The sequence below is a fragment of the Strix aluco genome, chromosome 13 (genome assembly GCF_031877795.1).
Source record: "Strix aluco isolate bStrAlu1 chromosome 13, bStrAlu1.hap1, whole genome shotgun sequence".
Lineage (NCBI taxonomy): Eukaryota > Metazoa > Chordata > Aves > Strigiformes > Strigidae > Strix > Strix aluco.
Genome location: NC_133943.1, coordinates 20,119,944 through 20,189,897, shown reverse-complemented (window position 1 = coordinate 20,189,897; position 69,954 = coordinate 20,119,944). Strand labels below are relative to the sequence as shown.

At 54.1% G+C, this 69,954-nt stretch overlaps 1 protein-coding gene across 2 annotated transcripts; it reads left to right on the top strand.

Moving 5' to 3' along the window:
- Positions 1–13,712: 13,712 nt before the first annotated feature.
- Positions 13,713–66,922, top strand: PCDH1 (protocadherin 1). Of its 2 annotated transcripts, XM_074838801.1 has the most exons (6): positions 13,713–14,011; positions 19,807–20,621; positions 22,226–24,418; positions 41,307–41,526; positions 63,990–64,032; positions 65,975–66,103. In XM_074838801.1, exons 1-5 carry the CDS (start codon positions 13,948–13,950, stop codon positions 64,013–64,015), a joined length of 3,318 nt encoding a protein of 1,105 aa, XP_074694902.1. In that variant the 5' UTR covers positions 13,713–13,947; the 3' UTR covers positions 64,016–64,032; positions 65,975–66,103. The 2 variants fall into 2 exon arrangements, with proteins under 2 accessions (XP_074694902.1, XP_074694900.1); XM_074838799.1 differs by lacking the exon at positions 63,990–64,032 and having other exon boundaries at positions 65,975–66,922.
- Positions 66,923–69,954: the final 3,032 nt, after the last annotated feature.

The following is a 69,954-nucleotide window of genomic DNA, read 5'->3' as shown; positions in this document are numbered from 1 at the left end:
GACTGTGCAGGTGGGGCCAGGCCCTCAGCAGAAATCATGGCAGGACACTGATGGTCCGCAATATCCCTCTCCTCTGGCTGAAGATGCTGGTGCTCTGCAAGCACTCTGTGCCAAACACAGTCAGCCTCCCTTCCTGGGAGCCCTCCACCTTGCACAGGTTCCTGCCTGCTGGCAGACTGTCCTGAAGCTCTGCGCTTCCCATCCCTCCACAAAGGCTTATGGAAATGGGAATATCATGGGGACTGATCACAAAATCCTGCCAGGAGCAGTCCCCTGGGCTTGTGGCATGATCTCTGCAGAGGGGCACGTGGAGCGGGGGGCAGGCAGGCTCTGGCAGCGCCTGTGAAATGAGAAGAGGCTGCAGGTGGAGGTGGGAGGAAACAGCAATTGCAGGAGCTGTTCCTGCTGGGGTATCAGCTTGCTGCTCAAGTACTGCCCATGCCAGGTGATACCACCTTCCCCGCCTGTGCACCCCTGAGCACCCACATCCCAAGTCTCGCTGTGCCACCTCAGCTGCAAGGCCACACAGGGCACGTCATTTATGCATCCCCAAAGCTCACGCTTGGCCTAGCATCAGCATGAGGCCAAGCCCTCTCCCTGATCAGGGTGGCATGGCCTTTCCCTTCCCATGGAGGTTCCCATTTAGGCTGTCCTGTCCTGTAAGTCTGGCACAAGCCAGAGCTCGGTTTAATCCCAGTCCCTGCTCGTGACTTTGCCTCCGATCCTGCCTCTCAGGGATGCTGTGACTCCCACAAAGCAATCCCGTAGACATGGAGGCAAGTGACTAAAGCCTGGGATTGAAGGAAGGGCAGTTCTTACTGCGACACATCTCATAGGAGTGGTGGAGATGAAGGAGGCTCAAGTCTGGCTCTGCAGAACTGCGGGAAAGGCAGAGAACTGAGTGTGGTAGTGTGCAATGTGATGAGACTCAGGCTTGAGCCTGCTTAGCAGTGCTTTGGGGACAACTGGGAAGAGAAACAGGGAAGGTTCATATTGCTCTTATGGCAGATGCATGAGATTGTTTGAGGCAAATGCTGTTGAGAAAATAGGTATTAACCTCCAGAGAGCTAACAGAAAGAAAGAAAATGCAGCGGGTAAAACATGGGATGGAAATTGGGAGGCAGAGATGGCTGAGAGCACACACAGCCAATGCAATGCATGCGCAGGGGAGCCTGCTGGGGATGGGGGCACGGAGGAAACGTGGTGGAGCTCTGGGCCCACATGGGCAAACAGGGGGGCATCCCAAGATGAAATCCTTGTGCAGGAGCGGGGAGCCATGTTCCCAAACTCATCCTCCTCAGGCGGAGAATAAAAAGGCGGAGATGGAGGATTCAAAGCTGCGATGCTGGAACGCACAAAAAGTAGCAAATCCCCGAGCCCAGATGACACATCTGGAGTCCTCAAAGAGCTAAAAACCAAGTGACTAAGCTCTCAGCAATAACACACAAATTCACATCCTCCAACTATTGGACCGGGGGCAGTAAATGCTGGGCCTACATTTTAAAGAAGGCCCCAGGGTGTGCTAGGGATTACAAACCAATAAGCTTTGCTTCAGCGCGAGGAAATGGTTGAAACAATTATGCAGAAACGTAATTAGAAATCTCATAGAGCAGGGGTTCCTGAGCTGCCGTATCCAGCCACTTCAAACGAGTGCACGTCGCCCGAGCAGCTCCCCTTTTCTAGGCCAGGTTATTTGTAGGTGTGGTCCCATCATGGACACACAAGTTGTGCCCGTGCAACAGGAGGCACAGCTTGGGGCCAGCATGGAGGGGCTGACAGCAAGCAGAGCTGCCACTGAAGCTGTGAGCAGACCCCAGGGGCTTGGGGACAGTGGGACCCTTATCAGACAGAGGGGCTTAAACTCTGCCAAGCTGCTGGCACCCACGCTAACAGCAGCAGGTCAGACCCAGAACATCCCTCTTCATTTCCCCAAGATGCTGCACCCAACACGGATGCTCTGCACAAACAAGGAGGCGCTAGCTGGGAGGAAAGAGCACATTCAAACATGGAAGGGACCCTGCTGTTCATTCACAGACAGGGAAGATGCCATGAGAGCACTGAGCAGCTCCATCCCCGGTGTTTTTGCATGTCTGCACATCAGGATCTGGCCTGTGACTGAGAACTGGCCCCTGCCACCAGCACCGTGGCTCAGGGGTACTGTAGTGCCAGGAAGATGCTGGCAGCCATGCAAGAGGTTGCTATTTGCTCATGTTGTGTCTTTTCTTCCTTCAGGGTACTTTTTGCACCTCCCCATACCCAACCACCAGTTCTGAGGACACCTCAAGGAAGGTAAATCCTGCAGAGCTCCCTCCCATTGGTGAAATCAGCCAAGAGCTAAAATCGTCTCATTTTCTTAGAAAACCAGGCTGAAGTATAAGGAACATAAACCAAACCCTCAAATGACCAAATAGCCATCAGTCCCCTGCAGTCAGCCAGGGTGTCTCTGAGTGGGCTGGTTTCACAGGCAGGGACTGGTGTGGCTGCCTTCCACTGATGCTGGTTTGGGTTATATTTTTTCAGTGCTAACAATAGGATTGCAAAACAAAATGTATTATGGGATCTGTTGTATCACTTCCTCCCCTCCCACTTTCCTAAATAGGTGGAGGGGCATGAAAAGTCCCCAGGGTTTTAAATACCTGACTCAGACTGAAAGAAAACACCAAAAAAAACCATCTAAGAAAGACTTTTCTATAATATCTTTTGTGACAAAGCCCCCTGCAAGGAACCTCAGGCCCTTGGGATCCATCAGCAGAGATCCCGATGCTCAGACAGTACCTCTTTGCCTGCTCCAGTCCTTTGGAGCTCACCATGCCCCCAGACCAGCCCTGCTAAGGCCCCGTTGTTATGAGATGGGGGTATAGGCAGGCAGCTGGCACAGATTAATGTTTCTGCCGTGGGCTTTTCTTGGCAGAAAGAAGAGCAAGCACCTCCCTCAAGGGCCTCCTATGCCTGCCTTGTGCCCCAGGGCGTTCGTGCACCTTTCTCTAGAGCATTAGCACAGGGCACCACAGAGACTGCAGGCTAGTCTGGAGGGATGCTGGTCTGGAAATCCCCACTGCAGCATCCCACAGCATATGCCAAGGGGCCTGAGGACAAGAAATCAGGAGGGACGCCCTCCCAGCTTTTAACTATGGAAAAAGTAGGACAGGTCTCCCAGGCTCTCCTGTGCTCCTTCCATCACTCCCAGCATCTCTCCAGTTCACTCCTGCCTAACCCTGCCCTCTCTTGCTCCACCAATGTAATCCTCAAACTCAATACTGTCCCTGATTTAACTGCACCCCCTTTGAGCTGGGCCTGTCTCTGGTGTCTCACAGGACACTAATACTGCAGGCATGGAGCCACAAAGAACAAAGAAGGGCAGGGAAGAGGAACACATTGCCCAGCCTGGGAACTGCCCCTTCAGGCCAGCTAAAACTGCCACTGCAGGCAGCTCAGGACCCTCTTGGTGTTCGGTGAGGCACTCACACGCTCTGGCATACCCCAGATGGACCAGAAGGTGATGAGCACCATGCACATCACCGGTGGATCTGGTGCTGGTGGCCCTGCAGGGCTGACATGGCAAAATGATATCCCCTGTGCCTTCTGCAGCTGCGCCATCACAACTGTCTGTGGGGCTGCACTGAAGTGGAGTGGGTTCTGTACAAGGGTCAACAGCTCCGCTCTCACTTGGGACCAGCCCTGCTTCAGCTTGATGGGCTTTGAACCTGCAGGGCAGCCCCTGCACGGAGTAGGGGAGCCGGAAGGGTAGCACAGGGTCTCCTTCCCCCTCACATTTCAACAGCCTGTGTGCTGGCTGTTTCTTGCATCGTCCCTCCCTGTGCTGCCACCTCCCATCACAGAGCACCCCAGTGACACTGGCACACTGCCCCCTTCACCTTCCTCACCACTCATGAGGAGACAAGGAGCTCCCTGCAGCACTTCACAACGCCCTCTGCGTGCAGCTCTTCAGCTGGTTCCAGGTCCAAGTGACGCTGCTGTAATCAGGCCAAGAGATTTAATTTTGTGAGCAAAATGTAATGTGATCAGGTTCATTAAAAAGGTCTTGCTGTGAGCCAGGCCAACACTATCCAGTGTTTTTCCTTTCTCTGATCATCTACCTCTTTGCTTGAAAACATGTACCTGGTGTGCACAGCCCTCTCCAACCCCAGTGGCACTTCCCACGCTTGGCTCCACTTGGTGTTGCTTTCATGTCTCATGCACAGTGCCATGGAATTTGCTGGGTGGGAGAGACCATGGTTTCTTGCCATGCAGCACCGAATTCACTTCCCTCCAGCTCTTACCAAAGGCTGCAGCTCCCTGTGACACCCTTCTGATTCATAGAGCCATCTTCATACTCAGGCTTGGGATGTCTTGATTTCCAAAAGGCTTTTCTTGCTGCCTGTTGGCCAGCTCATGGTGGTTTTGCCAGGAACCTCAGCCAGGTGGATGGGATCTCATTATCCAAACCTCCCCTCCAAACTGTCTAAGGATATTAGTTTTACTTCTTGCTATGGAGAAGACCCAGAAACCAAGACTGTTTTTGCTTCTTGGCCCCTATGTCCTGCAGCTCAAAGCCTCTTGTGATTAAAGCCTTGCTTATGCTGGGCCAGGATAAGGTTGGAGGGCCAGGGCAAGGCTCTGGTCACAGGAGGGGTAACAGGAAGAACATCTCCCCCATGGTGGTGACTGTCCCCATCATTCCCTAGAGAGAGATACTGTCCCACGAGCCTGGTTCCTATCCTCGCCAGTCCCTGCGTGGCTCTTTACACCCCATCACTCTCTGCTCTCAGTCCATCCCATCAAGCTGTCCCTCTTGCACTTTCTCATTTCACAGCTCTCAAATCCAGACATACTCCATCTGTTTCCAAAACAAGTCCCTGGCAGGAGAGTCCTGAGTGCAGCACCTGGGCTGCACACCTTCATCCCTGCAGGAGGCCATGCCAGGCATGCTGCTCGCCTCCCCAGACGCCGGCAAGGAGACACCTCCCTGTCACCCATTGCAAGCCTTGTCCTGAGTGCCTGGAGGTGGCCACCCCATTTCCCAGGGGCTGAGACCCTGGGCCACCACACATCATAGCTGGCCCTGGAAGAGGGCAGGGTCCAGTTCCAGCAGTGCAGGGTCAGCTCCTGTCCCGTGCCAGGCCACCAGTGATGCTCACTGCCAGGAAGTGGCCATGGACTTGTTTGCCTGCCTTGCTCTCTCACCCCCTTGCTTGCCAGGCTCAAATGCATGTGGGCTGCAGTGCCTCTTGGGGGCCCTTGCACCGTGCCAAGGGAGCTTTTCTTACCTTCACAGGAATAAAAACCTTTCCCAAATCAAAGTGCTTGGGTGGCTTTGAAGAGTTTCCTCTGGAGATGAAATAAGGCTGTTTGCAAGCGTGAGCGGTTGCTGCTAAGCTGGAGCTCCTGGTGGGACAGTGAGTCGACTGCTGGTGAGCACTGGACCAGGTCAGTGGTCCTGGGGCTACCCCAAGCTGGGCACTTTGGTGACCTCAGCAGGCTTGAGGCCAAAGGAGCCATCCTCCAGGCTGAAATTTCCCCCGTCAGACAAAGCCCACCAACACAGGGCTTTTCTAATTCATTTCTAACGGGCTGCACGCTGGCAATTGTGTGGCATGAAAGGCAACCAACAAAGAAATGTTTTAGAGGCTTATGTGGAGATGTGATAGATGTTCAAAGGGCACCCCACGCAATAAGGTGTTGCACAAATCCTCAAGTCCCCAGGACCCACAGGGCCCATCTGGAGGGTATAAATAAATGCAAGGGCCAGTGCAGCAAATGAATCTGAAAAAAGCCTCAACTCCTGGAGGAAACTACCCAGACTGGGTTTTTCTGCTTTGAGATGCTGGATGAATGGTAGATGTGGAGGGACTAAAGACAATCTTGCTGTGGTTTTGGGGACAGGCAGGCATGCTTATGTGATCTGGGACTCACCAGCACAGGCTGTACCTGACAGCATGCCCCGGGGATCACAGAATGCCTGGGAAGCCAGTATGCATATAGATTATTTGTTGTTTGATATTTTCCCTTTAATGCTTTTGTCCTAAAATAAATATACAAAAGTTCAGGGCCCTGCAGGTTGTGTCTGTTAGCAAGAGAAACGGATGACTGAGTCAGTTATTGCTTTGGAGCAATCGATGCTATTTGTTTACCAAGATGGGCAAAGTCTAGTCTCCCTGGACACATCTTACTCACAGCTCCTCATGAACCTTCCCCAAAGCTGTCTCGCCACCCTGCCCACACAGCCCTGACACCTCTCCACCTCCCTGGCCTTCCTGCTTGTGGGAAGAACACACTCACCTGCATGGCACCAAGCAAACCAGCTGACACGATGCTGCATGGGCCAGGGGGTCTCCTGGGCTTTGGAGACAGAGGACTCTGTCACGGGGCAGCAGGGGGGAAGGCCCACACTGGATTCCAGCCTGGAGTGGTGATGCTCAGGGACAAGGGGAAGCAGGATGTGCTGTGTGCTCTGTGGCAGCGATGTGTCCATCATCCTGGTGCCTGGGCACAAGCGGGGAGTGTACAGAGCACAGCGATGCTCACCACACACATCCCATCCCCACTATGCCACCCACTGCACCCCCACTGATTCCCGCACCAGCACAGGTACCCTGGCACATTCATCATCCTCATGTGCCCCAGCCTCGCATGAAGATCCCAATACAAGGGTTCCACACTCCAGGCCTCCAGACCTCCTAGTTCAGGCTTGTTCTCTCCCTAGGGATGTGCTGTACCTGTACGGGGCTGGATCAGGGCCATGTGGCCAGCCCTGCTGTGCAAGGCTCCTGCTGCTGGGAATTGCAGCCCTTGTGAGAGGGTCTCAGCCTTTTCAGCAGAGCCCATCTTGTTTGTCACTTGTTTAGCACTGCATTCCCCTTGCAGTCTCACCAAAGTGTCTCTGGATTTTGCCCTGGAAGAGTGTTGGCTCTAGGATATTGCAGAGCAAACAGCAGAGATAAAGGGACAGCATCATCCCATCAGAGCAAACACAACTCTCCAACCTCCATCCCAGCGACTGCAAAGGCCACACAGGTCCACCACTGCCCTCATGTCCCACCTCTGCCCCTCTCCGGCCCCAGGCCTCTGCCTGTGCTCCTGCCTGCTGGTGCAGGGAGGCCACAAGCCAGCTCCAGCAGGCAGCATGCTGACCTCCCACCAGGCATTGCCCTCATGGCTGCAGTGCTTCTCCACTCCCAGCCCACGCTGCCCTGGTCTCCCCCATCCATGAGCTCCCAGTGCCAGGGATGCCTGTTCCTGCCCTCCATGTCCACAGTGATCTTGTTTCTACCCTGCTAATGTTCATGGCATCTTGGGGTCCCTGTCCTCCACCTCCTTTCTCCTTCGCTGTCTCCATCCACTAACCTTGCCTTGGGCTCCAGCTCTCAGTCTGTCCCTGCCATCTCTGACAAGTCCATGCTGACACTGAGCTCTCCATCTTCTGGTATCTGTGAGCACGGTCTGTCTGTCCCAGGCACGGTCCCTGCCCTGCAGTCGGTACCCAGCACCCTCCCTGCCATGATGCCTGTCCCTGATGCAACCCTGAGCCCTACAGAACCACGCCTGACAACACAGCTGGCCAGGGCTCCCCAAGATGTGTCCACACCGGCAGGAGCAGTGGAGAGGGGAGCCCAGCCTCTCCCTTTCTCCATATGCAGGGCAGCTCCTCTCCTGCCCAGCCCAGTCTCTGTGGGCAAGTCAGAGCGTGAGCCGAGTTTCCTGCTGTTGTGTCTCCAGTCCCCCGTGTAAGTCATGCCGGGCAGGGCAGGTCTGATCTGGTCTCTTCTCCCCGAGTTTCCTCCTGCCTCCCTTAGACTGCAGCCAAAAGGGAGGATCTTGTGGGGAGAGGTCACGGCTGCCCTGGCAGCTGACAACTCCTGTTCTGAGGATGTGGAAACCTCCTTTCACCAGTGCCTGCTCTGTCTCCAGGGCTGGACCATCTCCCAGCAGCAGCTGGAGGCTGGCTGGAGGTGGGCTTACAAGCAGGAGACCATTGGACCCTAACAAAAACAGGAAATGGGTGTAATTCTCTTTGTGGAGGAGGTAAGAATAGCAGATCCTCCAGAGGAGGTGAGGCCAGCTTAGAAAGCAGCAGGGATATGGTAGATTCAGCTGAATCCTTGCAAAGCTGTGCTTCCAGAGAACTTTCCTCTCCCTGCTCTTCTCCAGCCTCTCCTCCCTTTGGGCCAGCTCTGCCAGACCCTCAGCAGCTCCTGCACTAGCAGGACACGAACCCACCAGGGGTTGTCTTGGCCCAGGCATGGCTGAGGGTGCCTGCTCCTGGATCTGCACTCTGCCAGTCCAGGGGTGTAGGAGTGGGGAGGCAGCAAAGGGGGCCAAAGGACCCCCCAACCTCGTGCACAGCACAGGTCACTGCTTCCTACCCAGGAGTCCCCATGCTAAACCCCATGAGCAAGAATTTGAGTCTGTAGGGGAGTAAACAGAGTGCAAGAGGCAGGGGATGGGAGGGAGGCCACCACAGCCCAAGTCCCTGGCACGGACATGGTGCTGGGAACAGCAGGAGCTGCCCCTTGGGAGATGGCTCACAGCCCAGGGAAGCTGAGCGTCCCCAAGGGCTTCTGATAGTCTGATAGTCTCTGGGAAGCTCCTCTCAAGTCTGAATCCCAAGATCAGCTCAGGCTTTGAGCACCCAAGCCCAATTTGCCAGCAGGGTTTCATCTTTGGTGCTCTGCTGTTTCTACTTGCAGAAATCTCTGGTGCTGCAGAGGATGGGTGGAGATTGGAGAAACCTTCCTGTTCTCTGCAGAAGTCCGCCTGAACCCTGAAGCAACAAATTGATTAATCATTGCTTGAATAATTGCAGGGCACTGCAGACAATCTGTTCCCAACGGCCTGTGAAGGGAAGGGATGAGGTGGACGATTGGGCCCCTGCTAGGCCAGGGGAGGTCGCTTACCCCAGCCCATTTGCACATCAGTCTCAGACTTGCTCCCAGAAGCTGGATTAAATGGTTTCTTTTTAAAAAAGAGATCTAATCTCTTTACAAAAGCTTGAGCGATGCTGTGAGCCCATCATCTCCCTGAGAAAAGCTCCTCCAACCTTCAAATGCTTTCACCACTAGAACACTGGCTTTCAATTCAAGGCTGAATCTGTCTGTCTTCAGCCCCCGCCCTTCTCTTGTCACACCTTTCTGTGGGATTTAACCATTCCCCACTGTCTTTTCCACAAGGGAGGACATACGCCAGGTCCTCAGATCACCTGACAACAGCCTTTAAACAAGCATCACATCATTAGGCCTGGCTTTCCAGCCTGCGGTCAGGTCTGTGGTGCTCCTTGAAGCTCTCCTGGTATTTCCTTGCCTTCCTCCGAGTGTGGGTGCCAGATGCAGCACTCCAGCAGTGAGCTAGTTACTAGCGCTCCCCTTTCAGACACCCACAGCAGGGCGCACCAAGTTCATTTTGGGGTACCTGTTCACGCTGATCCCCAATTCCTCTTCCATGGACAAATCTGCATCACTAGATGAGGCAGATACTCCTGGGAGGGCTTCAGATGAGGTCCCTTGGTTGCCGGTTAAAAGCCAGTGTTCATATCTCTACCCTGTATAGGCATGCCTAGAGTCATTGCTTTCCAAGATTTAGCCTGCAGGCTTATCATGCAAGCTTCATTTCCAGATATATTCCTGTGTTTATCTGTATTAAAATGCACCCTGACCATTTAACCAGGTGATTCAGCATGAAACCATCCTCATTCCTTTCTATCTCATCATTCTTGGTGTCATTTTCAAGCTTTACCAGCAAAGATTTCATATCTTCATCTACATCATTGATAAAAATGTTTAATAGCAGTGGACGAAGAACGGGTCCCCGAGGGGAGGTAGGTAGAAATAGTGCTACTTACTGATATCTACCCATTAGCAACTACCTCTGAGATCTGCCAGGGAAGCATTTTTAATCCACCTAATATGTGCCCTGTTAATTCCTTATAATGCAAGTTTTAATCAAAATGTCAGGTGGAAGTAAGTCAAATGCCTCGGAGAGATCCGAGTGTACTATATCAACACAATTGCCTTTCTCAACCAGACCAGTAATCCTGTCAGAAAAAGACAACAGGTTTGTGTGACAAGCCCCACCATCCGTGCCACCATGCTGGCTGCAGCTCCTGATTCTGGGGACCTCACATCACCATTTGTTTCTCGACCCAGGGATCCACGAGTGGACTGAAAACCCACCGGAGACCAGCAAACCCCCCTGAGCAATACCCTCATTCCCTTCTCCTAGCTTATACCCGTGTTTCCTCCTCATTTGCAGTGATATTTTGGGTATGGTGGACCCTGAGGAAGGGGATGAGCTTACAAGGCTGGACGAGGAGGCCTGTGATGCTCAGCCCCAAGGGTCAGTCCCAGGAGGAGCTTTCAGCGTGGCAATGGTGGAGTCCATGTGGCCCCGAGATGCGAGATGGGCTGAGTGCCGTGGGAGGACAAGAGCTCAGGGGCTTCCCCGGCTTGCAGGATCTTTCATCCTCCGTCACCACAAAGCTGGGCCAGATCTGCTTTTGCAGCAGCCCACAGAAGCTGCCTCTGTTGTCTTATTTTTGTTATTTTTGAGAGGATATTTTAGCGCTGAGCACATTCCCTCCTGTTGCCATGGCAGCCGTGACAGGGGTTATATACCGTGAGAAAAATACCAAAATTAATGAGTGAGTGAAAGTGCAGTCGAGAGAAAAACAAGGTTAAAAAAAGAGTTAAAACAGTAATAAAAACAATCTCCCAATAATTCGGCAGCAAGCGTCCCACAGACAAGACAGGCAGTGACCAACCGAGTTGTTCAGCCCCTCCATCAATCCCGGCACAAGGGTCGGCCACCCACACCCCGTGGCCAGCGCATCTCCTGGCCGCGCTCCCCAGCACGGCACAGTGCGAGGGATGCGCCTCTCCCGCAGCATCCTGCTTACGCTCCGGATCGGGCTGAAACCGCCCAGCCCCTTCCCCCGCAAAACTGCAGCCCTTCATTACTCGGTAGGCATGTGGAGAAGTTCTTTAAAGTGCTCATTTCCTTGCATTTGGGTTTTGAGGATCTTTTTGTTTTTAATTGTAGAAACAAGCGAATTGTCAGAACATCTGTGTTATTAGCATTTGCTGCCCAAATCCACGCTGCTGCTTCTCCTGTGGAGCCCAGAACTGATGAGAGAGAGAACAGAAGAGCCTTTGAACTCCTTGCAGCAGACGGCAGCCAGGTTGCTGCGTGTGTGTGTTGGGGAGGGGGTATTTATTCTCTTGTAAGGTTCATTTGCTCTCCGTGTTTCCCTTTCTTCTTGCTTTCCCAGAGATTTAGCTGGATGCTCTTCCCTCGCAGGCTTTGTTCTTCTGACAAGGCCCCACCGGCACCACGAAGCAGCTGTCTCTGCATGACGCCAGAGCATCCCAGCACGGGGTACCTGCTGCGCAGGGCAAGCCAGCGCCTCCAGCAGCATCTCCAGGCTCGGTGGCACTGCCAGAACTGGGGCAGGTGGGTGGGAAGGATCTGGAGGGTCTCACGAAATAACTCAGCAGCCAAAGCTGCAGTTTGGTGGTTTCCCTGCTTTCTGGGAAATGGTAGACACAAGGTAAGGACCGGTGACTCATACTATAACGCCCAAGCAAAGAGAGGACAGGGAACGGCAATGCCAGCATTAGGCTTTCCTTGGTGTCAGAGGGCTAGGAGCACTCCATGAGGAGCCCAGCCACTTTCACAGGCAGTGGGCAGAGGAGGAAGGTGGACAGACAAATCACCGCTGCGATGCCAGGCCTCCGGTGGCCTGGACATGGTGTCCTGGACACGGTGTCCCGCCAGCTGCCCTGGCCATCAGGTGCTGCCAGCACTGCAGCTTTGCCAGGCAGCTCCTCTGGGCTGCAGAGGGGTGGCTCCTGAGGCTGGGGCATTTTTCCCCTCCATGCTCTTAGAGCCTGGACCTGCCTCTCAGAGACGTGCCTGAGCAGAGGCTGCAGATGGCAGGCACCCGTCCCCCCCAGATAGGTGGCATCTCGTACAGTGCGTGCATGCACAGCTTCCCCGGCTGCTCCCTGCGCTGCCTATCCACTCCCTGTGCCTCTTGCGAAATGGAAACCTTTGGTCACCAGTGAGCTCTTAAGTTTGCCTTCACCTTGGATCCACGGGGTCACTTCCTCCCTTGCTCCCTTTGCCGCAGCTCTCCAGCCCTCCAAGGAGGGCTGCCAGTGACTGATTAAATCTCACGGCGTCTCCAGAGGGTTTAATTCCCTCTCTCTGCCCAGATCTCCGGCTCACACTGTATCAGCAGGGTAAACCCTGACAAACCCCACAGCTCCCTTCCCTGCCCTTCCACGGTGGGCTTTGACCTTCCCTGGGTTCTCACTTCACATCCTCTGCTAAATTGGCTTCATGAGAATTGACACCTAGAAAAAAAACCCCAACACACAGCCGTAGAGAAGCCGACATCTCTGCACGAGCGGCGATGGCCCTGCTACAGGGAAATCTCGGAGGAGAGCGGGGTTTTTCGCCCAGAGGGGATGACTCTCCAGCCCTTTTCTCCTGCCCAGCAGGAAGAAGCGCTGCCAGGGGCTGAGCTGCCTTTTTACGGGGGAAAAGCGGGGCGATTTGGACTGAGCCGGGGCCGGGGCTCCCCCGAGCCGGCCGCCGCAGCCTCTAGATGGTGCAGTCAGCGCAGCCGAGCCCAGCCTGTGCGGCGGGGGCTGCGCAACAGGTCGGCGTGGCTCCGCGCTCCCGTCCGCACGCCGCGGCCGAGCAGAAAGGACTTTCCGGCATCCTGGCGAGGAAGGTGCACTACAACCGGCCGGGAAGGCGGGTGCTGCTTGGTGAGGGGCCCTGCAGCCCCATGGGGTGCCCGGTCCTTGGCGGGGTGTCGGGAGCCACCCCGGCATCTCCATCTGAGAGAGCCTTTGGCAGAGGCCATCGAGGGAAGGGGCACCCCTGGAGCACGCTGTCCCCAGGCCCCCTGGGGACTTGCACTCTCCCTGTCTGAGCTCCCACGGGGGCCAGCGGGCGAGTTGAGGACCCAGCTGAGGTAGCCCAGCTTGAGAAGGCATCGCCAGCGCAGCCGGGAGCTCGCAAGTTGCTCTCTGCTCCCGAGTCCCGACACCCAGCAATAAAAACGTGATTCACCAAGGTGTGACGGGAGGGGACAGTTGCTTTTCCAGGCCCCACCACCTCACCCGGGCAGGGCTGCAGGAGCCATTACTTCCAGCCTGCCGGGAGCCCTGCTCGGCTGGGGGGATCCGAGGAGGGGTGGGCACAGCCCCCCCGGTGGGCTCGCTCCCACGGAGGGGCCCTCTCCTTAGCACAGCGGGGTGCACTGCCAGCCGGGGCCCCTTTCCCCACGCAGCGGGGCTGCGGGGGTGTGAAGCGCCGGCTGGAAAAATAAACGAGTGAATTAATAAATAAGAGCACCGAGAGGAGAACGAAAGGCTAGAGCCGTCCCACACGTGTGCGGGCGAGGAGTGGAGGCGTCCCCGGGGTGAGGGGGTCCCGGGGGGGTGTGCGGGAACCCACCCCCTTCTCCACCGACGCGGGGCTTGGCGCCGTGCCTGCAGCCCGGAGCCGGGCGGTGCGACAGGAGGGCGGCTCTGCCCGGCAGCCGCTGCCCGCTCGTCCCGGCCCGGCTGGGCTCGGGATCTGATAAGGAGCCGGAGCTCCACCTCCCCGTGGTGGCGGAGAGAGGCGGAGGCAGCGGGGGGGGGGGAAGGGGCCGTGCCTGCGCTGCGCTTCCCTTGCACATCCTCACACACACCGAGGGACGGAGGCGGGCACGGACGGAGCTGCCCACCGGGGCTGCCGCCAGCCCTGCCGCCGCCGCTCCGCCGGAGGAGCCGCAGCCCCGGCCGGGGGAGGGGGGCGGTTCCCACGGGACATTTTTTCTTTTGCCCCCCCTCCTTTTTTTCTTTTTTTTTTTTTTTTTAAATTTGGTTTTCATCCGTGGATAACGATCGAGAGGAGCCGGGGGGGTGGGGGGAGCCGGGTCCCGGCGGGGAGGAGGCGATGCAGACACCGCTGGATCAGCGCGCAAGGGGCCGGCACGGAGCGCAGCGCTGTCCGCATCCAAGTAAGAGCTGCGGCAGGGCCGGGAGCCCCCGCCCGCGGCCGCGGAGAGCTGCGGAGCGGTGAGGGATGCCCCGGGCGGGAGCTCGCCGCTGTGCGGGAGCGGGGGGCCGGGCGGCGGCGGGAGCGGCGCTGGCGAGCATCCCGCTCCCCTCCGCGCCTCTCCGCGCCGGGGGGCGCGGACGGCGGCACCGGGGCGCGGGGCTCCGCGGGCAGCGGCGGCGGGCGGCTCCCGGTTGCCGGTCCCGCCCGGCGCTGCCACTTGTTGTGCGGCGCGGAGCGGGGCCAGCCCCGGCCCGGGCAGGGTGGGTGCCGTGGGGTGGCTGTGGGTGCGCGGCTGTGTCGGGGTGAGCGCGTGTGGGTTTTTTTTCCCGTCGGGGGTGGCCGTGGGGGGGTGTGTGTGTGTGTCCCCCTTCCACCCCTGGGTGTGTGCGCCCGGGGGGTGAGCGCGGCTCGGGGTGCGCTGGTGCGTGGGAACGAGAGAAGTTGCGGGTGAGGCGGGAGCCGGCTGGGAGCGGGGCTGAGCGTGTGCGGGTGGGTGCGGGAGGAGCGGGCTGAAGGGCTCTGGTGGGCGCGCACGCCCGTGGCCGTGACGGGGTGTCTCTGCGTGTGTGTGTGCGTGTGCCACTGGGGTGTGGGATACAGGCGTGGTGTGCGTGTCGAGGAACCGGCTGCGTTCGTGTGCGGGGAGCGGGGGGTGTGTTGGTGTGTCTAAGAGGAGCGGGGGGTGTGTGCGTGTGAGTGTGTCAGCGGGGTGTGCGTGCCTGCGCCTTAGAACCCCCCCCCATTTCCCTGCCTGTACGCGAGGCTGAGTGTGAAGCCGGTGCCAGCAGAGCGGCTCCCGTGTGTGTTTTCCGCGGGTGTCTGCGTGTGTGTGTGTGCGGGGCTGGCGGGAGGCGCCCCGTTCATCCCGCGGGGCTCGCCGGGGAGCGGCGGAGCGGGGCGCTCCGTGCCCGGAGCCGGCGCTACCGGCCGCGGGAGCCTCCGCCCGGGCAGCCCCGCCGAGGGCCGGGGAGCCGCGGCCGCAGCGGCCGGGCAGCGCAGCCCAGCCTCCGTCCTCCCTCCCAGCCGGCGGGGGCCGGGAGCCACGGCTCCCCCCGGCACCCTGCGGGGTAGGGGGGTCCCGTCTCCCCCCTCCCCGAGGCCTCCCCAGCCCCTCCGGGCTGCAGTCCTGGAGGAGAGCCGCTCCCGCCGCTGCCGGCTCCCTGCGGCCCTGCCGGGGTGTTTCAGGCCCGCGACATTTTTGGCTCCCCCCAGGACCCCCCTCCAGGCCGGGATGGCGAGCGGGATGGTGGCAGGGAGGGACAGAAGCCCGCAGGAGCCCGGAGGGGCTGTGGGGGACCCCCGGGGTGGGAGGATGGGGGCTGCCGCCCAGGGGAGGCTCTGACAGGTCTCTGCCTCGCTGGCTGCCGGAGTTGGAAAGGATGTGGAAGAAGGAGGCAGGAGGAGGGAGGGCCCCGGGCTTCACCCTCCTTTCATCACTGTGCAGCTCCTAAGAGATGATTTTGGGGTAAAGCTGTTCACAAGCAAGTGGGGTTCCTCGTCGCGGGGTGCTCCGGCTCGGGGTGCTTGGGCCCAGCCTGCATAAATGCTGAGCAGCCGCAGTGGCAGCCGGAGCCTGAGGAAACCGTGGGACGTGCCACAGAATGCCCAGGGTTCAGCCCATCCGTGCCTTCGATGCAGGACTGAACACCCGCGGCCGTTTTTTGGGCGATGTGGTCCTGGATCCCAGCCCCTCGCGCGCGGTGGAGCCGGTGGAGCCGTGCTTAACATTTGCTGCTTGCTCGGATGTTGCTCCAGCTCCGAGCGTCAGAACAGAGCTTGAGGGGGGGGGTGGGGGATTAGGACTTGTGTGCTCAGTGCAGGGTTTGGATAGACTTGCAAGCATGGCTCCGAGCCACGCAATCAGCCGTTGGGAGCAATAAGAGGGTGGACTTTGGTGCCCGTTCCCGGAGCGGTGCTGCCTTCTGTGGAACAGGGCCAAGGGGCTGTGGGAATCACAGGGAGCACAGGCTTGTTCAAGCAGTTGCTTAAAATCTCGGCGCTTTATAACCTCTCTCTCATTAAAGCTTGCTTTTTTTTTTGGGGGGGGAATGGCTGGATTCTGTAGGATTTTGCATGCCACTGTCCTCCCAGAGCTTCCCAGTCATGCATTAAGCAGCATGACTAACGCCTCTCTCATGTGGTTCAGTCTCTCTCACACTCTCCCCGTAGGGAGAATTGTGTGTGCGGAGGAATAGTTGTTTTGGGAGGGGTTTTTATTTTTAAGTGCTCTGTGCTCTGCCAGCAGGTCGGAAAAAGGTGCCTGGCACCAGAGAAGAAAGTGTGGGATGGTCCTTAGATCCCATGGGAAAATAGCCCGATGCCTTGTACTGGCCCCTGGGAAGCCTCTGTCTCCTGCACAGACGTGCTTTTCCCCGGTGGTGGAGGCTTCCTCCTCCTCCTCCTCCTCACGCCCAGCTCTGGGCTCTCACGTCTGCGCTGTGTCATTCGCACCCCTGGTCGCCAAGCAGGATTCCTTACCCCGGCCAACCCAGGGCCTCTCATGCCCGCCGGCAGTCCCTTGCGGGGCGATGGTCCCGCTCGGTCCCCGGCCCCTCTCTCCCTCCAGCCTCACCGCTTTGGAGGTTTCCTTCACCTGTGGGAATGGGGCTTGGGTTCAGGCTCCAGCCTCCTTTTTGGAGCAGAAAGCGTGGGTGCTGAGCACCCTTGAGTGACTCCCTTCCTCCTCCAGGCTGGCACAGAGCTCCAGACGATGCCAGCTCCCAGGGCCCTCCCTCCCGGCTCAGTCAGGGCCATGTGAGGCATCACCCCGCACTGGAACTATCACCTTTACCTGTGATCTTCCACCTCACACCAAGGCTTAGTCAGGATGGCGCTATGTCATCGGCAGTCACAGCCCAGCCTAGTGCAAACAGGCTTGTGCAAACAGTGGGCTCAGGTGCCTCTCCCAGCCCGGGCATCCTCCAGGAGCCGCTTCCCAGCAGCTGGGGCTGCCTGTCTTCCCCTTCTCCCTGTCCTCACCGCACAGCCATTTCCGAAGGGAGCACAGGGCAACAGCGTGGTGAAGCTCAGTGTGGGTTCGGACACCCCGTGAAGCCAGCTGGACACACGGGGGGGTCTGGTGTGAGTGCACACGCATGCTGCGGGCGGACAGATGTGTGACCCATCTGGGGCGTGCACACATACGGTGCAAGTGCCCCCGCACAGGGTGACATCACACAAATGCACAGCCGGTGGCGATGGGGCGTGCTCACATGCTCCCCCCGCGCAGGCAAACGCGTTGCCCGGTGCACACACACGAGTGCTCGGTGCAGGAACGCAAACTTGTGTCTGGTGCACAGGCTGTCCCGGTGCAGGCACGGCTGTGCTCCTCGCATGGTGTGCACACGTGTGGCATGCCTGCGCGCCCTGCTACTGCATGCGTGTGCACATGTATGCTTTTTCCTACGGACACGCAGTCGTGCTCTGAGCAGCTGCCCATACACCCAATGCTCACAGTGCACACACAGGGACGTGCACCCTCAGTGCAGACACACACGTGTGCACGTACAAGCATTGCTGGGTTTTGCCTGTGTTGATGCAGAGATGCGTTGTGTTTCTGCTCAGCTTCTTACCTCCTCCATCCTCATCCCTGTGCAGGGATCGAAGAAGTCTTGTTTGCCCGTTCCCTTCCTCCTGGGGACATACATCTCAGAGGTGTCTGCACACAGCGCCGGTCTGGACAGTTATGCATGCCCTCAGCAAGGTGGAAATGCCTCTTCTCTGCATGAAGGATGCTTGCAGGAGAAGGGAGGCAGAGTCAAGCAAGGCTTCAGGACCATAGTTTCGTCTCCAGAAACAGAGATGTATTTTCACCTGCGGAGGGAGAGCTCCTCTTCCATGCCACAGATGAGGCGCTTGTCCGTGGGGGGGCGGAGGGGTGGAGGAACTGGGAGCTGCTGCCTTGCAGGAAGTACAGCTCACAGGTGGACAGTGCACGATGCTCCACTTGTTGAGGATCTGTACAATGCTGGGGTAACCAGGAATTAAGCACTTGCTCCGTGGCACTGTGGAGGGGAGATGGTGGAGGAGCTCTCACCCATCCCACAGGCTGGGTGCAGAGTATGGAGAGAGGGAGTGATGGGAGTGGCGAGAGAGGGTTGCTGCTGTGGGCCCATGGCAGATGCTTGTGCCTGTTGATTTTAGGGCATCCAACCACTGGGATTTCTGGGTGCTGGTGAGCTGGGCTGCACCCCTTCACGCTCATGGCTCAGCAGAAGCTGTGTGGGTGCACCTGGACCCTGGAGGAGGAAGGTGTGTTCCCAGAACGGAAAGCGGGGGACAGGAAAGCTGGTGGCCAAGCACAGCACCAGGCAGGGGCATGGTGACAGGGCATGTGGGCAGCGCAGAAGGGGAAAGTCTCTATGGGGCTGGCGGTGCGCCTGGCACTGCCTCTGCAGTGTGTGCATACTGGGAGGAGGTTTCCAGTGGCTGGGTGCCTGCGGTGCAGCGCGTGCAGTGTGCGTCTCTGCAATGCAGGGGGGCAGTACTCGTGTCACTGCCTCTGCAGCGGGATGGGTGGACGTTGGCACTGGGTGGGCAGCGTGGGGCTGCCCCTGTGGGGCAGGGTAGGCACCCAGTGGGTGCGTGCAGTGTCCCAGTCTGGAGTGGGAGGGAATGGGAAGGAACAGTGTGTCTGCAGTGAGCGAAGGGAACAGTATTTGCTGGCGCAGGGTGTGGGGTTGCCTAGTGACTGTGCAGCCGAGGGGAGATGCTGTGCCTACCATTGCAGTGTGCTGGGGCTGTGCAGTGCCGCTGCTCTGTGGGGAGGCACAGGGTCTGCCCCGTGGGGGAGGTCTGCGCTGCAGTGCATCGTGGGCAGTGAGCCCGTGTCCCTCCAACACAGTGGTGGGCAGTGCCCCTCTTTCTGCGAGGGGCACAGGTGGATGGCAGTGCCCCGCGTGCAGTGCAGGATGGATGATGCACGGGGCTCCTGCATCCCTGCAGTGCTGGGTGGGTGGTGCCTTCATCCCTCGCAGTGCGAGGCTGGCAGTGCTGCTGGGTCGGCAGTGCAGGGAGGGCAGTGCTGCTCTGTCCCTGCCGTGGCAGTGCCCTGGGTCCCTGCAGCAATGGATGGGAGGTAGCTCTGTGTCGGGGCAGCGCCCCATGTCCCTGCAGTGCCGGATGGGTGGCAGCCCTGCACCCCTGCAGAGCAGGCAGAGCCCCTGCCCCCCTTTTGGTGCTCCTGTTTCTGCAGGGCTGGCAGATGCATGCAGTGCCTCTGTGTCCCCGCCGTGCGTGGCAGGCAGTGCCCCTGCAGTGCGTGGCACACAATGCTCCTGTGTTTCTGTGGTGAGAAGCTGTCTCTGAGCCTGGCCGGCTCCCATCGGGTTGCTGGCAGCAGGCTGCGTGCCGTCCACCCTGTTAGTGTGCCTCGTTGGGTCTAATTACAGTTTGCGTGGTGACGAAGAGGGTGGACAGTGGCAGGAGTGGCTTCCTGCAAGTGACAGGAAGCCAGGGCTGAGGTTTCAATGACTGGGTCGCTCCCTTGAGCAGGGTGTTGCAGGAACTTTGCAAGCCAGGACCAGTCCTCTTGGGCACTTGCTTGCGGAGGCTGCCAAGAGGCCATGGCCAGGGCCAGCTCTGCCTGGCAAGACCCTGAAGCCCCTTCCTTTTGGGGGGCTGCTTTGGGACCATGTGCAGTCCTGCATGGCACGGGGGTTGCACCCAAAAGCATACACCGGGGAGGTGGACTGAGGCGGAGTGGTCCCAGGGGCCTGGGGCTGCCTAACCTCTGGTGTCTGTGTCTCCTTGCAGCTCCCCTGCAGCGCAGGATGAAACTGCTGGCATCCTGCCTGGGCCTGTGGCTCCTCTTCCAGCTCCCTACCCTGGTCTCTGGGACGCGTGTGGTCTACAAAGTGCAGGAGGAACAACCCCCCAACACCCTCATAGGGAGCCTGGCCTCTGACTATGGCTTCCCAGATGTGGGACACCTCTACAAGCTGGAAGTGGGGGCTCCGTACCTACGTGTGGACGGCAAGACTGGGGACATCTACACCACAGAGACCTCCATCGACCGGGAGAGCTTGCGTGAGTGCCAGCACCTCCTGCCCGGACAGCCCTGCTTCCTGGAGTTCGAAGTGTCCATCACTGACCTGATCTTGAACAGCAGCCCACGCCTGCTCGAAGGGCAGATAGAGGTGCTCGATATCAATGACAACACCCCCAACTTTGCCTCGCCTGTTCTCACCCTCTCCATCCCCGAAAACACCAACATTGGGACACTCTTCCCCATCCCCCTGGCCATGGACCGGGACTCGGGCCCCAATGGCGTTGCCTCCTACGAGCTGACGGCTGGTCCGGAGGCGCAGGAGCTCTTTGGGCTGCAGGTGGCAGAGGATCAGGACGAGAAGCAGCCACAGCTGATCGTCATGGGAAACCTGGACCGGGAGCAGTGGGACTCCTATGATCTGACCATCAAGGTGCAGGATGGAGGCAACCCGCCACGGGCAAGCAGCGCCCTGCTTCGCATCACCATCCTGGACATGAATGACAATGCACCCAAGTTCGAGAAGGCCCTGTATGAGGCGGAGCTCTCCGAAAACAGCCCTGTGGGGCACTCTGTCCTCCAGGTGAGTGCAGGGGCTTTCTTCTCCTCCCCAGCCCCCTTCTGCCTGGCTGCAGGAGGGACAACCCAGGGAGCATTTGTATGACGGCTTGCTGCCATGGTTCCTCAAGGGAGGAGGGAGCCTAGAAGGGTTGCAAGCCCTAAAAGCCCACAGTGTCACCCAGGGCCAGCGGGCAGGCAGGTCCCTGGCATGTCACATCTCCTAAAACAAGGTTGGAAAGGATGTGCGGGAAGGTGCAGCCAGAGCGGGGGCTGCAGGACACGACTGAGGGGCAGCAGCAGGACTGGCGGGTATGTGGGAGCAAGGCTCTGGGTTACAGGGAGGGCTGGGACCTGAGGTCCATGGGGAGTCTGGCTTCGTGCCAGACCAGTCTCAATGCTGCCCACAGACAAGACATAGACCCTTTCATAAGTTGCATTCCCATGGCTGCTCCATGGAAACTCGGGCTCACACAGGAGATGGGGGGCCGGCAGCATCCCTGCTGCCTGTCTAGGAGGGCTGCCCGTGACTCCAGGGGTGCCTTGCTGTCTGCAGGAGACAGGGGCTCTGCCCCGTCTCAGCCAGCGATGCAAACCGGCCTGGGGAGCCCGAGGGGGTGGATCTCGGTGGATTTGGCTTGGAGGGGGCATTGAGATGATAGTAGCCGACATCTGTTTATCTGCAGCTGCCATCTTAATAAGCGGAGCTCGGCCAGCTCTCATCTGCTTGCTAATTCTGATGTGAATTTTTTAAGAATTCATTTTTCACTGTTAAGAGAATGGAAGTTGGAAGCAGATAAGGGAGCCGCACGGCCAGGAGGAGAATGGGCTGAGACGCCGCTGCTGCCATTCCTCAGCTTTTATCTTTCAGGGGGAAAATGACTTCCGCCTTTTTTGTGAGTGGAGGTAAAAGGTGGAATTTACATTTAACAACTTTCGTTCTCCATCCAAATCTGCTGAGCAAGATAACGGCGGAGCAGCAAATGGTGCAGAGAAGAGGCTGCTCGGAGAGCCGATTAGGGAGGCAAATGTTAGACAAACCTCATCTTCTTTAGAAAGCAAATAATAGGCGTAGAGGCAGGTTTATGTGAATGCAGAGCTCCTGACGGGCGGGCAGGGACAACTGGTGCCGTGCAGAGCTTAGGCAACCCCAGTCCCCGCTTGGCTGCATCCCTGAATGCCAGCATGGAGCTGCTGCAGCGTCGCACACCCTCGCTTCCCTCCTCCTCATCCTCACCTCGGCCAGGCAGCTGCTCAGACCCCTCTTTGGGGAGGGTTTTGCAGAGCGGGCACAGCTGGAGACATCACTCCATGCAGCATGTCTCCCCGCAGCGGCATGGGTTCCTGGAGGATTCCCTGCGTGCCGGAGCTGGCCGGGAGGGGAGCATGGCCAACCGGCCCAGCCGGTTTTGCTGGAAGAGCAAGGAAAAGCCTCTGTGCTGGAGGGCCGCTCCCAGCTGCTCTGCCGGTCCCAGGCTCTTTGCCCCATAGTCCTTGGCCCCAGAAGAGGAAATCCTGGTTTTTCCCCCCCAGCAGTCCCCAGAGGAGGCCGCAGCAGGCAGCGTGGCAGTGGTGGAGGGGTTCATGCCACCTTGCCGTCCTGCTCACTGTTTGTCCCTCATCCTGCAGGTGAAAGCCAACGACTCGGACCAGGGCGCCAACGCCGAAATCGACTACTCCTTCCACCAAGCCTCAGACATGGTGCGCCGGCTGCTGCGCCTGGACCGCGCCACAGGGCTCATCACTGTGCAGGGGCCCATAGACCGTGAGGATGTCAACATCCTCAAGTTCTCCGTCATGGCCAAGGACAAGGGGGCCAACCCCAAGAGCGCCCGCACCCAGGTGGTGGTCACCATCAAGGACATGAATGACAACGCGCCCTCCATAGAGATCCGGGGCATTGGGCTCGTCACCCACCAGGATGGCATGGCAAATATCTCGGAGGACGTGCCAGTAGAGACAGCAGTGGCTTTGGTGCAGGTGTCCGACCGAGATGAGGGTGAAAATGCCGTGGTGACCTGTGTGGTGGCTGGTGATGTCCCATTCCAGCTGCGGCAGGCTAGTGAAACAGGGAGCGACAGCAAGAAGAAATATTTCCTACAGACCACCACGCCACTGGACTACGAGTCGGTGAAGGATTACACTATTGAGATTGTGGCAGTGGACTCGGGGAACCCGCCCCTCTCCAGCACCAACTCTTTGAAGGTGCAGGTGGTGGATGTGAATGACAATGCTCCTGTCTTCAGCCAGAGCTTCACCGAGGTGGCCTTCCCCGAGAACAATGAGCCCGATGACCTGGTGATGGAGGTGAGTGCCAGTGATGCTGACAGTGGCTCCAACGCCAAGCTGGTTTACTCCCTGGTAACGGACCCCTCTTCCAAGGGCTCCTTCACCATTGACCCCGACTCTGGGGAGATCCGGGTGAAGGCGGTGCTGGACCGAGAGCAGCGGGAGCGCTACGAGTTCTTGGTGGTGGCGGCAGACAAGGGCAGCCCCAGCCTCAAGGGCACAGCGTCTGTGGCCATCAATGTCATGGACAGGAATGACAATGACCCCAAGTTCATGCTGAGCGGCTACAACTTCTCAGTGATGGAGAACATGCCGCCCCTCAGCCCTGTGGGCATGGTGACGGTGATTGATGCTGACAAAGGAGAAAACGCCCGCATCCAGTTGTCGGTGGAGCAAGACAACGGGGATTTTGTCATCCAGAATGGCACTGGCACCATCCTCTCCAGCATCTCTTTTGACCGGGAGCAGCAGAGCACGTACACTTTCCGACTCAAGGCGGTGGATGGTGGGGATCCTCCCAGGTCTGCCTACGTGGGGGTGACCATCAACGTCTTGGATGAGAATGATAATGCCCCCTTCATCACTTCACCCTCCAATGCCACCTACAAACACATCCTGCCCCACACCAGCCCTGGTCAGCAGGTGAGCAAGGTCAAGGCAGAGGACATTGACTCTGGTGTCAATGCAGAGCTGACCTACAGCATCACAGGCGGCAACCCCTTCGAGCTCTTCCAGATCTCCCCACACAGTGGAGATATCACCCTGGAGAAGGAGATCCTGCGCAAACACCATGGCCTGCACCGCTTGGTGGTGCGTGTCAATGACAAGGGCAAGCCCTCGCGGCATGGCACGGCGCTGGTGCACTTCTACGTCAACGAGACGCTGGCCAACCGCACGCTGCTGGACACGCTGGTGGGGCACAGCCTGGACACACCGCTCGACATAGACATCGCTGGAGACCCCGAATACGAGCGCAGCAAGCAGCGAAGCAACATCCTTTTCGGTGTCATCGCCGGCATCGTGGCTGTCACTCTGGTCATTGTGCTGGTCGTCCTGGTGCGCTACTGCCGGCAGCGGGAAGCCAAGAGTGGCTACCAGGCAGGCAAGAAGGAAACCAAGGACCTGTATGCACCCAAGCAGGCCAGCAAGAGTAGTAAGAGCAAGAGCAAGGTGAAGAAGAGCAAGTCTCCGAAGCCACCGAAGCCCACGGAGGATGAAGAGGAGACAGGACTGCAGAAATCGCTCAAGTTCAACCTCATGAACGACTCTGTCAGCGACAGCCCCCGAATCCATCTGCCCCTCAACTACCCGCCGGGCAGCCCAGACCTGGGTCGCCACTACCGCTCCAACTCGCCGCTGCCCTCCATCCAGCTGCAGCCTCAGTCACCCTCTGCCTCCAAGAAGCACCAAGTGGTGCAGGACCTGCCAGCCACCAACACCTTTGTTGGCACCGGGGACAACAACTCGACGGGCTCCGAGCAGTACTCGGACTACAGCTACCGCACCAATCCCCAGAAATACACCAACAAGCAGGTAGGAGAGCTCATCCTGAGGCCGGCAGCGGCCCCCCCCCTGCACCGGGGAGCCATCTGGACAGAGGTGTGGGAATGAGCGTGGACTGGCCCCAAGCCCTGCATGCGTGGCCTTGGGGGGCTGGCGGAGGACTACCCCGGAGCCGAGCCATGGAGCCTGGTCATGGGGTGGGGAGGGGATGGGGTGGTGGGGGAGGGGGGAGGCCAAAAACTGTCAAAGCCCTTGTCAGAGTGCCCGGGGCTGGGTCCTGGTGGCGCTCCCTGGGTGATGGTGATGTGAAGGGCGCTGCATGCGTGTGCCTCTGCATGTGGAGCTCCAGGGAGGGAATCCCACCTGCCTGGCTCCCCTTTGGGGACTGGCTCTACGGGCACCGAGGAGGGCAATGCCCACCCTCCCATCCATCCCTCCACTTGGGCTGACTCGTGGGGAGGAGAGACTGGTCCTGGTCCTGCTCCTGCCACAGCTCTGGACATCCAGTTTCCAGCCCTGCCCCTGTCCAGGGAGCAGTGGGGAAGGCTGTTGCCAGCCCAGCTCTGCTGGTATGGCTGAACCTTTCACCATTCCTGCGCAAAGCCGCCTGAAAGGGAGTTCTGCACCCGCTGTGGCTGCCCAGGCAGGTGGGGCTGGGTGGAGGAGAAAAGCTCTGCCTTTTTCCCAGGCTCAGGCTCTGGCTTCCCCCAGGCTTGGGCCCTCTGCCATAGCCAGTGCGGTGAAAACCGGGCTTCCCTTAGCACGAGCATCGGGCCCGGAGCTACGGCTCTGCGGGAGCCGTGCTGCAGCCACTGCAGAGGGGGAGAGCGGATCCGGCAGCCAGGGCTCTTCCTCCAGGCAGCCTGGGTCCAGCCGCGTGCCGGGGCTGGGTCTCGTGTTCGGGGCTGGAGGAGAGGGGCACTGGGGTCTCTGCTGCGTGCTGCGGTCGGGTCACTGCTCTTGGTCTAGCTGGGGGTTTCTGCTGCCTGTGGGGCAGGGTGGAGGTAGGTCTTGGCTGCCGACTGGGAGAGGCTGCTTGCTGGTGTGCACTGGAGCTTGGAGCTGTCCCAGGAGGTTGTGGGATGAGCCCGGAGCTTGCAGGACCCTCTTTCCTCTGGCTGTCTGGCCAGTTAGCTTGCACCACGTTTCTGCTTTGGCGCCCGTCGGGTCTATCCTTAACTAGCTAGGGAGGGAGAGGGGGGATGAGTGCCTGTGGCTTTGCCTTCTTCCTGGGGCCCCGTGGGTGAGGACCACCCACTCCCCCACCGTGCTGTACCCTCTGTGCCCTATGGAGACTCCTGCTCCCTTTGTATCCCGGTGAGCGGCAGGCTGGGCTCCTGCCGTGGGGCTGAGCTCAGCTGCCCTGTTGGATTTGACTTCAATAAAGTTTTCTATTTTTGACCAGTTGTGCCTTATTTTCCCTGCTGCCCCTGAAGATGCTCTTGCTCCCAGCAGTTTCCCAGGCATATTTTCCACCTCCTTGGCCACCAGAGCACCCAGGCCCCACAGCTCCCAGAAGTGATGCTCCTGTGGGCCAGCCATCTCCACAAGCCCTCTACCGTGCCCCAGTGTGGCCAGTCCAGAGGCTTCATGGTACTGACCCCGCTCTCTAAATTGACATCTCCCATCTCCAGTCACTGCCTGGCCCTCTAAGGAGACAGCTTCCTCCGGGACATGGTTCACAACACACGCATGTGCATACACACACACGTGTACGTGTGTGGACGTGGAGGCAGTCTGACCAGCCAGCCTGGCTTTCTTCTACCCCAACATCTCCCTGCATAGCTTCTCCTGGTACATCCCCCTGTCCTTTTGAGACCGACTCATGTCCCAAAGCCAGAGCATGGAGGAACAGATCCCTGCCGCACAGTGCCTGGCTAGCATGACCCAAATCCTGTCAGCGAGGGCTGGAAGATGCCTGCCTCTCACCCGCTACAGTGCTGGAATGAGGACGCGGTTGCAGATGGAGCCTCGATGTGTCAGCAGCAGTGGGGGGAAGCACACGAAGGAAGGTGCTCCCCCCACCCCGGGATGCAGTGGGCACCTTTGCAGTGAAGGAGAGGTCCTCCCAGGCAGGCTGGTGGCAGCAGGGCTGCGGGATGGCGATGGAGCCAGGTGGCCACGCTCCCCATAAAGATGGCTCTGCCCCTCCTGTCGGGCAGGTTGGGGGCGATGCTGCTGCTCTGGGTCTTGCTCAGGCTCTTGTTTCTAGTGGGCTGGAGAGAGGATGGATCCTGGTAGGCAGGAGTAGCACAGCGCCCCTTCCCCAGGCCCTGGATGAGGCCGTCCTACACCCCCTTCCCTCCAGCCAAGCATCACATCTCAGGGACCCCCTTCCTGGCCACCCCTTCCTCTTTCTCATGGTTTTTCTTTCAAACTGGGGCAGACATCCCTGCGCCCATCGCACCAGCTTCACCTCTTTCCCAGAGGCTCCAACTGGCCACACCAGACTGCTGGAGAAGAGGAGCTCTGGCGCTGGGAGAGATTAGATCATCCGGGGAAACCAGTGGTTCTGGCTTCGGTGGTTTCAGCCCTGTGCCAGCCTTGGCTCTCACAGCCTCCTAGTTTGTTTTGCTAACAGCATAAGGTTTTATCTTGAACCGTCCAGGAAGTGTCTGGGCCTCCTAGGCAGGCAGGGCTGGGACCTGCGGGGAGATGCGATGGCTGCAGAGATGGAAAGGAGACACCAGCAACCACCTAAATAACTAGTCCCTGCAGGGCTGGGCAGGGCAGTCTGGGGGCTTGGCTCAGCATTGCTATCTGCTTCCCTTTGGGAACTTTCTGAGAGAAGTTTCCCTTCCTTTCTTGTCCTTGGCAGCTCTTTGATGAACCTGGGGTGAGAATGCAGCCTCTCAGATGCTGACGTGGGGAGCATCTCTTTCTTCTGCCGTCTCCCAGGCTCCATCCTTCGGGGGTTTTTTATACTGGGGGGGGCGGGGAGAAATGCTACATCCTTTCCTGGCTGCACAAGCGTAAGACTGCCTCGGGTCCTTGCAGTCCCCCACCATCTGAGAAACTGGCTGGAGTGGTGTTAACTTCAGCGTGCTACTGTGAGCTCAGCAGAGGTGCCTGCACCTGCCTGCAGGCTCAGGAGCACCGTGCAGTATTAATTACTCTCTGCGGGGGGGGATAAGAGGAATATTGTACCTGTAATGGATAAAAATGAAATTGTCTTGTTTTAGAATTTTGCTTAGAGTCTCCATAAATTGCAGGTTTAGGTGTCGGCAGATGTCTGGGAAAGTCTCTTACTGTCCTGGGTCAGTGGATTTTCTCAAGGTCGTTCACGTGGAATGAGCTGATAAATGGATCCAGCAACGAGCTGCAGATGGAGCTGAGGGTTCATGGGGGACCTGCCCTGTTTTTCCCCAGTTTCAGAAAGACACTATGCTGGCAGCAGTTCCCAGGCACTGCAAATCAGCTCCTGCTCCTGGGATCAATTGCATTTGGTTCAGATTTGGCTCTGGCATGCAGAGACCAAATAAGGGAGCATGTCAGTGAGGTCCCGGGGGCCGCAGGGTCGGGGCTGAGCCCTGGCTGTGCTGGGGAGAGTGGCTGGGCTCTGCAAAACAACTATGAATGTAGGGTGGCTTGTGAGCATCAATGGGGTGCTTGAGGGAGCTGGGGGGAGGGGGCAAGGGGTGGGTCATACACCGTGATGGCTTCTGGAGAGTTGGTGAGGATGCTGAGACCCCCATGAGCAAGGCAGGAATGTGCAGTGATTCCTGGCAGGTCTGTGCTGGGGGACTTGGGTTTATGGCAGGGAGGGGTGCCTATGCCTGGGAGAGCAACATGGGGCATTCGGGACCTCAAGATGAAGAGCTTCAGCCACAGGAGATGAGCAACCCCGCGGTACAGCCTGGCCTGTACAGCCAGAGACAGCGTGGGTGTGCGCAGGCTGTGCTGCAGGGGGAGGTGACAGCGGGGTGTACTCAGCCTGCTCTCCGCGTGTGGGAGGTGACAGCAGGGTGCTCACAGCCTGTACCCCACGCAGGGGTGGCACGGAGGGGTGTGTGGTCTCTGTGGCAGGGGGTGGCGGAGGCACGTGTCCGGGCTGTGCGGCAGTGGTAGGTGATGTGAGGGGGTGCAGCCAGTCTGTCCTTCACGAAGAGGTGGCACAGGGAGGGGTACAACCCCTGTCCCCAGAGGAGGTGGCAGTGGGGTACATGCAGCCTGTACTGCAGCGGGGTGAGGCACAGAGGGGTTACACACCACAGGGAGAGGTGGCACAGGGTTATGTGCATGCTGTGCTGTGCGGAGCGGTGGCAGTGGGGTGTACACAGCCTGTACGCGGCGGGAGGTGACAGCGGGGTGTACATAGTGTGCAGCCTTGGGTAGGTGACGACTCGTCTGTAAGCAGCATGTCTGCAAGGAGGCGGTGGCACTCACTGCCCTGATCCCATCGAGGAGAGCATTGGCTCTCCTGCCTGACAGTCCCTGGCCACACCAGCGCTTGGGACCTCATCCTTTGCTTCCTTGAAGGCTCACCCAGCCTGTGCTACCTGCCTGGGGCTCCTCACATGGGGCTGGGCTGCCTGGGTGGCTTGCAGCTCTGGCTAGTTCCCCTTTTTCCAGCCTGCTGAGCCAGATGCTGCTTCTTCGTCCCTGCCCTCCTCTTCATCTTGCTTCTCAGACCCTCAAGCTTTCCCTGCCTGATGCCCTTGGAGCCAGCGTTGGTCTGTGGTGAACATGGGTGCTTTCCTAGCTTGGATCTGGTGGACTTCTTCCCCCCCCCCCCCCCTCTTTTCTTTCACAATAATATCTGCTCCTCTCCATCCCTCTTTCCCCATCTCTCCCCCTGCTCTGCTTGGGCAGTGACCTCGCCCTTCCTTGTTGCTTCCCTTCCCCATCAGTCTGTCCTGACCGGCTGTCTGCTGGCCCCAGCACAGAGAGATGCTGAGCCCTCTGCAGCACAGGGCTGAGTCCCCGGCTGGCTTCAACAGCCGAGCTGTGGATCCTCTGTGCGATGAAAGCGCTGGCTGTGTGGGCAGCCGCCCAGTCCAAGCCGCGCTGATTGATATTCCCAGCACTGCTCTGCCCGCTCGGCCGGGCTCTCAGCTGCAGTGCTGTTCCCTGCCCGCACAGACCAGCCTGGAGTGGGGCCCAGCCCTGCAGCCTGTTAAATCTGTCACCCAAGCCTGGGGCAAAACCTGATGCTGCACTGGGGTGTGTCCTCCGGCACTTTGTGGGCCCTCCACCCAAAGAGCAACCAGGAGGCCATGGATGGGATAAAGGGTGGAGGGAGGGGGATGCAGCCGGTGGGGGTGGAGGGTGGGGTGCTCCCGGGTGAGGACAGAGATGGGATGTTCTGGGACGGGATGGAGAGGGGGCTGGGGTAATGAGAGGGTGCTTGATGTAGGTCAGGATGGGGTGGGGTGTTGCGGGGGAGAGCAAGGGCTAAAGGATGGGTGGAACAAAGGGACACCGAACGGCTCTGTCCCTGGGAACCATGTCAGCCCAAGGTGGGGAGGGCAGTCCTGATGGGGTGTGAGACAGCGGTGAAGAGGTGGATGGCGTGCGCTTGTGTCCCCGGAGCTGGTGTCCACCCCGGAGCCCCGGTGTGAATTGTGTGCAAGAGCTGTGCAACTGTGCACAGGCTGACTCACATGGAGCTGTGCTGGGGTGGGTCACAAAGAGCAGGAGCTCCCCTTCATGGGTTGTGGGGTCTTGGACATCCAGCCCCCATGGTACCCTGCCAGATCTCTCTCTTGCTGGAATGTTCTTTTGAACGCTGCCCCTGCAGCTGAGTCCTGTGCCAAGCCCAAAGCACCTTCCTCCCCTCCACCCTCCATCCCCATGCATACCTGTCGTGTGAGTGCACCTGCCCATGAAACCCCAGGCACAGCCCATCTCCATGGGAGAGCTGTGCTCCTACCTACTGCCCTGCAAGCCGGTCCATCCAAGCTGCAGTTACACAACCCAGGCTCTGCCCTTGGGAGAAACCAAGATGGTCAATGGAGATTACTCCAAAAGGGACTCTTCCCACAATCCCCTCCTCCTTCAGTGCCCCAGGAAGCACATAGTCTGCTTGGCTGAGGCAGAGAACATGGGTGAGAAGGAGCCTGGCTGATCGGGCACGGGCCACCTCTGGCACCTTGGTCCTCCCCTTCTTGTCACCACTGATGCTAGCTGCAGTGTCCATCAGTCTGACCTGGGTGGAGCTTGGTCTTGGTTTCACCTCTGGGAGCCAGGGTCACCTGCGACTCAGACCCACTCAGCCTCCCCCAGTAGGTCCCCCGTTGACCTTGTCTTCTGTCTTTCTGGACTTTTCTGGAGGTCTGTCTGCACCCTTGAGGACCTGCTTTCCATATCCCACCAGCAGTATGTTTCTTTTTCTAGTGGGGTTCCCGACTCAACCCTGTGGTTGAGAGCACACAAGGAGTAGGAGGTCAGACAAAGGAACAGAAAAACAACTCCCCAAGATCCCTTAAAAACGTCTCCTAGTTGTTTTGCATCAATGTCTTCCTGTGGTGTAAGCTGTTTACTGCCTCACTCCTTCAGATGCTCACAGGAAAGAGTGGGTGGGAGAGTAGGTTTGTGGCAGTGACCTGCTAGGAGGGCAGGAGAAACCTCGTACATTATCTCATCATTTACATCCATTTTGGCACTCACAGCCATGCCTGGTGGATCCTGTCCAAAGATCCCTAAAGATGCCCCTACCCTGGGAGGTAAACACCCTTCTGAGCACCTCTTCACTTGCAAAATACCGGCCTATCTATCTGCTATCTAAACATGGCACGGCTGGGCAGCCGCAGATCTTGGCAGGTTTCATCAGAGCTGTCTTTAGAGCCATCATTTTGGGAGGGCAGCGAATCACCGCCTCTCCCTTGGAACTGATCCTGCTCCGAAGTTGTCGGAGCAGAGTGCCCTGATTCAGCTCCTCTGAGACATCTCTAAAGGCCCGAGCAACCTGAAAGCCTGGAGCTATTTAGCTCCCACGTGGCCTGGTTTTCACATGCTCCAAACTCCCTGGTGCTCCTGAGCAGCTGCAGAGCTGCTGCCAGCGAGGCTCTGACAGATATCCCTCCCTGCTGTGGGGGAACTTCTTGTCTGAGCTCAGGACTGAGATTGTGCTCTAAATGTCTTGCTAATGTGATGTCTGATGTTCCTCTTACACTAATCTGTTAATCTTTCTGCTTCTTCATCAAAAGCACTCAAGCCCAGTAGAAAGCAAAATCAGTATTTCAGATGTTTGAAGAGCCCTTCATTATTATTCAGTCTGGGCAAGACCTTTTGGGGTGTTGTGATTCAAGGCCCTGGGAGTGCCTGGAGGAGCTTGGGCTGTTTTTTTCCGAGGATTTCAAGTAGATCACAGTTTATTAGGGACTATCAGGATGTCTCTTGCCCAGAGAAGAGAGCTCAGAAATTTTCTCTAATGTTCAGGAAATTTTTCTTGAGTCACAATCTGCAAGGTTTGTCCCAAGGACTTGACAGCTCACCCAGGATTTGAGGGTAGGGTAAAAGAAAGCTGTCCTCAGCTCATCCATACCTTGGGTCATGTGCCAGCAAGAGCTGTAGTGCCAGACCAGTGCAGGCAAGACAAGTGGCCTTAACAAGCCTTACAATATTACTTGCCTTACCTGTTTGATCTCTCCAAATGAAGGCTTGTCTTACCCAGTATCATCATTCATCATTAGGTGCAGGTTGGTTTCAGACCACTAAAGTGAGGGCTCTGTTAATGTCTAGAGTGTGTTGGTGCACAGACTTATGGAATAAACACAATACCTTAATCACACAGGAAAAGCTTCTGCCCTTTGCCTATGGAAATAGAAGTGGTTAGAAAACAGGGTTGCCATCAGAGGAAAATTTTCAATTTGAAAACAAATCAGCAAGAATTGACAATTTTTTTTCTATTTTGGTTCAAGTCAACGGATATAGATATATAAATATATATTTTTTTTCCTAATAATTTCCAAAGGCACGATTCTGACTGGCCTTTTTAAATTTAGCTTCATAATTAATACTTGGCTTGAATTCTAAAGTGAAAGTAACATTTGCAAGAGCATCATTTTTTCATTTTTACATGTCAGCAAAGATATCCCCCCTGCCCCAACTTTGAAACAAGAAGCTCCCTTGAAAAACGATTTGATTTCAATGAATTGACATTTTTTCCATGCAAAGTCTTCCGCTGAAGCATTCCTGGTTATCTCTCTTTTTTTTTAGAGTCCTGAGTCTATGGCTTGGGACCCCCTGCTCTCCCCAGAGTTTTCAATACTATCTGTCAGCTCCACTGGGTGCAACTGGAAGCCAGATTAGCTCATTATTTTCCCAGCATTATTTTCCCACTCTACAGCTGTTGGATTCCTCAAGGGCTTTATTCAAGTGTTACTCCCGGTCCTGGAACCTTTTTCTCTCTGGGATCTTCAGATGGTTTTAATGTGATTATGAGACCTCCTTCTGTGTCCCGAGCAATTTCTGCTCTATACCAACTATCTACAAAATGGCTCTATTGTCAGCTTGAAGGTGATAGACATTTCAGGACACCACGGTCAGTCCAATTTAGACATTATTCCTTAAAGATTATGACCCCTTTAGATTTTTATGATTCACCCTTCAGATGATTTATTTCCATATTTTCCTTTCCAGTCTTCATTTCAACCAAAGAAAAAGCCAAATTGCACATCCTTGATGGGCTCGGAGCTCTGATAGGCTGAGAGGTTAGGCAATCTCTGTCCTGAGGCTGTCTAAATGGGTTTCTAATTGTGTTAGATCTTGCTATGAGTTAGATAAATTTGATCTGACCAGGCAGGTTGGCACCAGGCTTTGGCGGCTTCTTTGAGCATCATGCAAATTTCAGGAGGCTTCAGGGCACCTGTGTGGAGTCAGCCCACATTTTACCCAGATTTATTCATTAAACAGTGCCTCGGGATCTGATGTCCATTTTAGGATGGCTGTTCTGCTATCATTATTTCAGCAGGACTTGTAGCACCTCTCTTGTAACTGCAAGGTCAGCGCTTGCTAATTGTTCAGCAATGGAAGCCATGCGAACAGCCACTGTGAAGAGTGAGCAGTTGCTTTTCAGAGAATACCTGGTTTTGGGAGGTGTGATTCACATGGATTCCTGTGTGTCTTTGCTCGAGCTGTGGATTCATTCTGTAGCTTCATTTGTCAACTGTGAGAGAGCTAAAGGATTGTTGGGAACAACCCTCACTTCAGACACTGGGATGGGGATGGACACAAGGATTTGTGGGCAGAGCACAGCCATCAAACAAGACCTCATGAACATCAGATGGACCAGAACTGTCAGCCCCGTTGCTGCAGCCTTGTGCAACCACAGTAGCTGTGAGGGAGGTGACCCTAGCAAAACATCAGACTGGTAGATCAGAAAACTGGACCTTTAACTCTGCTAGTAGTCCTGTCCAGAATTGTCAGTGCTTGTTTGGAGACACCACCTTCAATGACGAAATTTTGGGAAGGCTTGAACTTTTTTTTGAATGCAGGAGGGGTCCTACAGGTGTGCACAGACCACACTTCTTCTTAGAGCTGGGTTTACCTATCTCCCTCCCTTGTCTGTGCTGGATGGAGCTCCAGGCAGGTAGATGTCCTGCCTGGTTGCTCCATCCCTCCCTTGCCCAAAGCAGGCAGAGTCCCTGGGACCTGTTCCCTTGCTCTGCAACAGCTCTTTCCTCAATTTCTTCATTTTGTGGTGAAGGGGAGCAATCCAGTACTGCTGGGAACTGCAGCTCTGGGGTGGTTCGGTCCACTTTACGAAGTGATAGTTAGCCCTTGTGCCTCCGAAAATCTGGACCTGGAGATGCTGTGTCAGGGCAGGGAGCAACCTCTGGGGCAGACAGGATCCCCAGACCACGAAGGAGACCGGAGGGACACAGGAGGGAGAAGAGCAGTCCTTGAGGGGCAGAGGGTTACCGTAGGTGCCAGGAGGCTGACACCAAGCCAGGGCAGCATTTGCCTTCGCTGCTCATACGCAAACACTCTCCCTTACCGTGCTGCTCTGCCTGGTGCCACATAACTTTGTGAGCTCTTCACATCATGTGCAGGTATGGCAGACCTGGGCGTGAGGGTGGGTGCAGGAGGAGTGGGGGGATGCTCTTGGAAGGTTTCTTCTCCAAAAGTCAGTTCAGCGGCCGGACAGTGTGCTGCTGGGGTAGCACGGGAAGGGGTGGGAAGAGCTATCTGCTCTCTGACCTCACCCCAGCAGAAGCACATGTTGTTGTTCAGATAAGCTGTAAAATGATCGACTGCTTACAGTCATGAGCTGAGCTTGTGTCCTGTTTCCTAGAGCTAGAACATTGCCCTGGATAGTTCTTGGCAATTCAGGTCCAGCTTTCCTCGAGGCTTGCCCTGGTTTCCACGGGCATAATATTCCCCTCAGCCTCCTGCTCCGAAGCCTGTGTTGCATTGTGCTGGAGCCATGCTCCACTCCAGACATGACGCTAGCAAATAAAATAATTCCCACATGCAGCAAAGCCTCTGTACATGAAAAGCTGGATCTGCATAGTGTGGGGCATGGTCCCTGGGATTTTATTTTTTTTTTCAGTAACCAGGGATGTTGCATAGCTCCAGGTTGGTTTGTAAAAGAGAAGGGTTCATGAATTAATCTGAAGTTGACTAACTCATGTGCTACAATGGCTCCCTTGTCACTTATTTTTATATTCTGGGCATTGGGTCTGACATTGCCTTTCACTTTCAGCCCTGTGAGTTGCTGCATTGTGGCGGCTGTTGGGGAAGCAAGCTCCTTTGGCAGCTGGCTGAAAGGCCGTTGAGGCTTCTGGCATGTGGGGAGGTGCAGGAGCAATTGGAGGCTGCCAGAGAAGCCCATTAGCCGTGGATCCTGCTTTCAGATCAGCAGCGAGGTAGTTAACAATTTTAATATTTCCATCACTCCAGCATTAATCGGCGCTCGGGGGGGGGGGGGGGAGCAGGGTGACTCACCTCTGGGGGGGCTGTTGCACTGCACCATTGCTGTCAGCAGGAAAAGGGTGCCCGGGGTGGATTTTAAGGTTTCCTTTGTGAACAGCACAATTTCTGGTCTATCAGATGGAACTGCATCTCTTGCCACTTGGTCCATGCCATCTGCGCAGGGGGTGATGCTGTGTGTTTTGGGGGGATCTGGTGCAACACCCCACAGCCCTGTTCTCTTGTAGCACTGCTCTCATTTTGGCTGAGTTGTTTTCCCTGGGTTTAGCAAGGACAATCAGCTTGGTGCGGTCCCGATGAGAGCTGGAGATGTTTGTGATGAAGGGAAGAGACAGGAGGGAGCAGAGTGGGGCTGAGGAGGGAGGGGGTCCCCTTAGTACCCTTCCAGCATCCGTGGGTGGGGACCCTCGTGGTAGCGGGCATCAGGACAGAGCAGCCCCTTGGCAGGCACTGGTGCTGGGGGGTTTTGGGGTGTGCAGCCAGGACCAGACAGGCTGGGGATGGCTGTTGAGGAGACCCCGAGAAAATTTCTCATCAGAACAAGTCTCTGCTACTGTCAAAGCCCCAAAACTAGAACCGTGTGTGTGACCCTGCCTTCCCTGCTGCAGAAGGGCTGTGGCAGAGCTGGAACAGGCACAGAGAAGGGCAGCAAAGCTGGCCCGACCTGCCCGGAGTCTGCAGGAGGACGGGGCTGCACGTACTCGCACGCTGCAGCTCGCAGAGGACACAGCGGAGCAGGATGCAGCACGGATCTGTGAAATTGGAAAGGGATAGAGCGAGGAGCAATTACTCATGTTTTCTTATAACCCTGCAGGTAGGAGAAGTTCAAGGAAAAATTACCAGGCAGCAGATGTAAAACCAAAGGGAAGTGCTTTTCCACCCAGCACACGGGCAGAGAGTTCATTGCTGCAGGATGCCACGGGGGCCAAAAGCAGGCGTGGACTCAAAAAGGCGTGAGAGCACTTCACAGAGAATGGGGGTCATTAAACGTATGAGCTGCAAACGAGTCCTTGCTCAGGAAAAAAAAAAACTGAGCTGCGGCACAGCAGAACCCCGCAGGATGTACCGGGGGATGAATGTCTTCATCAGAGCATCCGCTGGTGCTGGAGGCGGCCCGGTGCTGGGGCTCCCTGCGGAAAGTGGGGGACGGGGGCTCCGTGTGCTCCTCAGATGTACAGGCTGGCACAGGCATGTCTCCCCATCAGGAATACGAGCGAGCACTGGGGACACCTTGAAAGGAGTTTTTTCAGAACCACAATTCCTCAGCTAAGAAAACAGACAGCTTTGCCCCAAATCCTATTCTAGTGCAGTGGCAAAGTGGAGACAGCAGTTAGAAATAGAAAAACAATAAATACTAGTGGGGAAAAAGGGAAAAAGGGAGGGAGCCTAGAGCAATTAGGAGAAATGAGTAGTTATGGAGTGTAGAAAATTTGACAAGGAAAGCCAAAAACGTTGGGGGAAAAGCAATTTTGACACACTAAACACAATAAGGAGTACTTTAAAAAATGTGTTAGGAAGAGGTGGAATCCAGCAATTGTCATTTCCAACTGGAGACTGCAAAATTGTTAATTATGTAGAAAAATGCACAAGTATTCAATAAATACTTCTAGTGATCTGGACTGAGATATAATGTAGGATTCAGTACCTGCCAATGTGTTGGTAACCAGCAAAGACATTCAAAATATCACCTCCTCCCAATAGTGATATTTGAAATAATCGGATAAAATAATTTGCACCAAAGAGTCTTTAAAGATCTAGAGTAGGAGCTCTCTGATCCTGCGGTGTTAATGGAGCTGGGGACTCCAGGATGTGGGCCACGAGGAGTGGGAGGGCAGTGATGCCATGAGCCAGCTGCAATAGCGATGGGGATGCTGTGTGCACCGCACACTGTCCTCACCAGCCCCAGGGAACAACTGGATTAATAGCTAAGGCAGGAAGCTCAATGATGGAAACAGCATTGACGTCAGTCAACGCAGTTTGATGGGGAGGGATACTGGGCAGTGTCATTACATGACAGGTCCAGTTCTTAAACCTTTCCTTAGGCGTCTGCTCCTGGCCACTGTGAGAAACAGGATCTACTCTAGGCATACCTGTGGGTCTGAAGCAGCAGAGCTGGTTTTATGTTGGTGTGAGATTACAGCATACAGCTGATCAGCTTGGAGCTTGATGAAGAGCCAAGTTGATAATGCGTTGTTATTATTATTATTATTATTATTATTATTTATTATTATTTTGAATTAACACTAGTCATTATAAGTAAAGCATTGTTAAATAGATGAAGATCTGGTTTATCAACAGCTCCGCGAAGAAAAGCAGTCGTTGGTTGGGAGTCCTCGTGGAACGAGGTTCTCCTAGAGGAGCTCTTCCACAGCAGTACTGTGCCTGCTGCCATTCAACGTTGTAATCAATGATCTGGAAGTAAATATAAAATCACCGCTGATAAAATTTGCAGCTGACACGGAGATTGGTGGAGTGGGAGATCATGATGAGGATAGAGCAGTCATGCAGAGCAATCCAGATTGCTTGGTAAACCGGGCCCATTTAAACAAAGTGCATTTTAACACAGCCAAATGCAAAGCTGTACATTGAGAAATAGTGAATGCTGGTTTATATCCTGGAAAGCACTGACTCTAAAATGGATTTAAGGGTTACACTGCATGAGTAGCTCAGTGTGAGCACTTGTGGTGCTCCCGCCAAAGGGCTAATACAGCCCTCAGATGAAAAAAACTGAGAGGTAGGAGGAAAAACAAGGCTCTGCAGAAAGCCCTGGTGAGATGGCACCAGCAGTCCCACAGTGATCGCTTCTGGTGAGGAATGGGGAAAAACTCGGGCAGGTAAAGATGAGGGCCACAAAACTAATTCGCTGGCTTGCAGGTTGAGACTTAAGGAACCTGGTTTGTTTAACTTCTCAAAAAGAAGATTGAGGCGTGCCTTGATTGCGCTGTACAAGGAACTTCTTGTGCAGAAAACGCTGCATGCTGAAAGGCTCTTTAACCTAGCTGAGAAAGGTCATACAAAACCCAATTTCTGTAAGTCAGTGCCAAACAAATGGATTCAGTCTTTCCGTGACTCCAGAACAAGGCTCTCTGGGTGGAGAGCTTCAGCCAGACACAAGCTACTAGGACTGTGCAGAGTACAAGGGGAGCACTAACCCCTGCCAGTGCCATGCTGTTGCGCAGTCTTGGAGGCTTGGAGGGGATTGGGCTTGAATGTGGATTGCCTTTGCCCTGCAGTGAGGAGAAGAGCCCTTCTAAGGGCTGCCAGGCAGGATCTGACACTTAAAGGAGGTATTTTTTAGGTAAAAGTGATGCTGTGTGGCAGGAGACCCCTCAGGGGAGGGATAGTAGCTGTCACAGGCTGGGTTTCTGAGGCCGTTTGTATTATTGCAGGCACCCCAAGGAACGCTAGCTGTTTGGGGTTTTACAAGCCTAGGTGAAAGCAGAAGCTTTGAGCTAGGGATGAGCCACAGCGATGGAGGAAAGAAGTTTCAGTCGGGGTGCAGGAAGAAGCTGTGGGCCAGCACTGCCTGCCATGGTGGGTAGTGACGTCTGTGCAGTGGAGGTTTTTTCAGGCTTTACACAGCTGCACAGCCCACAAAGCTGGCTGGGGGATGACGTCTGGAGGGTCACCTGCACACAGTTCTGCTGTGGGCAGGACTGCCTTCACCTCAGCTCCTCCAGAGCTGCGCACGAAGACCTCCTGAGAGGTGCTTGCCTATCCCTTCATGACAAAGATTGCACCGTCTGCTGTGGCAATCTATTGCACTTGGCTAAACCTACCACTGTATTTTTTTCCGTAGTGACTAACCTCGGTCTTCCCTGCTGCAGGTGAAGGCCATTCCTTCTTCTCTGTCCATGGTTAAAAGCAGCAGCTTTCTCCTTGCCGAAGGCTTTTATGAGCTTGAAGAGTGATGCCTTTGCCACCCTTAGCCTTCTCCTTCCCAGACCAGTTTCCTCAGTCTTTCTAGGTTTTGTCATGATTTCTAACAGCTGCTTGTTTCTATTCTCTGCTTAACTGGTGCATCTGTTCTTGAAAGTGGTGCCCAGACTGGACACAGCTCTGCCGCTGAAGTCCTGCCTGAACCCAGCAGAGCAGACAGATCCCTCTGTGACTTAAAGACAAAGCGCCTGTTTACGCATCCCAATATAGATGCATTTTTTGGTGAGAGATTGACACTGTTGATGGATAGTCAACCCATGATCTGTTGTAACCCCCAATCCCTCAGCCAGCCTGCTGCTTGCGTGGTGATTATTTTTCCCAAGTGTGCAAATGTGACAGATATATTCCACATCTGTCATCCAAGCAGTTAATGAAAATACAGGCTAGCGATGGACTCGGAACACAACCCGAAGAATTTCATTTGATACATCGTCCCAGCTGAAAGGCCTGTCTTCAGTAATTACTTTCTGAATGCAACTTTCTAAATGCTTTGCATCCACCCTGCAGTAAATTGCACCTAAGCAGAAAAATACTATGCTGCACCTACACTGTTTTCCTGCATTACTTATGAGAATATTGTCTAAAATAGTGTCAAAAAACTTCCTAAAGTCAAGATATAACATTTACTGCTCCTCCTCCATACACAAGGCCTGATGTCTTTTCAAAGGAAGAAGTTCAATGGCTTGACATGTTTGTTTGTGACAAACCTACAGTGGCTGTTACTCATTTCCTTGTTATCTTGTAGGTACTTACAAAGAGTTCTTTTATCTGTTTCAGTATTTTTCCAGGAACTGAAATTAAGCTAACTGTTTTATAATTCTCCAGATCTTCTTTTTTCTCATCTTTAAAGACAGGAGCTATTTTAGCTCACTTACAGTCTTCTGGAAGCTCCCTGATTTTCTACAAATTCTTTAAAAAAAGTATATATTAAAAAAAAACAAAAACAAAACAAAAAAAAGCCCTAACAGCTCTGAACTTGCTTAAATCAGGTCTCTAAGCACCTGGGGTGAATTTAATCAGGTTCAACCATCCTAAAAGCAGCTAGCTCATCTAAATGCTCCCTGTGTGTTCCTTCCCTCCGTTAGTCTCAATTCCTTCCCCTTCCTAGTTGGTGCTAGCTGTGTGGGATGCCTGATTGCCACTCAGTTGTAGTAAAGTCATCAGCAAAAAAAGGTATTCAGCCTAAATGGTGTGTTGGTTCCTCTCTCTCCTGATCACCTTCAGATCCCCATCAAATAGCTCCTTCCTACATTTGTGGGTGATTTTGTGTCTTTTCCTCTCTCTCGGTGTTTGTGTTTCATTCTCTGCACTCATCATACTGCTCTTGCCCTATGAACTTTAGCTACCCTTTGCACTCCTTGGTAATCATAACAAAGAAGGATTGTATGGAAGGATTTGGAGGAGGATAATGGTGTAGTTTAATGGTTGTTTGCAGGGAACTCCTCCCAAACACAAGGCAAAGCTGGGGAGAGAAAGTGTGAAGTAGGGTCTTTGAAATGTTTAACAAGCAGACAAAAGAAGCGATGGTGATCCTTGATGGAGAACCTCTTAGGATGAGAGATGGTGTCAGACCAGAGGCTGAAAGGGGAGGGATGATGTCACCATATCTCTGTGCTGGGCAGTGATCCCATTAGAGAGGCTCTTGGGTGGGTTTGGCCAGGTGGGTGTCTGAGGAGAGTCTGAGTGCAGAGTGGAGACTTCAGATGAAGAGTGGGGTGGGGGCCAATGATTCAGGATGCTGTGCTAACAGGGGACCTTTCTGGAGCCTGCCTGTCATGGGAGAGGGCATCTGCCCAGGGTTGTCTCTGGGTGGAAGAGGAGGCTGGGGCACGAGCTGTGGAGGGAGGTGTTGGGTCAGGGGAGCACAGGTACCATGCCAGGCGTGCTCCCTGCATGGGTGGTGTCTGATGGGATGCTCTTGGCTGGGGTGGAGCCCAGTGCCGTGTCTGTCGGGCTGGCTGTGGGGGGGCTGATGATGGACGCTGCTGGTGTCAGGAGTGGTGGACAGGAGCACTCTGCCTCTGTTTAGGGGTCAGGTTTGGTGACCTCCCTTTGCCTTCATCTGCTGGGTGGGTGATGCAACAGCTTTTTTCTTCTCTCCCAGTTACCTCATCGCCGAGTGACGTTCTCTGCAGCCAGCCAGGCTCAGGACCTGCAGGATCCCTCCCAGCACAGCTACTACGACAGTGGGCTGGAGGAATCAGAGACCCCAAGCAGCAAATCATCGTCGGGGCCCCGCATCGGGCCACTAGCCCTGCCTGAGGATCACTACGAACGCACCACGCCCGATGGCAGCATCGGGGAGATGGAGCATCCTGAGAATGGTATGTGCTCGCCGCATGTGTGCCTGCCCCTCCCCAGGGACCCTGCACCTGAGGCTCTTCATCCCCAATGCCGCACCTCCCTTGGTGTGGGTGAGATGGGGTGAGGAGCTCGGCTGGGGCAGGCTTGCCACGCTCAAGTCTGGTGGGGCTGGGAGACTGGAGAAGAGGTGAGGCTCAAAACAAGAGAGAAGCAAGAACATGGTGGGGAGGGGAGAGGTGGGTGAGGGAGAGGAGGTCTGGGGGAGGCTAGGAGATGTGGGAGTGGGAAGAGTGAGGGGTCATATGGGTTTGGCAGGAGGCAGATGGGTTTAGCATGAGGTAGGCAGGGGGCCCAACAGGATGGTCCGAGATGGCAGCGCAGGTGGCATGCAGAGGGGGTTGTAGCCCAACTGATGATGAGCTTGTGTACTGCAGTCAGGTGGTCCCATGGGTGCTTCCCTCCATGGCAGGGTAGGGATGTAGGGACAGATGGGATGTGATGCAGCTCTCTGTGCTGTCGTGGGAGTTTCCTGGGGAGCAGAGGAGTAGAGCAGGTTTAGTGGCACAGACTGTGGTGAGGGGATGTGTGGAGTGCAGGATCAGAGAGTGTGGTGGTGGTAAACCCGAGAGCGACGTGTCCTGCCTTCATTGGGCCCTTCAGGTCACCTCCTGCTCGGGTCCACCTTTACCTGAGAACGCCACCAGAGGTGTCTGCAATCTCACCGCGGGAGAGCTGGCTTTCCCCTGCCCTGGCGCAGCTTCAACCCCAGTTCTGCTCCTTGTGCTGCCTCTGTGCTGCCTGCCTGACTACCCTCAATGAGCCCACTCCCCAAGCTGTCTTCGCTGGCCAGCTTAAGTTGCTTCCTTGGACTTGGCTCTGGCTGTGCACATAACATCTACTTTCCTATACCTGCTGCCTTCTGTGCTCTTGTACTGAGGGGAGGTTGCAGTGGAGCTGGCAAGTTCAAAGAAAACCTCTGGGAGGGAAAAGGAGGAGATGCAAAGGGTCTCCTGAAGTCTCCTCCTACTTCTGGGAGCACTCTTGACTTTGGGACAGGTCTGTATGTGGTATGAAAATGGCTGAGAGTGTGTTCAGCTGGTCTAGGGAGTTGCAAACCTGCTGGGTCCCCCTATTAAAGAACACATGGGCCCTGGGGCAATTTGTCATCTTGAAGGTCTAGTGGAACATCTCTTCTTTCTTGCCAGGTTAGTTCCTGGAGTAACACTGGAGTTCCCTATGCTACGACCATTGAAGCAAGGCATGGTGGTGCCAGGTCTGGCAGGGTTCTCAAATCTATTTTTTGCTCTTGCAATATGAGGCACACTCCTGTCTAGGAGTGTTGTGCGGATCACTTTCTTCCCAAGAGTACTGGCCAGTCAAGTGGGAAGAGCATTATGGAGAGGTTCCTGGAGTCCTGGCATGGGATGACAATACTGGACTTCCCAAGTGCCCTTGAGTACCAGGCTGTGCCTCCAGAGAGGCTTGAGGGGCATGTGAGCAAGGACATGCCACATGGCTGTGCTGAAGGATATAGTGGGGCAGTGATGATGATGGGCCTGAAAGAGGAAAGTTTGAGACCCTGAAGGTGGAAGGCAACCCAGAGATGATGAGGGAGGATCAGGGCTAAAAGTAGAAAGAGGAGAGAGAGAGAGAGAGAGAGAGAGCGAGAGAGGAGGACCCGGAGGGTCTGCAGCAGGAGATGGAGGGAGAGAGGGCTGCCTGTAGTCCTTGGGACGTTCATTGTTTGCCTGATGGGGATGACCAGACCCGAGGAAGGCTAGGGGACACTGCCCAGAGCAGTGGCTGTCACAGGGACAGAGCAGCCAGGCATGGCTCCCTGCCCACAGCATCACAAAACCCAACCTGCCCTATAAATTGGGCAGCTCCTTCCCTTTGCACAAGAGTCCCTGTGTATGTTCATAGCTCAGAAGGACAGAAATCACCACACACCCATCCATGAACAAATCCACCTGTGATACAGACATGTGCAGAGGCTCCCAGGGGATAACTGTGACCCTGTTCTGCTCACCATCCCCCAGCCTGTCCTGGCTTGGCTCCCTTCACGTGGCAGTGGTTGGGAAGTCAGGCTCCAGTGCCTCCAGCAGCTGTTCTGACCTATATAAACCAGGTTCAGTGCAGAGGCCATGGCAGGCCAAGGCTCTGGGGAATTCACCGGTCAGTCCTGGTGCTCTGCAGATAATCTGGCAAAGGCAGTTCAATGAACTTGAAGGGCTGGGGTCAGGGTTGTGATCCCTTAAGCAGACTATCAGGGGACTCTAGCACCAGGCCAGGTGATGTGGAGATTAGGAAGTACTGATTGTGTTAGATCAGTTCATCAGAGTTGTGTTTCCCACGATCCACCTGCCCGAGATGTGGCACATCAGACCTTTCTGTGGCACAAAGAAGACCTCTCCATCTTGTTTGTCCAGAGAAGGGTAATGTCTTGCTTCCTGCAAAGAGTCTCCAGTGATGTGGGACCATCATGACCTTTCTGGGAACTGTCCCACCATGCCCTTGTCTTGGCTTTTGCAGCTGCTTGAGCAGCACCAGCCCCTCAAAGAGATCAGATTATGTTTTTTGTGAAGCTGGGAAGACTAAGCCATTCTTGACCTTATATTAAACTGAAGAGATGAATTGAATCCCACACATCCTATCTTGCGGCACGAGTGCAAGACTGACACGACTGTGCATTTTCTAGGCTTTCATCTAGTTATAAATATCCAACATAACAGGGCTTCCATTGCTTTCTCCAGGAGATTATCCCTGCAGCCGAACCAATCTGATAAGCAAGTATGCAAGGCTATTTATAGCATTTCAACTGGAAGACAGATCCATGCCTTTTCTTTGTAGATGGTTCTTCACTTGATTAACACACATATCAGTGTCCTCCTTTTTTGGACACTTTTTACTGTGCAGACTGCAGTAAAATGCTGTATTGCAGGGGCTGAGCCAGGTCCTTTTCAGGAGGAATTACGATGTTTCTGATGAAGACTTCTCCAGTATCTTGGCACTGATGTGCCAGCTCCTCAGTCATCCCAGGCATTTATCATCCCTGGTATTTTACCTAGCTGCCCACTGTTTCCTCCCCAACATTTTGCCGTGCTGTTATCCACTTCTGTGGGTTACACTGAGCTGGGAACTGAGCTTAGTCTCCCACTTGGCCACCCGTTGCTTTTGCTAAAGACATCTGCTCCCCCTGTATCACAGATTTGCTTTAGTTGGAAGGAGCCTGGGAGTGATTCTGCTCTGCAGAGGATCTGCCCTGCTATAATGCATGCAGAGCTTGGATTATGAAAGTGCCAGTCTCTCTCCATTGATGATGGAGAGAATTTAGCAAGATTACAGGACCAAATACGTGCAATTTAGGAAACATTACATGACGGCAGGTTCATTCTGTCCCTGTGTGGTATGAAGGTACCTGAGATGACGATATACTGGATGAAGTATTTCTGAATTATGTTCTTCAACCCACAGAACAGGGGCAAACATGTAATCTGTTTTATCCCCATTATTTAAAGTGGGGACCTCGTGCCATTTTTAATGCATGTCATTACAACCCCGCACTGAATATGCAATTAACAATCATCTCATGAGCTTTCGCAATGCACTTGGTGCAGTAGTATCTGTACTTCACCGATGTTAATGAGTTTATCCTCTCAGCTCCCCTTCCAGGGAAGAAATTCCACTATAGGTGGGGAATGAAATAGAAAATTATAATCTGCATTTCTGAGATGTCTGCTAGCTTTGGGTGACCCCTGGATGAGCTGGCAGCTCCTTGGTCTGCTCTTTTTGGAGGGCGAGAGCCACCATATCATCCCAGTGCTCCTGAGCCATGGGGCAGATCTCCAGCTGCTCTTGGACAGCAAAGCCAAGGCTGCATCGGCTGCCTCTGGGCAGCTGCTGACGTACGAGGCATGAGCAGCATGGCTTTGGGACTTTGTGGCAGAGCTGGATGTAGACCTCTCTCTCCTGGTTTATAGCCATAGGCTTTTCTGACAAGACCAGCCTTTTTCTCATGGTCTCCTACCTCCTCTGTACACCTCAGCACAGCTTGAGCAAGTGAATTGAGATACCATTTCCACAATTTGACTGCTGGACTTAATAAAACCCTTTCAGTGCAGATTTTTCATGGTTTCAAGAAAGATTGGTAGATTGATGCTTTGTAAAGCCAGGAGGAGCAGCTTATCTAAACCCTGCATGACAGGCCATAAAATTTCACCCTGTGATTTCTGCATCTCACCATGGCTGAGCGGGAGCACTCCTTTGGAAAGATCCCATTTTGATAGCAGATTGCAAATGGTGGCAAGTGTGCGAGACCCCTGGTGAGCCCTTCCAGATTCTGTCTGCCCCCAGTTTCACAAGAGTACACTTAAACTCTGCTTAAGGTACTCTAGCTCCCATTTCTTTCCATTGAATCTTACGATATTAGAAGACACCTGACTTGATGCGTACTTGTAGATCACATGCAAGCAAGTCAACATTTAAAGTTCTCTTTGATACACTCAAAAACTGAGTCAAGTCCCTTACTGTGAGCAGAGCCAAGGCGAGACATTTTGGCAGCTGGGTCTCTCTTCCTTTCCTCCCACCCTTCCTTGCGCTCCTCCCAGCCATTGCCATCTGCTCGTGACGCCACCACAGACCTGCAGACCCATTCCTGGGCAGCAGCAACATCTGGCACATCTTGGATGTATGTGCTGCTTTTTGGCAACCCTTGCAAAGGCAGCCTGGGGAGTTTTTTCCCTCCTGCTCCCCTTTGCTACACTTCTGATTATAGTTCAAGTCTTCTGTTCCTTCATAGCATTTTTTTCTCTGCATGATCACCAATTTGCCAGCAACCTTCTAGCGGTGTGGATGTGCCCAGCTGATAGCCCACAACTCTCCAGCAGCACTCAGTGATATCCACAGTAGCACCAGGCACAGAGATAATGTGACTGCTAGTGTTTGTCTTCATAGCCTCATGACAGGCATGTATGTCCATCACCTGCAAGCAGAGCTGCTTCTGGCTGGCACTGGGCTGTGTGTGCACCCTGCAATATCACAGCACTTTGAGAAGGTGTGTGGCTCAGAAGAGGGCTCCCAGTGGTCCCTTCTCACTGCTCATGGTGATGAGGTGGATTTGCAGCAGTGGATAGCCACTATCTCCTGTCTTCTGCTTAGTGTCAGTCTGGTCATGAGCTTCTTTTTAAGGTTCTCCCTGCTATTGTTGTTCAGTTCCTTCCAGCCAGCAGATGGGACAAAAAAAATTACTTTCTGTCTCTTCCTCTGGCAGAGTGAAGTCTCTAGATCTTAAAACCTATTCTTCTTTTTTTTTGCATTATCTTTAAATGTCCCTTTTGTCTTGATGAAAGTGTTCCAGGCACATGTTCAGTCTGCAGATTTTTTTTCAAACGTACTCTGCAGCATTTTTGCTTTGTTGCAGAGCGCTGAGGAATGCTTTTTACTGGGTCCCCGTCTGGGGTGTGGGACTCGAGCTAGCTCTGCGCCATTCCCAGTCAAAGGCCTGTGAGCCCAGATCAGTTGTCTGGTACACAGACCTCTTCTGTTACTGAAAGATCTTACACCTTGTGGGAGAAAACTGAAGGTATGGTGTAGGATAGGATAAATGCTGCTGTCCATGAAATCAAGAAAGAAGGTCCTTGGCTGCAGACCAGTCTCCCCTTTGCTGACTGAGAACCAGCAGGTCACGCATCTGACCAGCTGAGGACCACTGGGTTGGGTCTGACTGGTGCTTAGACACCTCTCTAGCTGCAACATTGTGGGATTTTTTTTAACTGATATGCAGCCCTTTCCTATTTAACACTGAGTGTTGACATCAGGGCTGGAATTACTTATTGTAGATGTTTTGTCATTACCAGTAGTTTCCAAGTCCTGCTCTTGTTTAGGGTATGCATAGTCTCTGTGACCATCTTCTGCATGAAGACTGCATGTCTACTTCTACAAATTATGTCTGGGTTTCTCAGTGATCTTCAGCTCTACAGACATCTGCATTTCTTCGTAAGAAATTGCGAGCTTCTCCACTTTCTTCACTTAACATTGGTTCATCCCCAAAGACAATTTCTGATTTTCCTAATCACTGCTGAAGAGAGATGTGAGAGAAGATTTTTATCACGAGAGACAACATCCGACAGATTGCAAATGGTCATGGATTACACCATCTTGGTTTCAACATGCCATTTCTGTATGAGCTGTAATTTCAAACTTGTTCTCACCCTATTTCTTATTTTCCGTATTTTCCAGCAGCTGTGCCTGGGTAAATTCTCTCTTATGAAAGAGCCATTCAGGTCAGAGCAGTTGTGTCATGCCACATCAATCAGGTCACCTTTCTTAATTGTACCGAGGATCCCAGGGTAAACAGCATACGGCTGGTTTTACTTCCCCAGACTGAGTAACAAGTACATTGCTACTAGCTAGAGAGAATGCCTTTAATCCTCTCAAGACCTTCTAAGAAGGATGCTACTTGGTTCAGACGTCGTCCAAAATAGCTTTAATAATTTATTTGACAGTGTCTTTCTTGTCTCAGAGGATTATGAGGTAGTACACATGTAAGATTGTCCTCAAGTTCTCCAAAGATCCTTAGCAGATTCTGGACATCTCTAGAGGAGTTATTTGAAGGAACCAAATTTCCCTGTTGGATTCTGATTACTTTTTTCACCCCTTCTGTCCCTGAACTGTGGTTATATTACATGATTATAAAAAAATCTAGGCAGGACAGTTGTTCTGAGGCAATGCCCAAGAGACAAAAAGCTTTATATTTCAGTAGGAAGGTGCCTTCTCTTGCAGAATATATAGGTCCCTGTGGCTATATGCATGTCTCCTGCATTCAAGATTGGGGTTTTTTTGAGTTTTCTGCTATTCCTTGTGATCCTGGGATGGGATGTGACATCTTCCATTCCCTCTGGCAGGATGATGGAAATTGGTGAATGTCATCTCCCTTCTTTTATGTCCTTCACATTCTTCCTGCTTTGAACCTACCGGATGAAGAAAATCCTGTCATCTTTCTTAATATTTATTCTTTCTTCCATCTGGAAGCCCTACCCAACATGATCCTCTTCCTGCACTGTCATGAGTGCACATCTCAGGGAGGTGACCCTGCTCTAAATTTGCTGTTTTATTGGGCAATACTGCAGACACCACAGGCTTGGAGAATATGCTGAAAGCTAGCCCAAAACTCACCTTGCTTTTTGGAACCACTCTGTTCGCTAGGCGTGGTCAGCCCCACAGCAAACTTTGAGACTTTTCTTATAGCAACCAACTGCAAACAGATGGGAGCATATAGTTTTTGTCTAAAAACTATAAATGACCTTATGCAGGGAAGTTGACTTCTATGCTCCCAGGGAAAGGAGGGCTTCCCGGTCTTCCGGATGAGGGAGATGAAGCAACGTCATGTTCTTTCTCCAGTCCAGGGCAGGAACACTTTCCACCACCATTTCATCTCAGCAGGCCTGGGGCTGGGTCATAGCTCTGACCTGGCAGGACATGTACTCCTACTGTCCTAGTGACACCAAAACAGGGAACTTCACCTTCCAAGGTGGCTGACACTCAGTCTCCACAGGACTTCTTAGGTTTTTTGCTTTTGCCTGGCAATGGCTGAAAATGTCCATGTAAATGGTCATGCATAGCTATTCTTATCTGGACCAAATCTAAACACGCCTTCTTGTATAAAGTCTCTTTTCCAAAGAGTAGTTTATGTCATCCTCAAACTATTCATGTTCAACTCAAGTTTGCTAAACTGTGTTAAAGGAAGAGGCTTTCAGATTTACATCCACAACAGGAACAAGAGGGTGGTTCCCTTCTTTGTTTGTACCATGTTGCTCTCCAGAGAGAACATTTCCTCAGAATGAGGGGTTGGATGAAGCTCCTTCAGACTCGTCTTTTGTCTTTTCTATAACATTTAAAAATATGCATTTGGACAGGGCTTGAGACCTGGTGTCCTGCCTTTGGACAGGGGCTCTGGAGCAATTGCAGATGGTCCATGTGACATACATGGGGAAGAGCCAGCAACTGAGTTATGAGCATTTCTGTTGATGAACCTGTTAACTACAGCCAGCACCCCATGTGTTTTGTTAGCAAGAGTGCCAAAATATGCAGCTCCTCTCCTCTGTGTCTTGGTTTGCTCATCCCTGTCCCTATGCCATGTGCTCTGTTGTGCCAACACAGCTGTTTGTCTGGCTGCATGGCGAACTGGACTGGGGAGCTGATCAGGCTGAAGTTTTGCTGGATCACTTTTTTTTGCCATATTACTCTCCAGTCAGAGCAATTTTCCTAACCTGACTATTCTGTGGCTCCACAAAGAGATGAGCTTGCAGAAAACAGGGATTTTGTAGAAGGGCAGTGAGCAGCCAGATGAGGTTGGCGTTCATGTTTAGAATACGTCTAAACCAGAAAAAGCGACCAAGTGTAAAAGCAATAGACAACTAGGATCCCTCAGCAGTGCCAGACTATTTGTTGTTTTCACAGACCTGCTTCCTTAGAAAGCTCCTTTTGAAGTAATTTGACATGCCATTTCCAGCTCCTGTATGATCTAACTCAGTGACTTCCCCTTTATCTGCCTCTGAATGCTCCTGAATGTCTCTATAAACCTTCCTGCTTGGCAGTTCCTCTTCCCATGTAAAGGGACCTGCATTAGTGTGGGATTTAAACTTAATGCTAGGGAAGCTTGTGAGGTCTCCCCTTTGAGCTTCTTGAAGACTTCACACTGCATTTTGTTTCTCATAAAAATAGCATGTGCCTGAGTTTAAAGGATCGGTCAGGTGTAGATCCTTCAGGTGGAAAATCCCTCTCATGGGCATGAGATAGAGGATAAGGGATTCATTCCTGTCCCCAGTGAAATCAATGTGAGCTTTGCTATTGAGACAGGTCAAATGTCAGTCTCAGTTGTTCGCTCTTCCCCAGGATTTTATCTTTTGTGCTCTCAGTATTAATGAATCTCTCTTCCTGTCTCCTTCCCACAAGCTCTCATCCATCCTGATTTGAAGTCACCTCCATTAAGTGGTTGTAACGCTAGCTCTTTGCTTTACTTGCAGAGAGGACACTCCATAAATCTAACATTAGTCATGGCATCTGGCGAGAGATACCAAGGATAGGCTGCTTTGACTCAGAGGTTATCTAACCGTATCAGCCCCTGCGTTTGCCTTTCCTTTCAGAGAGCTGAGGTTCCCCTGCAGGAACCAGGGCTCATTTCATGTCAGCTGATGCAACCATGCAGTCAGCTCAGGGCCAGTGCTGACACAACAGAGAAGCCACATAGTGGTCAGCTCCTTCTTCCTGGGGCAGTGTGGTTGGACCTGGGCTCTTTTTCCAACATCTCAGCCCTCTCCCCAGTCTGAGCAGGACAAGAAGCTTTCAACAAGCAGCAATGGAGGAAGCTTATGTGCTTTGGCTGGCAGGCTCCATTTTCCCAGGCAGGCACATCTAAACAGGTCTTGGAGGCGTGCAGTGACAAGTTGTCTGTGTTTGTTGAAACTGGAGATGACAGTGGGATGGAGAAGAGGCTGTGCCTTTGCATCAAGTACAAGGCTTCCCAGATAATCTTTGCAATGGGCTTCAGCCTCACTCCTCTTCAGAAAGGAGGGCTGCACTTCACTGATGGAAGAAGGGGACTGCCCAGGGTCTGATGGATACTGACTCCTACATGGGTGCTCCTTCCACCACTGTATCACTAAAAACAAAGACCCAGATCTTGTTCTTGGACTTTGAGGCCAACTGCCCCAGCACAGCTTATGTCTACTAGGCTAAACTCTTTCAGTCAGTGTTGCTTCATCCATCCTGTCCATTGAGAAGGGTTCCTCCACAGTGCTCACCCCCAAACTGCACCAGGGCTCTTGTCTGACAGACAGCTGCTCTGAACCAGGTGAAAACAGGCTAACCTCAAAATGAGCTGGACAATGAGAACAGTGCTTGTGGAGGGTCTTGGAGATGCTTAGATTTACACTAAGGACCCATACTCCAGTGTAAGAAAGACTGGCATTATCAGGTTTATCTTATTTCACTTTTAAAATCATTTAGGGTAAACAGTCAAAAATGCCATGAGTGGGGAATAAATCAGCTCATATGGCTCATGTATGAGAGAATGTGTGCCTCTGCTTTAGTCTATCTGTGTTCGTATACTTATTCAGATATAAAAAGTAAAACATTCTTACATGGATGGCCATAAACCCTCTGTACAAGAAACACTGTGCGAGGCTGAGGAAGGGATCCAGCAGGGAAGAGCAGTATGCTGGAGTACACAGGCACAAGTTCATAAAACCAGCAATTCTCAAACAGTTATATGTCCATGTCTGTTTTAAAACAACCTTGCTTGGAAATGAAAAAACAAGGAGGCAGTGAGAGAAAGGAGAGGGTTAGGATATGGTCTTTGTTCAGGGATGTGTCAGAACAGCATGTTGTGTTGTTTTATAGCTGCTGAGGAAAGAGAAGATGGAGTAGGGAATGTAAAATGACAGAGAGTGAGTAGATGTGATATTTGCCTGATGTATTTTGCTGGTAATTAGTATAATACCAATTAGACATAAGTAATCTTTTTTTCTTCTTCAGCTGTATAAGTTATTGCTTGAAAATATGCCAACTAAAACCAAGATATTAAACTTGGAGGGATATGGAGATTTCTGTTCCTTGAGGATCTCTAGATGAAATTACTCAGACAACAGGGATCTTGACAAAAGCAAGACTTATTATATCTAGAAAGAAAATGAATAAAAGCAAAAGAAATTGTGTATTCCATGTCTAGTGTCTTGCTGCTTATTAGCCACACAGGAAGGGGCACCCACAGAGATGCAGATAAATCAGTGAGAGAAGGCAAATATCTCGCCTCTCCTGAAAACAATGCTACTTTGACGTTATTGTTCACCCTATCAGTTTCCCTCAGCAGGCAGATCCCAAACCCTTCCCGTGTTCAGGAAGTTCCCCGCTGCAGGTAAACCCTGCTGCCCCCACACACTTTATTTTTCATTCTCCAAACCCTGTTTTGTCTCTTTGCTTACTCACATCATAAGACACAGGACTCACCTTGTTTTGCCTCTTGGTCCCTTGGGACATAAACCTCCTTAATGATGATTAATGGCTTACGTCAGAGGGTCAATTGCTGATCCCAGACCTCTCAAATCACAGATCCTTTTGAGGTCTTTACCTGTCCAGTTCTGGGCTGCTGTTTCAAACAAGTACACCGCTGCTTTGCTCAATGCCACACACATATTTTCTATTGCTATGGACTATGCATAAGAAGCAGACCTGCTATTACCATCTTCTCCCTTTTGAAAAAAAAACTGTAAAAATTATGCCCTTGGACTGATTCTGCAAGTTTCCATACATCTCTGTTGGACCATGAAATCAAAATCTTCTCATGATCATCCTGCTGTTCCCTTGTGTCGTGCTTTGGGGGTGACAGAGCTGGCAAATCCCCTTTGCCAATCTGCCTCTAATGCAAGGCGACGATGTATCCCCGTTGTCCTGCCAGGATGTTAGGCAGCAGGTTTAATCCTCGTTTGTTCTTTAAAGCCTGTTTTATTCATTCTGTGCCTTTAGGACTGCCTCTGGCGGGTCTCCCTGGAGTGGTGCAAACTTTATTGCATCTAACCTCCAGCAGTCTGTAAACTGCAGCACCCAGGGGTAGCTGGAGGTTGATATTCCCTATTGGAAGTGATTATCCTTTTTCCCACTCTCCCACAAGAGCACCTTTCTGCCATCCTAATAACAAACATAGGGCAGAGCAATTCATCAGCATCTGGGTTTTTTTCCTGGGCCTTCCAAACAAACCATAACCAGTGTGCCCCGTTCCTAATCCTCCCCATTTGCATCAGCACACTGATATCCTCCTATTTGTTCAGCAAACTGCGTTGGTGTTGATACTTCCTATTTTTACATGAGGTGGTGACTTCTCCCTGGCTGTGGCCATCAGCACTGCAAATCCTTTCAATGCTTCAGTGGGGAATCATGCCAGCAAGATGGCAAGTGGTTCAATTCAGAAATGTTAACCACCTGGGTTGATTTCTTGGCATGTATTTTGGCTGCACCACAGGAAGATTTGACCAGTGCATATGCCGCTTCTGCCATGTGCCAGCCACAGAATCTCTTCCCATTTAGCTTCCACTGCAGATTTTCAACCTCCGAGCCTGTGGGTGTTTGAGGCATCAATAATGTGCATTTTCAGCTGGGTTTATGGCATGTGTCTTCACTGCAGAGAAATGGGCTGGGTAGTTCAGAAGTTTGGGCTCTCCTGCTTGGGCTGCTCTTGATCTTTGAGCAATCAGCAATCAGAGACCCTCATTTGGTGTTGGATCATTCCTCCAAATTTTCATGACCATGCTCCCAGTCTAATGCTCACAAAACTGCTCTATGCTCATGTGCATTTGGTTCTCTGTGGCTGGGTGTGGTATTCGGGTCTGTGTGTGCATCCTCCATCAGCAAGCAGACATTTTCTCCTCAGGGCAGTCCAGGAGCATCAGCTCTGGATTTAGTGCCCATCCCCGATCCTTCAAATATCCACCACAAATTTCTGGCAAGGATCTGGCCTCTTCCTCCTCCATGTCTGCATTATGGTTCAGGCAACCAGCACATTTTCACAATCAGAAAAGACTGTAAAAAAGCTGAAATGACAAGTGAATGTGTTCACTTTACTCTTAAGCAGCCTAGGAAAGATCTGTGGAAAGAAAACAAAGCATATGCATGCAAATCCATACTGTCATTTCCTCTCCCAGTTTCCTTGGGGTTTGGCTTGACTCTCTTCCAAGGGCTCTTCCTTCTCTCCTGCTCTTCTTCTCTCCAAGTGGTCTTTGTTTCCAGATCCCCTTGTTGAGGCAAGCCCTTTTCATAAAGTTGTGATTTCTTTTGTCAGTTAAACACCTATGTGACTTCAAAGGCCTTGAACAGCACTTTGCTGTGTGGCTACTGGCCCCCCTGCAAGAATAATTTCCCCTGATTCATTGTCCTGCTAGTGAAAGATTATTAAATTGTTGATGGAGCTTGACAATGGTTTTGTTCAAAGGCAAACATGCGTATGCCAGTTCTTTTCTCCTTGACACAAGAGCTTTAATACAAGCGTACAATGAAAGGCAGCCACCAAGGAGCAAACACAGAGAGTGCTCATAAAACCAGATCAGTATTCTTAAGTCCCTTTGCACATGAACTGGTGCACCTTGCACCTTGCACTTCTAGGCTGCGCATGTGGCTACCCGCTTGCTCCCATCCGTCACAAGCCCGTAGGTGAGGTGAGAAAACTGGTCTTGCTGAAAATTAATTTTTAAAAAAATTAAAATATCATGCGTTCATTCTTACTCATGTGATTAGGACACTAGGAGGATTGAGGAAGTAGAGGGTGAGTGATGGTGGGAGAGGACCACCCTTTCCAGGAGCAGTGGAAGGGTTGTACAGTGTTGGCATAAGGCTGAAACAATTGCTCTATTTGTCCTGCTCAGAGCTTGCCAAGCACACACATACATCTCCCAACCACGCTGCGCCTTTAGAGCAGCTTTTGGAACCTGCAATGAGGATCATTATATAGACTGCGCAGCCTCAGGCTGCTTGACATTTTGTATTATACAGACTTATTTTCGATTGCTTATCACTTCAGCAGATTTCCAGCACTAAAGCTTAAATTTTCCATGCTGGGTTTCCCTCAGGTTGATTTCTTTTTCTTTTTTTCTTAAGTTTTAGCAGAGGAGTTCCAGCTGTTTTTTGAGAACAAGACATGTTGTCTCAGTCCTGCTAACAAACTGGTTATAAGAATTTCTTTTCAAGATCTATTAGCTTAACCATGCTTTGGAAGAGAGGTGTGGAATTGGGCATGGAAGCTGTCAGCATCAGTTGGGGGTTGTTTGCCCCCAAATGGCTGAGTCTCTCATTGAATGTACGTCAGCATGCGTCCCTGCATAGCTGCGCCCACACACTGTAGTGTGGCCTTCAAACAACAGCATTTCTCAGGGCTTATGCATCCTTGCCCTCCCTCAGAGTCCTGGTGCAGGAGCTTGCTGCAGTTGCTGTTGCTTGATGGATATCCCTCCTCTTGCTTGATGGCATCCCTCCTGGACGTGGCCTTTCCCCAGTACTCTGGGGGTCCACAGTTTTCTTTGGGGTGCTGGGTACTGCATGGCACGGGTTGTTCCTTGCCTATGGGAGGGCTGAGCATGGCTTGCGCTGCTGCTGAGGCACGCGGCACGCATGTGCTCTGGTGTCAGGGTGCTCCTGAGCGCACCTTGCCGAAAGAGCTGCTTTGGGGCAGGGCGGGGAGTCCAGGGTCCTGTTCCTGCTGGGAGATGGAGCTAGCCTCTAGTGCCTCCCAGCCTGCCTGTGGTGGTGGCAGCTTTCTTGGCTCACTTCCAGGCTGAGATCGTGGATGCCCATCCAGAGCTGAGAGGACCCTGTGTCCCCCCATGCACAGCCCTGCAGCTGGCAGACTACCACTGGGGCTGGGGCTCAGTCCCTCGCTGCCCTCCCGGTCCCCGGGCTGCCAGCACAAAGGCACTCTTTCTTTATCTTTTTCTCCCTTTTATTGTCCTTCCCGGGGCATGTTCCCTGCCCTTCTCCCGCTTCTTCCCTGGCGAACTGGCAAAGGTTGCCTCAAGCTCCAGTGCCCTCCCTGATTAGCTGCTGCCAGGAAGGGAAGCACGACTGCAGCTTTAATTAAATGATAAGGGCAGAGCCCCGGAAGTGGGGAGATAAGTGCAGCGGTGTCTGCCACCACACTTGCCCAGGCTCTTTCTAATTAGCTTTGAGAAGCTCTAGAGAGGAAGATTAACCCTTGGAGGGAAGCTGGCTGGAGTGGTGGGCTGCAGCAGACAGAGGGTGCTGAGGCCAGCCCTAGAGGTGGGGGGCTGCAATTCACCTGGAAGCATGTGTGGGATGTGGGATGGAGGGGACCCCTCCATGCACTCCTCCTGAGCTCCGTGCCTGAGCAGAGGAGCTGGGTCAGAGAGGATTAGACCCCTGCCTTTCGCAGGCTCAGGCACAAGGTAAAGCTCAAGGATTAGCCACTCAGGTTCCTTCTGTAAGAAGCATTTTCTGCTTTAACACATTCTCTGCCTGGCACCTGTGGGGTGACCTGGGGCATGTGGGGTGCTGCCCTTGCCCCCCCATTGCTGCCCAAAGGCTTTCAGTGCAAGCCCCAGCCTCTGGAGCAGTGGCAGGAGCACAGGGCACAGCCATGGGACAGGTCCCTAGTCCCGTCCAGAAGCCATATGATGTGTCTCAGTGATGGTCTGAGAGGGGAGGAGGGAGATGGGGCAAGAAGACCACTTTATGTCAGCAACCCATAATAATATGGACCAGGAACTTCCCAGGACCTGGTGCCACAAGGGCCGCAACCTCGGCTCTCCTGCCGTAGATGCAGCAGACCCCAGCTGGAGATCTCTGGAGGGCTGGGCAAACGCACCTCAGCTGTAGGCACCCTGTAGCTCAGCTGGCGTGTAGCCAGAGCTCTCACTGGCAGGGGTGGCCTGGCCCCTTCTGGTCACCCCCTCCCATCGGCTGGCAGCACATCTGCACCCAGGGCATGACAGGAAGCTCTGGGCCACTCATCCACGTGTTCCTGGGGACCCCGTGTCTGGACAGGGGGACAGGTCAGCCCCATAGACCCAGGCTGGGACCCCCACTGGGAGAGACTGGGAGGAATCTTATGCATGGGAGGCATCTGCAAAGACAAGGTGAGGATGTGGAAGGAGCAATTGTGTAGGTATTTGGGTAGCAGGAATGTGCATACAAGGCATGCATGAGCTGACAGCCCCTGGGGATAGCAGGTGGTGTTTGGCTTTGTATTTACATAACCGTCATTAGCCCTTGCAAGAGAGGACTCAAAAGCCAGAAGAGCCTTGTGCTCTGACCTGCCCCTCCTCTTTGGGCAGGAGGGGAAGAAAGGCTGCTGCTCTGCTGGCCACAACTTGTTAAGACCTTTGTGCACTCCTGAAGGTACTACAGGAGATGTTACTCACCTGGGCTGGATATTGCAGGAGCAAATAATGAGACTGGGAAGATGGTTTGGTTATTGCATGGTTTGGTTTGGTTATTGCGTGACTCCTTGACCTTTCTGGTGGTGAATGTCTGTTGTCTGTAGGTGTCATGAGAAGTTCTTGGTTGGCCAGAGGACAGTGTTTAGATATTATAGGAACTGGGATTTCATTTTGGAGCTAGACTTACTGTGTTTTATGCAATGCGGGTGAAGAGGATTGCCCAGTAATGCTCATTACTTGACTTTGTTTTCAGTGGCTTGAAGTTTTGGCAAACTTTAGCTGCAAGGACACAATTTTTCATAGTGGACATGTGCCACTTATCAAATATTTTGAAAAGTGGCAGTGAAATCTGTCCAGATATTTCACTTCCGAAAGGAGGTAGGAAAGGAAATTGTCAGGTTTTTTTCTCAGTAGTAAAGCAATCCCCCTACTCTCCAGACCCAGGCTTTAGAGAGGTAATTTTCTGTGATCTCTTGACCCTTTCATTGTACCTTTCCCAGTTTCTGCAGCTTGTGGGGTAGAGTTTCACTGGCAAAGCCTCTTCTTCCTGAAAAGCTTGTTATATCTCCCAGGTGGTTCTGTCCTCTCCCCTGGAGGCACAAAGGGACCCTAGGGAAAATATTTTCCACCAGAGCATAATTCTGGTCTGCATCATGAGGCAGACTTTCATGAAACGAATTAAGACTTCATGAACAATCCTAATTTTGGCATTTCCTAACCTTTGAACCCCGTAATCCTATTAAGGTAGTTCTTAACATAATTATTCAGTAATTTAATGTATTAATTCCGCTTTTTATAGTGCAGCGAAGGTTGAAGCCCCACTGTGCCAGGGTAGGAGATCATGTAAGTGGCACCACAAGCACAGAATCTGTTATAGGGGGATTGAATTTGTTTTGCTGGATATCTCAGGGATTGCAGGGAAGCCAGGGGGCAGATAGTGCTTTTGGGAGTCTTGTGGGTGCCGTAGCCTGTTGCTGAGCCCTGTGAGCTCTGCCTGGTCCCTGCAGGAACACGGTCAGTGGCCAGAGCCATCTGTCTGGGTGCCTCTGCTGCTGGCACAGGGTCCGGATCACCTCCCGTTGCTGTGACGATGTGACCGTGGGATGCCTGTGCTTCCCAGTCAGTCTGCCACTGTCGCACAGCCGCCTGCAGTTTGCAGGCATAACAGCACTGGGAAGGTGGTCCCTCAAGCTCCAGCTACAGCGAGCAGGGGAGAACATGTCCTCTGGGAGTCTGGGCTCATGCCCTCGCTGCCAACCAAGTGGTTTAGCACTACCTGTGCTGGTTGAGGCTGAGGCTGGTGGGGGCATCTGTCCACATTAATTACATGCTGGTTCTGCTGTGATACCCTGGGCAGGATCTGGGAAGTCCTTTGCTTTGATGCAGTTAGTGTGTGCTGTTGCAATATACTCCAGAGGCCATGGTTTGATCCGCACGTGCATCTGGGGGCTGACAGGCCATTAACTTTGGAGCAAGCTGTCTGTACTGGTGTTTAGATACTATTGTTTAGCATGAGGGGAGAGATGCTCAGTGCTGTAGGGTCTGGGGGAGATGACTGTGCACGTTATATCTCTTGACTCTAGTGCCTAGGAGAAATCCATCTGTGTGCTGGCATCAGTCTGAGAATCTTCCTCAGTATTTATTGTAAGAGCGGGTGTTACTCATTATTGCCCTGAGAGCTGTAGGTGTGGCGTTGAACTGCAGTAACCACCTTTATGGGCAGTGTCGGGTCGATCTCAGATACCAGAAGCCATCTGTCTGCGTGCTGTAGTGACGGTGTTAAGTTTGGAAAGCCATCTGTCTGGGTGTTGTAGTGCTAGAATTGGTCCCCAAAGCCGTCTGTCTGGGTGTTGTAGTGCTAGGAATGGTCCTGCAAACCGTCTGCCTGGGTGTTGTAGGGATGATGTTAGCTCAGTCTAGGAAAAACAGGGGCTGACGTGGACTGCAAGGAGCTCTCCATTTGTGTTTTCATCTTCCGATATTTCTGTACTCATTGATCTCTGGAGCATTGCTGTGGAAATGGGCAGCAGTCCAGCAGCCTTCCCCAAGGCCTGGAAAGTGAAATTGGTGTTGTGCTTGTGCTGCTCTGGAGGTAGAGGGCTCTGGTCACGTCCAAGTGTGATGTGGGAATCAGAAGCCAGAAAGGAGATGGACTGAGGAGCTGCAGAAGGTGAGCTTGCTGCTCTGGTGCCCTGTGTCCAGAGGGTGGGCATTCCCTGATGGGGATAACGCACTGGCTGTGCCCACCTCATCTGGGGACCTTGAATGGGGACCTTGTGCCTGGGCTTTGCAAAGGAGATCATGGCTCCACAGCTACCTACAGCACAGCTCCCCTCTCCCAAAAGCCTCTGCAAGGGGAAGATGTGTTGGGAAGGAGCGTTTGGGCTCCTGTACACTAAAGAAAGCTCACGCTGAGCTGGCCAGGAGGGCAGAGGCTGTTGAGCATCTCCTGCTGACAGTGTGGGGAGACTCCTCCAGGCTGCTGGGTTGGGCATGCTGCTGTGGGGGAAAGGCATGGAGAGGGGTAAGTCAAGGTAAGCAGTGCTGGATGTAAAGTCATGAAGAAAGGAATAGAATAGAATAGAATAGAATAGAATAGAATAGAATAGAATAGAATAGAATAGAATAGAATAGAATAGAATAGAATAGAAGTAGCAACGGGGCTGCCAGTATAAGAAAACAGTATAACAATGGGATGTTGGGGCACACTATCCATATAGCTGTACTGTTAGGGTGCAGTGAAGAGGGAACAGCCCATGAAGCAATGGTGCCTGGAGGAAGCAGCACTGCAGGGGAGTGGTATCTGGAGGGAACAGCACTGTAAAACATGGTACCTGGAGGAAATGGCACCATTAGAGCAGCAGTGCCTGAAGGGAAGACAGCAGTGGGGGGAGGCAATGCCTGGAGGGAGCAACAGCACAGAACACCGCGCCTGGAGGACGTGGCACTGTGGGGGACCAGTACCTGTAGGCAGTAGCGTTGTGGGGGAATGGTGCTTCCCGGGAATGGCGCTGCAGGAGAATGGCACCTGTAGAGAGCAACGCTGCGGGAGAGTGGTACATTCGGTGAGTGCGCCGGGGGGGACGGTACCTGTGGCGGACAGCGCTGCAGGGGAACGATACCTGTAGGTAGTTGCGCTGTAGGGGAGTAGTACCTATAGGGAACAGTGCCATGGGACAATGTACCTGTCAGCAGTACCGAGGTAGTGGAGTGGTGCCTGTAGGGAACAGCGCTGTAGGCAATGCTACCTGTAGGTGTAAGCACTCCAGGGAGTGGTACCTGGAGGGAGCAATGGTGCAGGGGAATGGCACCAGTAAGCTATGGTGGAGTAGGGGAATGGTGCCTACTCTCAGGAGCTGTGCTGTAGGAAGGGAGTCATTGGAAAGAGCAGCGCTGGAGAGGCTGTTCCCATTGCATAGATGCTGTAGGGGCAGGCAGGGAGGACAGTGCTGCTAGGATATGATATCATGGGAGGTCACCACCATAAGGGATGTCCCAGGAGTGATCTGCAGAGCCCTGAGGGCTTGATGTGGGAGAAGGGGTGTTTCCAGGTACCCACACCAGGGCAATAGAGGTGGTAAAGATGCCTGTACTGGAAACACTGCATCCTTCCCTGGCTGAAAGACAACCATTTTGAAGAAATACCTTGCACCCCAGCCCTCAGTTTGCAGCGTGGGGCGTGCTCCACCCTTCTACCCCCTGACCAGGGCTAGAAGAGGTTCAGTGCTTTTGGGCTCTGAACAGGGGTAGGTGGTTGAAATTACTGTGCTGCCAGGTAGGGAAGATGAATCTTTCTGATCTAACACTTCAGGAAAGCATCCTGTTTTACCTCCAAGCTGCTCTCCCCACACTGTCATATTCCCCATTTCTCTGTACCACTGAACCTCTCCGGTCACTCCTAGCATGTTGCACTCCCCTTCTCCTCCCTTCTGGGCTTCTCTGCATCCTCTGCTGTGCTTTGCTGTGTCACGTCCCCACAGTCCAACTGTCTTCCCTCCCAGAGCTGCTCCACTAAATCCCCTCACCCTCATCTGGCCCCCCGTGCTGTATCATCCCTGCTCACCCAGCACTGCACACCACACAGTGCTGATGTCTGACACGAATGGAAGACAGGGAGAAGCAAAGCAGACCGCGGACATTGCAGTTGATGGCAAAAAAGAAGCGGCTGAGGCTGGCTCTCAGCCTCTGCTTGAAGCTATCTGGCTTGCAGTGGGCGACTGAACCTCTGCACATCTACTGCAGGAGGTGGAAGTGCCTGCTGAATGAGGCTGCTTGCTTTTGTCTCCTGTCTAACAGTACTCAAGTGCGCTGTTGAAATCCCCCACTAAGAGCAATAATACTATTAGAGGAGCCTTTGCAAGTGGCTGCAACAGGATGTGTTCCTGCACTGCATGGGGATATATAGAGAAATAATTAGCAGCGGCACCAATATGTGCCTCCTCCCGGAGGAGACAGCCTGGCACAGTCTCCTTCACAAAGAGCAGAGGTGCCCTGGATGTCAGGAGACGAGAACAGCCACACCAGCATTGAGAACAGAGCCATGGCTCGAGAGAGCTTCCCCTCCTCCAACCAGAACAAGGGCCCAGGGTGCATCTCTGAATGCATCTCAGTGTATAGCCCCAATCGTGCCCCCTTTTCATCTGAAAAGTTCAAAGGGATGCGACTTTTACTACCCCACATTCATTCCTATGCAATGTGCTGAGGCAGCTAACAAGAGGATGCCAGAGAAATGCAAAGCTATAGAAAGGGGTGAGCCAGAAGACTGAGGGCTGTGAATGTGCAAACAACCATGCAATCCTCCTGGCTGTGAAATACAGACTCCTGGCATGGAAATGCTGATAACAGGATGGGCCAGCCCTCCGAAGGAACACAGTGAGAGGGCAAAACTCAGGAAAACACAGCAGCTGCACAGACATAGCTTTTACTTTGCATAGCCAGGATGCCATGGAGGAATGAGATGCTGGAGAGGGCATGGCCATCCTCTTCATCACCTGGGAACTTTGTCAGATTTCAAGAGTTTAGAGTCACAAAACTGCATTCCTGGGGTGGAGGAGGGATCTGAAATCCCGAGCACACCTCGTAAGGTGCAGTGGGCACCTCAACCCTGAGATGAGGTTTGGGCACTGCCTCCTCACCATACTGCAGGGCATCCAGAATCAGCACTTTGTGGGCAGAATTTCCACCAGTGTTTACCCCCAAAGAAAGATTTCTGCTTGTCTGCGGTGGCACATCAAAGTCCCTGAACCACCATCATGTGCTGAGAATTAGGCTGTAGGGTTGTGTTTGCTCTAAATCACAGCTATTCAGGAATTACACCCTGCCCCGTTCCCGGGCTCTTAAAGCAGAGCGGGTTGTGCTCATGGCACATAATACACTTCTTTAGCAGCAGAGCTCCGATGCCAGCATCTCACTGCAAGCGAAGGGACAACGCTGGAAAAAGGCTTTAATGCCAGAAACAGACAATGGAAAAACCAGAATAAAAGACCCTGAACACAGCGTTCCTGCTTGATTCTGTGATTTCTAAGCTGCCATTGGCACAAGGAAATCACCATAGCTTTGTTCACTGGAGAGGTAGCTTTTATTTTGGTCCTGCCAGTACCCTCCATAGACTCAGCAAAGCACCTTCTGCTAGAGCAAGAAGTGATGGCACTCATCCATTCCCCATCCTGGGAGCGCGCCTCTTGAACAGAAGTGAAAGACAGTGTAAAGCAACCTCAAACTGACCAGGCTGGTGGCCAGTGGTGCATCCTGCTGTCCTGAGAGGAAGACCTGGTGGATCATCTAGGACACAGGCTCCAGGCTCTGCTTTGACTCGCAGAGTAGAGATGAAAACTGAGCTGTCTTGCCTCTGGTTTCGTATCTTGCTTTCTATCTGTAGCTAGGAGAACGAAATGAGGCAACTTTCCACATGCTCAGGAAATAGGACAGCTGGTCTGTGGCCAGCCCTGAGAATGACCCTAAAGACATGCACTGGCAAGCTATCCTTTCACACTGGCCTGTGCGGGCATCTTGTCCCTTGTGATGCTTGGGCTCCTGCTTTTGTACCCTGCAGTGTGAGCATGGCTGTCCCCTGCACTCAAGTTCATTTGAGTGTGGCCGTTTGTGGTGTGTGAGCACGTCAGTGCACATCCAGCTGGGCTGTATTTGTGTGTGTGTGTGTGCACAGTGCCATGTGATGCACAGCCCTGGTCCCTCTGTACACAGGGGCTTGAGGTGCCACAGGACAGGTGGCTTCAAGCTTTGCCGCAGGTTCCCATGTGAGTCCTGCAAGGGCCAGCGGGCTCCAGAGAGGCTGGGTTAAGGCTGGAGAAACTAGTGAGAGGTCAGCAGTGGTGGCCAAGCAGCCTCAAGGAGGCTGGAGCAGGGCCAGGAGAGGCCAAGGGACTCCTGAAGGCAGTGGGTACCAGAGGGATGCTGTGGGGCTCAGTGCAGTGTGACGGGGAGGGCTGGCAGAGGCTGAAGGGTCCAGGAGGATCTTAAGGGTGGGTGTGGAGGCTGGGGGCTGTGCAATGATGTGACCCTCTCGTCCTTTTTCTGCTCCTCATTAGAGTCCCCTGAGCGGAGCAGGCTGTGAAGGGGGTCTGCGCTGAGGTATGTCCTTATGGCTTCTGCCAGGATATCAGAGCTTACGTGTGTGCCAGGGGACGGGACACAGGAGGCGGCTCCGAGCACAGGGAACAGCGTGGGTGCCAGAGCCTCCACAGGAACCAGGGGGAAAAACTGGGGTGCCTCAGCCCCCAGAGGAGCTGAGAATCTGGGATACAGTCACTGGGTGTTGTTCTAGGGCAAGATATGCTGATGCACTGGTTTGCTGCTAACTTTGCCCCTTCTTCCACGCCCATCTCTTTAGCTCTCACTTATGACCTTTGTCAAACATTCCTGGCATTGTATGGAGCCTTCTCCTGCAGAAACCTTCCTCACATCCCAGGGCTGTCTGTGTGTGAAAGCTGTGCCAGGGTGATTCGGGGATGCCCTTAACTGGTGGCAGGAGGGACATGCTGACGAGTGCAGAGCCCCAGCACGATGTGAATAGCTCCGGTTTGCTTCTTCCCAGGGCTGAGGGAGTGCCAGCATGTCTGTCCTTTTTTTTGGGAGGAGGGGATTATGGGTACCAGTATGTATCTGGTGGGAGGGGGCATGCCCTGAGCTGGTGAAAGCCCCATATGTCTCAGGTCCCCAGAGCTCATTAGTATCTGCCTCCATCAGTCTGCAGGGCTGTTTGTCAGCAATGCAGTGGAGCGAGCTCCCGGATGGAGAGATGGAGAGGACTTCTGTGTACCAGAAGGGATGTCTGCAAGTCAGAGCAGTCTCAAGGTCATGAGCAGCCCTCCCCTTTCATCTCAGCATTAGCACCAGGCTTGACCTGCAGCAGGTGCTTGTGGTAGTGAGCAGTGATGTGTCCCAGGCAGTGGCAGGGGGCTATGCTGTGCCCCAAGTTGGGGTAGATGGCAAGGAATGACTTGTGTCTGGGATGGCTCTTGGAGGGACACTCACCTCTGCATGGAAATGCCAAATTTCAACCTTTGAAGACTCATGACAGGTACTCCCTGTGTAAAGGATGCATGGCCAAGGCTCAGGAAAGCCTTGTAGTGTCTGGGGTAGAGGGTGGCTGGCATGTGAAGTCACCAGACCATGAACAGGTGTAGCTAGTGGTCAGAGTTTCCAAGCTATGCCAGGAGCAGGGAGCTACTGATGCCCTCAGATACCTGGCTCTCTCAGGGACTGGTGTTTGGTGCACAGAGAGGCTTGGGCACTCCTGGGACAGGGACTTTCGAGTATCAGATATGTCTAGCCTCTCTGGGTTTGCCCATGTGTACTTTGCTGTGCTTGGGTATTTCAGGCTCTGCAAGAGACCAGCCGATGTCTGAGGACTTCTGTCTGGGCTTGGGGTTCCTGCTGATGAGTACCTGCGGAGGCTTGCAGGTGGCCTGGCATGCCTGATGGTAAACAGGGCAGGACTGCCCAAGGATGGTGCTCAGGAAACATGGTTGTACCTCAGGGCAGTGTTAAGGCACTGTGTTTAGGGCAGTTCCCTGTCTCTGCATGGTGAAGCTGTCAGTGCTGGACCAAGGGAGTTCCTGAAGCCTAGCAGGGTCCAGGTGGTGCTCACAGCTGTGCGGTGATGAGTCCAGTGGCAGCCTGTCTCCTGCTGTGAAACCCCTCCTGTGCAATGCTGGTGTCCAAAGAGGGTGGGCTCAGTGAGCTCTGGCCTGTGTTCTGCCTCCCTTTTCTGCACACGCACACACTGCAGGGAGGATGTTTGTCCAGCAGGAGCTGGGGCTGTGAGCTTGGATGGGAGACATCGGCTGCCAGGAGCCTTGGGTTCACCTCCAAGCTCTGCCTTCACTCCCTGGGTGGCCGTGGGTCTGACTCCTTGGGTGGCCATGGGTCCAGCTGTCCCTTCCCACTGTGGAAGGGTGCCGGTAGGACGGAGATGTCCAGGTTCTGGAGCTCGTCCCTGTGCTCCACCCTCATGTCCTGAGCCGGTGGTACGTAGGTGTGCGTAACGATGCTCTCGCTTGCTTCCCTGCAGATCTCCGGCCTCTGCCCGATGTAGCCATGACTGGGACCTGTACCCGGGAGTGCACAGAGTTCGGCCACTCCGATACCTGCTGGATGCCCGGCCAGTCCTCCCCCAGCCGCAGGCCCAAGAACGCCCTCAAACTCTCCACTTTTGTGCCTTACCAAGACAGAGGGAGTCAAGAGCAAGTCGGGAATGGCAGCCCCAGACTCTCAGAAGAGCGCAGCACCAAAATGGCCAACCTCCGCCTGCTCCCCACGTACAGTGCCTTCTCCAATAGTAGCCATGAGCCCTGCAAGGACTCTCCCATGGAGGAAATTCCTCTCACCCAGACCTCGGACTTCCAGCCAGCCACCACCCCCTCGTCCCAGACCACCAAGAGGGAGATATACCTGTGAGGCTGGGCGTGAGGGGCAGGGAGCAGACGTGCTTCTGAGGCCAGCATCCAGAGGAACATTTTAAACTTCAATGCTTTATCGCTCCAGCGGCCGGTTCTCCAGGCAGTGGGCTCTGCGGACAGCAGGGCAGGGCAAGGCAGGGATAAGAGGAGCACCTTTTTAACCCATTGTTTCCTGGGGCCAGGGGGTGGGTGGGAAGGATGAAAGCATCCGAAACCCGATTTCCGAGCACTTGTGGGTGCATGTCTCCGAACTGCTGCGTCGCCGGGGAGGGCTGGGCAGGCTCCTGGTGCGGAGGGCACGGCTGGGGAGAAGGGCTTACGTACCAAAGGTCCACGCAGAGCTGGTGGAGTTCCTGGGGCATAGGACGAGGGGTGTCCCCGCACACGGGGAGCGAGCTGCCTGTCTCTTTGCTGTAGACTCCTGTAAATACGAATCTTAGGAATGACATTCAAGTCCTGCCTGATCGAAACTTTTTATTGTCCTTGAAGCAAAAGACCTTTAAACAAAAACAAAAAACACAAAAAAAAGGAAAAAAAAAAAAAAGAAAACAGAAACAAACCACAGGGAGCAAGTTCCAGCTTTGAATGGTTTGCTGCGTGGAAGAGCCCGCGGGAGCGCAGCGTCCGGCCCACACTCATGTTCTATATTGTAAATAGAGATGTGACCAGTCCCTGAAACAGCAGCTGGGGAGCTGGAGGAGAGGGGCAGTGTCCTAGCCGGACTGTAGGGACATCGCTATTTTTCAGCCTGGATCTCTTTCTGAACGTTGTCACTGTGCCCACAAGCTGCAGGGTCCCTAGGGACTGCCCAGTGCCATAGGCAGGGTCTGCTTTGGGGGGGGGTCCCTGGTGGTGGCCCTGTGCCCAACAGGTGAAGGAGGGATGGGGAAGCCCCCAGTCAAGGGACCGGCTGGGTCCGGAGAAGCCCTCAAGCCGACTCTGCTGGCAGGGAGGTCGTCATCGGCTGTGGCGTCTCAGCCCATCGCCTTGTGCCTCCTCCAGGGCAGGGGATGCCCGTGAGGCCGGCTGTGCCATGCCTTTGACCTCCGTCCCGTCCGCCTGTAAGCCACCATTGCCTTTGTGAGGAGGAGCTTTGTCTCAGGGTCACACCAGGGGCCACCGAGCCCCTGCCCACTGGACTCCCGCTGCCCTTAGGCCACAGGGCCACTCTCACGGGATCCAGCTTTCTCTTCCATTGTCAAAGGTCGACTCCCTGGCAGGTCCCCGCTGCTCTGGCATCCTCGGTTCCCTTGCAGGGTACCCAGCCGGGGCAACGCTGTGCATGCAGTGTGGGGAGGACCCTCTTGCCCCTCAAGGGACTTCCCAGAGGGGGACGCCTGGGAGCTTTCCTGAGCCTCTCTGCTTCCTTGGGAGCCAGGGCACAGTCCTGTTTTGGGGGACTCCAGGTGCACCCCTGGCAGGAGGGGTCCGTGGAACTCGCACTCGCCTCATTCCTGGGTAGCCCTTCCTGGTCCTCCCCCAGCAGGACGTGGGGAGGGGCTGTGCTGCACCGTTGTTCTTCCCATACTCGCGCGCGCATCGATCGTCTTCATCTCTGGGATCTTCCTTAGGGAGCGAGGCCAGTGGTAACTGCAGGTTGGTTCCCCCCACGGCTCATCTTCGGTCCATGCAGTCCATCACCGTGGGGCTCACAGATGGCTCTGCTGAGCTCAACTGACATGGGGACACCGCAGGGACAGGGCACCCCAGCTGCTGTGGGTCAGAGACTGCCCTGCCATAGCTGTAGTGCCTGTCGGGGTGCAGCACACCGGGGGACCACCCTGCCCAGCCTCCTCCCCTCCTCCAGCATCCCTCTCTCTGAGCAGCTCCTCTCCCTTTGCTTCGGCGGCAGTGGCAAAAAGCAGCCAGGTCCTGGTGTGGCTCCAGTTGACCTGAGGGGATGCGGCGCAAGCCGAGCCCGGGTGACAGGGGAAGGGTGGCAGAAGGCGCCTGCTTGCACCCGCTCCCTCGTGCCCCAGCCTTGCTCCACACCTTCCCCGGGCAGCACCGCACCACACTGCATCACCCACAGCCCCAGCACCTTGGGGTGCCACCCGGAGGGGGCAGGACCCTCCTCCTGGCCTCCTGCTGCTGCTCCCCACCGACTGGCCGGGGGTCCCTCGAGGCGGGCGCCATGCTCCCGGTGGATGTCCACCCACCGGTCTGGGCATCCCTGCTCTACCCCTGCGTGCGGTGGCTGCCTGGCGGGGCCCACGTTCCCCTGGTCTGGCTGCCTGAGCAGGTCACGCTCCTGAACTTGTTTTTATTGTAGCTCTGTAGTTTCAGGGCCAAACTGGGCAGAATGTGCAATTTGGCCATGCTGGCCAGGATCTTTGACTCCACTGCCAACTCGACTGCTCATGCCTCCCCTCGGCTCAGGCAGTGGCAGTGTCCAGTGCCCCTCTTGGGGACCCCGTGGGAGAGCGACGTAGCCACATCTGAGGGGTGTTTGTCCAAGACCAGCTTCCCTTGGACCCTCACCTGTGGGTGGGCTCCCTACCTTCTGCTTGGGGTCACCAGAGGGACCCTGAAGTTTGAAGCCCTGTGGCTGGAGTTGCTGTCTTGTCACCTGGCGATGTTCTCAGTGCGAGCATGGTGCAAGGGTGGGGTGAGTGCAGAGGGGGTCCCTGAGGGGTGGGAGGGCTGGGTGCTGGGTATGTGTGCTGTGGGGAGGGAGAGTGGGGGGGATGAGTCTTGTGGGGGTGCACAGAGGGATGCTGGGGTTGGGTCTTTGTGGGGGAGCACAGTGGGGAGAGGGCATGGGTATCTGGGGGGTGGAGGGGGGGTGGGTATCTGGGGGGTGGAGAGGGGATGGGTATCTGGGGGGTGGAGGGGGGATGGGTGTCTAGGGGAGCATGGGGGAGGGGTGAGGGTGGGACTGTGGCAGAACAGTGGGGGCACTGGGAGTGGGTCCTCAGTGGGGTGCCAAGGGGTGGGAGGCTATGTGGGGTGCAGTGAGGATGGGTCCCTGGGGAGGAGAAGGTGCTAGACATTAGTCCTGGGAGAGGGATCACTGGGGATTTGTCCCGGGATGAAGTAGACAGTGTCACTGGGGATCGGTCTTGGGGGGAGAGCGAAGAGGTGCTGTTGGAAAGAAGCTCATTTGCACAATTATAAGCCAGAAGGATAAAGCCTCTGTGCACGTGGGGAGGGGGGGAGAAGCTCCCCACGGGCTCCAGTCTAGACAAGCACAGGGAAGAGGAGGGGGGTTCGACGCCTCTGTGGAGGGGTTCACTGTATCTCACACTGCACTAGGACAAGCCAGGGGTAAAACCAAAGGTGGGAGCCAGGGAGCAGGCGGGCTGCGTGGGAAGGATCTAAGTGACCCCTTTGTAGCTCTTCAGTGTTGGTTCTATTTATACGAGATTTCATTTCCTTGCTTGTGATGCCTTGTTTTTTGTACAGTTTTATGTACATGCAGGTGTAGCTTTTCTAAAGGAGAAATCCTATGGCAGAGTAAAGTACCCAACTATTTTTCAGATGGTGACCTATGTCTAAGGCAATGCCTCTTGCTAAGGTTGTATTGCTCTCAATGTGTGATGCATTTCCCTGTGCGGGGAAGGCTTTGGGCCTTGGGCTTGGTTTTCCCCGG

Coding starts and splice junctions, on each gene's coding strand:
- PCDH1 (XM_074838799.1), top strand. CDS start 13,948: ATGCAGACACCGCTGGATCAGCGCGCAAGGGGCCGGCACGGAGCGCAG. Junction 24,419..41,306: donor AGAAATACACCAACAAGCAG/GTAGGAGAGCTC, acceptor CTTCTCTCCCAG/TTACCTCATCGCCGAGTGAC. Junction 41,527..65,974: donor GATGGAGCATCCTGAGAATG/GTATGTGCTCGC, acceptor GCTTCCCTGCAG/ATCTCCGGCCTCTGCCCGAT.